Raw genomic sequence first — 72,089 nt, 5'->3', positions numbered from 1 at the left:
TTTTTATGCCATTACATATTCCCCTATGATTTTTGCATTCATTATTAAGCGGTTCATGAATGAAAATTCTCAGCCTTTTTGTTTTTGATGATTCATTAAATTAATAAAAATAATTCCAGATCTGAATCATTGCTGTTGGTGTACAAACACTGCTTTTTCTAATAGAACACCAATCATGCAGTAGATTGTTTGGCAAAATTGACCTGATACCTTTGATTTTGTAATGACTTTTGTCGAAAATTATTGGATTCCTTTTGTATTTTTATTTTCAATTTTCAGATTACAAAGTCTTGTCCACCACCGATTGAAAGTGTTGTAAGGCTGAATGAATCCTATAGATTCTGTCCATGTTCAATCTTTAATTATGAAATAACCCAGTAAGTATTCAAGAAGATATTTTACAGTAGAATGTTTATTACATCTTTTGTTATAGTCGTGCAATCCTTTGTATCTTGAAACATTTGTTACATGAACGAGGGGTGTTCAAATATGAATGAAACTAGGCCAATATCTTGCTTTTCATCACATTGTGCACGAACTTTGTACATGTACCGCATGGATTGTTGTGCAAGCTCTCAATTGATACGATACTTGTTAAAATCTGTTCAGTATAGCTTTGACAATAGCTCGATTAACGCTATCTGCTCGTGTATACTAAAGCTAAAATAGATAAAAAAAAGTTCTCCTTTCACTGAACAAATACGGTCCTATACAAAGAACCGCTGTATTCATGGTATACACGCGAAATGCATAATTAATGAAATATATCGTGTTTACGGTAACAATGATGTTTCTTTTTCATCTGTCACACGGTGGTGTAAGAAAATTTAAAAGTGGTGTGGATTCAGTAAAAATTGCACCTCATGCACGCCGTCGGAAAACTGCAGCTTCCCCAAAAAAGGTTTAAAAAGTATAGGATTTGATTGCTACTGGTTCAAAATTTACTACTAGGTATATTGCTAAATGCGTTGGTATCTCTGTAGGAGCCGCTCATACAATTCTCAGACTTGATTAAAAAAAGAGGAAAAGTGCCAGATGTATTCCAATCTTCTTACAAAAGAGTAAAAATTTGCTCGGGTAAGTGCTGAAACAGTACTAATTAATCGAAAATATCATCACTGTCGATGAGACGTGGGTTCACTGTTATGAGCCCTAACAAAATATGGGCAGGAAGTAAAACACCTTGCATGACAAAACGCATTATGAGCGTCAAAATGTATGTAATTTCCTTTATAAATCAAGGTCTGGTCAAATTGTCGTACAAAAGGAAAAATCTGTAAATGCCAAGTTTTACAAAGGCAAGTTTCTTCAGAAAGAAGTATTTCAAAAACCGTCGACCAGCAACTGGTCTCCGTGGTGTCAGGTTGTTGCTAGACAACGCTTCGTCACACAAAGCAGCCATTGTACGAGACTATCTGAAGCAGAAAAAGTTCTCGAGCTGCCTCACCCTCCTTATTCGCCAGAACTTGCACCTTATGACTTTTTCCTATTTCTGAAGCTCAATAAACACGTTGCTGGAAGAAAATATCAAACGCGAATAAAAACTCGGTTCGGCTATTTTAGTGTCCTGAACAGTATACCTCGAAAAGATTGATAAAAACGCATATAAAAATTGGATTAAAATGCTAATACTTTGTATATAACATTGTGATAAGTATTTTGAAGCATTGAGATAATTATTTTGGCACTGTCTGTAAAGCACTCTTGAAAATTGACCCACTTGAATTCATGTTTGAACACACCTCGTATTGCATAATGTATAACATTTCGAATGATATTACGTATCTTGTATCATATATTATACATGGACATTATTGTTCTTGCAAACATATGAATCTTTCAATAAGTATTACATTTTTTTTTTGCATTTATTTATCACGTATCTTGTTTTTTTTTTGTTAGCATCTTGAAATGTTTATTACCATCTTTTATGTTTTAAGTCATATATAAAACATACTAGTATATTGCAATATAGCTTACGCATTTTGCAATGTACTTATTACGGCATTAAGTGTTTACCTTGAAATATCATGTAATAATTTGCATTTAAATATCCTGTTACTCAATTTTTGTACGGTTTTATATTATACATATGATTCTTAAATGAAGATTTATCAATATTTTAAGTTCCAAAAAGAATTATTTGTAAAGATATTAACATAATCATAAACATTTAAAAAAATTGTTAAGGTAGACCATGGGTAATGGGCACCATAAGGAACTGTAAAATTGACAACATAGGACAGTTATATGTCTTAAAGGTCACCTGTATGCAAAATTTAAATAAAATTTACCGTGTGGTTTATGAGTTATGGATATATTTCTAAACTAAGACTTTGCCATTAGAAGGGCTTATTTTCAGAAATGAAGAAACTCTAAATAATTTATAATATCATCATTATAAAAAAAATGTTTTTGTATTGCCCATTGTTAAGAAACAAATAATAAAATTCAGGTAACTAATTACACAAGCAAAATGTTTGTTTCTACACAAAATGTTCTTAATATGTATAAAAATGTTACCCTACCCAACCCACTTTAAACACTAATTTTACTATTTCCCTATCTAAAATGCCTTATTCAAAATATTCCTAAAATTTACCATAATGAGGGGCTGTTTTCAAAGTTTGCCTAAATTTTCTTAAAGGTATATTGGTTGATCATACAAAATATAAAATACTTTTACCGTGTAGTTTTTATTTTATTAAACTTTGAAAATATCTAGTATCATGTTTACTATAAATTTTGGCATTATTTAGCAAATAAATACCTATTTAGCAAATAAATACCTACGATAATTATATAACTTAAATCAACCCCTTTATTCTTCCATTAGGGATCAGAGAGATACATAAAAAATGTTAAAAAGAAAAAAAAGAAAGAAAAAAATTTGCCCCTTTTGGGGCTTGAACCCACGCCCTACAATTTCAGTGTAGTTTGCAAGCGATTCTAGCCTATTTGAATACTCTTCAAAGTGGAGGTAATGCATTACCCATGGTCTACCTTAAAATGAAATGACAAATTTTCATATTGTTTGTCGATTTGTCACTAAAGTTAGTGAAAATATTTTCAGTCGAATTGTAAGTAAACATGACGATGGGTATTGGATTGTGAAAATATGTATCGTAATATTTCTTTACAGAACTGTCGATAGGACACCACTGCGCAATGCGGAACAATGCAAGAGCGTTGCTAACCAAAGTTGGACTATATATCAAGAAAGTCCTGTTTCTAATGGAACGTGGGCAAGTATTGCATTGTCAATGCTGGAAAATGGTCGGGGATTTACGACCTTCTATCAGCGAAACTACATGCAGCTAATTATTTCCTCTGCAGTATGTGAACATGGTAAGCTTTGTTTGTATAGTGCATTATTTCCTGAAGGTTTTTAACTTCGTAACAATAAAAACAGTACAATTCTATATTCCTCTCTGAACTATTGACACACTTGCATTGATAAATTAATATATTTTGCTAAAGATAAAACGTTTACACGAGCAAATTGTTGTGCACTATGGAATAATCTCCAAGTAACAAATGGCTTTATAAGACATTTCAATGGTGAATGATCTTCCATTTTAAAGCAACTAATACCTATCAAACTAGGATTCATTATTTTGTATATTTAGAATATACTTGCGTGCTGCTATTATTTACAAGATAATATACTTGTACAGATTATAAAGCAATTGACGATGATTTCGTTTGTGATATAAATGGGAAACATATTCCAAATATAATGAGATGTATATATGACATGGACGAGAATGGTTTTACTCTCGGCTGCAGAGATGGAAGCCATCTGAAAGATTGTGGTTTGTAGATAGATATATTTCATTGAAAGCAGTCATTTTAGCTTTTGAAAATAAATTCATGGCAACAAGCGAATTGATCAAATCTTTAATTGTTACTGGATCGCGTGGGGGTTGCGTTCGTTGAGTGCCGCATTTCCTTGTTGATCTTGTTTATCATATTTTGAAATATAAATACAGGTGTATGCTATATAATTCCATGACTTTGTTTTTTAATAAGTTTAAAAAGTGCAGGTAATTATAGAAATTCAGAAATAAAATGACTTGAATGTATGTTGCACTTTTTCCAGAAGAACATATGAACAGACTCAATCACGCTTACGTTGGGATTTCAGTATCCTCTATCTAACCTAATGATAATTTCTATTATTCTTTCTTACGTAGTATATAACCTTACACATGCTATGTTTTCTGATGTATATAAATTATAAGTATTCTGTTTTTGATTCACCACACTGCCTTCAATTTTACGCCACCATTCATTAATTTCCCGTTTTAAACAATATCTTTTACATCAATGTGTATAAATGAAATAAAATAATGCAGTTAAATTTGAAAGTTTTAAGCTAATTTAAAAATCCCCTCTCGAAAGAAAGTAAAATTTCATTATTTACATGTATTAATAAGAATACTAAAAAAAGATATCACTTGAGTAAAAAAGATTTCTTGCAAAGGGTTGCTGAAAGTTTTGATAAACGCATTGCTGTCTTTAAAGGGTTTCCTTATTATTTTTTTTATTACTTTTATTAATTTTTCTTTCTGTCCTTCCTTGCTTTTATATGGTCTCCTATTGGCTGCCATTCCTGTATGTGTGACCGTCTTGTGCAAAAGGCTGTCTTCTATATGCTGATCTTTGTACTAAAAGTATGTCATATTTGTTATTTCTGTAAAAGGAAGAAAAACTTGCTCCATTTTATCACTTCCCAGTCTGAAAATGAAATCTCGAGGAATAAATATAATATGAATGTATATGGTTTGATTATAGTAATATGTTTTGGCTGTCAAATCATAATTACAGAAAATGTTTAACTTATCCATGAATGAAAATGATGATATTAACTCTTACCCTGTGGAGACCGGAATTAAAATGTTTTACCACTAAAAAGCCTAGAAAGACTGCATACCCATGCAATCTGTCCAGTCAATACACTTTAAGCTGGCTAAATAAAATATTTTTTTTGACTGGATATCTTTGTACTGTTCCAAAAGTAAGAAGTTAGACAAGGTTATTACAGAAATAAAGCAGGTTCATGGTTGAATATGAAATATGATCAATATTAAAATATAGACATTTGAAAGTGATATTCATTCTTTTAAAGATCTAAATTAATAAATGATCTATTTTAGAGAAATATGAATGTCCGCAAGATATGATCAAATGTCCAAACAGCTACTGTTTGCCACAACGGTTTTTATGTGACGGACACCTGCACTGCCCTGGAGGTGAAGATGAAGATTCATGTGGTAAGTTTATTTTTTAACAACACTTTTCAATAAAATAAGATAAGTCAATGAGGAAATATTTAAAGAAACCGTGCTATACATATAAGAGACATTTTCTCTTATAAACACCTTGTTAATTATTGTTTGAACCTGTGACTAATGATTTTTCTTATGTTAACATAAAAAAAAGATTATTGTGTATTGAATAGATTAATATTTCAGGTTGTACCCCGTCAACAAATGAAATACTGATCATTCATGACGAGGAAACCTCTGACGGACCTGATATAAAGCAATTCGCTCAGCAATTTTCTACGCCTACTAATATTGTTCGTGTTCTGAGTTACAAAGCTTCTAAACCTCTTCAAGCTTATAACATCGATAACATATTACTTGACGTTCTAGATAAAGAAATAAACAGGGTTAATGATAATGAAAAATCGTTTCAATGCCGGTATAAGATAATGGCAAATCGACTTCTTGGTTCAATACGTTTTACAAACGATGGTCCGAAAGGTATTATTTTGATTCAGAGTACTGGTGCGGCAGAAAATGCTATCAACGAAATTGTAGATAGTAAAATTGGGTTACAGACAAACGTAAAAATATACAAAGTGAAGGAGAATTTCAATCTTTCCAGTTCTGCACAATTTTCAAGCCATGAAGCAAAAGTGTTGGACATAAATGTGAGAAGATGGAAAAACCTGAATGCAATCGGTGCCAACTATTTTAGCGAGTTGTGTAATAGTAAGACAATTTATTATACCAATCTGTTAAAAATACCGGGGTCATTAATCCCAAAGCGATCACTGTTATATTTGTAAAGGCAGAGAAAGCTAATGTTTATTTAAAGAATTTGAACGATCTTGGTCACTGTACCATACCTGTAGCAATAAATTTTATTATACCATATACATTGTCCCAATTTCATAGCTGTATATAATAAACAAGAAAGAAGGTTACTATCTATGTCAATACACTGTATATTAAGGTCATCTGCTATCAGATGTTAATTTTGCACATGGTCTAAATGGCATAGCTGTACGTAAAAAGCAGGAAAGTTAGTTACTAAGTAGGTCACTTGATCTTAATCTAATTCATTTCATACTAAAGTTCATTTTACATCTAACACTGTGCACATGGTTCATCATACATCAAAAGACAAGAAAGTTAATCACTTGGTGAAAATCTAGGTTGACTGAAATTAAAGTTCAATTTTACATCTAAAACTGGCACATGGTCAAAATTTGATAGCTCTACATTCAAGGACAAGTTGGTCATATAGTTAAAATCTAGCTCAGCTGATATCAAAGTTCAATTTTACATCTGAATCTATGCACATGGTCCGCGTTAGCAGTTTTCATATGATACTGTTGTTTTTATTAATTCCAAGGGGCCAACCCATTTCCAGGTTTTTCTAATATTAAGAGCATTGGCAGGTGCAAACTGCTATCAAAATCAAAGCACTTGAAATATCCAATGTTTGAACCTCATTAGTAGATTTGTGATAACTTCTGCAATATTACTTATCAAAATATAATGTCATTTAAGTATAGAATTTTAAATTTGTTGCTCATAGTTTGCTAGGGATTAAATTTCATCTCACTTCACTGAAAGTATATTTGACATTTCTTCCAGTTACAACAAAAGTTTACTGTCCAAACGGTTACAAATGTGCATCGACTCGAACATGCATTACTTTGGATCAAGTTTGCGATGGTTTTGCACAGTGTTTGCATGGTGATGACGAAGATCTCTGCAATTTTCAATGCCCATTTAACTGTTCATGTACTGGATATGTTGCCAATTGTAGAAATTCTTACTTTAATTTGTCTATGTTGTCATCAGTATCAACAAATACGCGCTTACTTGATTTGAGTTTTAATGATGGACTCAGTACCATTTTAGAGGATTCGAATCTAAATATCATGAGCTTGTCTGTCTTGAATCTTTCATATTGTAGCATTAAGCGTGTAGTTATCTTTTCCTTTGGACAAATCAGGAACCTTCGTTCATTGGACATAAGTTTTAACCTAATAACTGTGCTGTCAAACTTTGTCTTTTACAACCTGAAACAACTAAAATTCCTAAACATTCGAGGAAACTCTTATCTATCAGTGATTGAGATGCATGCCTTTGCTGGTTTGGGAAATGTACAGGAATTGAATTTAGCAAATGCACAACTGGAAACGATTTCTGCCGACACGTTTTCGGGGATGACTCTCAAAAGCGTAGATTTATCAAACAACAAGTTGAGTGAGTTAGAAGGCTTTGCATTTCGAGACTCTTCTATAAAATATATTAATTTCAAAGAGAATGATGTCAAAACATTCAACAAAGATATATTCACAGGACTTATTGGCTTAGAAAACCTCGTTACGCCGGAATTCAAATTTTGTTGTATTCGACCGAACTATGTTAAAGAAGAAAACTGCTTTCCTCAGAAAGACGAGTTTTCATCCTGTGATGACCTAATGAGACATTCGGTGCTACAGTTTTTGATATGGTTAATCGGAATCATGGCGTTTGTCGGTAATATTCTGACAATTTTATATAGGCTTAAATATGATACAAAGAGGTTAAAATTGGGTTTCGGAATATTCGTTACAAACTTGGCTGTTGCTGATTTTCTAATGTCTGCCTACTTGATCACCATAGCGATTGCTGATTCTGCTTTTCGGAAAAGGTTAGAGATAAATAGTTTTGCTTTTGTAATGTAGAAAACATAGCTGATAAATTCTTATAAAATAATTTTTTCAACGATAACCCTATCTAACTGTCCAAATACTTCTGATAAATAACAAATTTCTATTACCAAAAGCATTTCATTATCCAAGAGAATTCCTAAATACGAAAGGTACACCCTGTTCTGAAAATGAGGCTGCTTTAGACAGAGTTAGTTGTAGTTATGCTAATCGAATTTTTATTTAAAGGTATATTTTTATGGACGACTACTGGAGGCACAGTGTTTGGTGTAACCTTGCAGGGATACTTTCTACCATTTCATCCGAAGCAAGTGTGCTATTTCTTTGTCTCATTACTTTGGATAGACTTTTGGTCATTAAATTTCCATTTGGACGTGCCAAATTGTCTAAGGATAGAGCTGTTGCTTGTGCTACCTTTACATGGATCTTTTCTGTTACTGCCGCCATATTTCCTGTAGCATATGAAGGATACTTCAAAAACGAATTTTACTCGAGGTCTGGCGTGTGTATCGCCCTGCCTCTAACAAGAGATCGTCCGCCTGGCTGGGTTTATTCATTGTCGGTCTTCGTTGGCCTAAATTTCCTTATGTTTGTCTTGGTCGCTGTCGGACAACTATCAATTTTCATTGAAATTCGCAAAGCTTCTGGTATTGCAAAATCTGTCCAGACTGCAAGAACACGTGACCTAAAGGTTGCAAGGAATCTTCTCTTGGTTGTAGCAACCGATTTCATGTGCTGGTTTCCAATTGGACTTATGGGTAACATATTAAATACATACGTTGCTATTTGCCAAAGTGTTATCTTTAAAATAGTTCAGCATAGATCACGTTGACCATATACTTAAAACAGCTAAAATATCGTTTATAAATTTTATCAAAAATTCAATGACATAAAACGTATAGTAAAATAATAAATACATCATAATTTTAAAAAAAAAGTTTCCATAAATTTCTTACCTTTGATTCTATTCACAACATAAGATGTTTTATAAAATAAATGTCATTACAGCGATAATGGCACTATCTGGTTATGTAATTTCCGGAGAGGTTTACGCATGGGCAGCAGTATTTATACTTCCTGTCAATTCAGCTCTTAATCCTATTTTGTACACTTTGAGTGCAGTTGTTGGAGGCCAAGTAAGTTTACCGGTTTTTTGTCGTTAACCCTGAAATGATGAGACATATTGAAAAAGTAATATTTTTACACAACTTCAATTCACAATTTTAAAGTAGATTTTTTATTATATAATGAAATAGATTATGTTTTAAATATCTTAATTGTGTTAGCTTACTTTTGTAGAGTTTCACTCCCAGCATGGACGAACAATCGTTCAAGAAAATGACGGAAGGTTTGTACATTTTCTTTCTGTTTCATTTTTCTGCTGTAAACTTTAGAAGAAGTGTTTCTGGTCTTAAAATGTACACACGATCAATTTTATAATTAATTTGATATTTGAAATGACTCAAACTTAAATGAGAGAAAGGAAATCAACCACGGAGGCAATGTTTAAGAAACAATATACAAAATGGGCACTTTAAGGGTATGGAATGACAAATGAAACGAAGCAGGGGCCAATTTTTAACCATAAAGTAGCTTAAGTAAAACTAACTACTCGAATAAGCATAGATATTTCTTGGTTAAATTGAATGTAGAGAAATTATAAAGAGACCTAATTATATAAGTAAACATTGAAATGGAAAAACTGACATGGTGAAAATAAATATAATAAGAGACAGTATTGTGTTACCCTTTCTTCAATTTATATAAGAATCAGTGAAAATTTAAATTGTATAAAAAGGATAAATTGGTTCTTTTTCCCTCTGAAATGATATCTTAACGTTTTAATGCTTTGCAATACTTATATTCGAAAACGTTTCTTAATTCATGCTTAATTGTCTTATTTAAGGCTAATACAGTATCTTGATTTCTTTGTAAGAATTTCTTTCATGTTTAAAGTGTTTAAAATGTATATGCCATTTTCAATGTTTTTTTTATAAATGGACATATATATTACAAATCAGAAAACAATCGTGCTGGTACATTATGTAATTTATATCAAAGCAATATATGGCAACAGGAAACTGCTCTATGGTCATCAGTTAATTGATTTTTTTAACTTTGTTTTGGTAAGGAATTGGTCAATTTTAGAGCCAAATGCTTTCAATCGTTTTATATCTATACAGTAGTATGTCATTATATTGTATTTAATTACTTTTATAGAAATTGGACGAAGTACATTGAGATGTTTTACAGCCAGCCGTTATTTTACTACAAGGTTAAATAGGAAAAAGTATTTGAAGATATCTGATATATCTGGCGAGATTCAAATTCCAACAATTTCTATATTGTCTATAGCCATGAAACTAGCACACACCTTGGAGGCCTTACATTCTTGTACCCTTGGAATAAAGTTACTTGACAAGACAGATATCTATGTTGGTGTCCGTGGTAACAAGGTAAGTTGAAATATGTAACAGTATCAACCTGATTATTTTGTGTATCGGACTGCCCTGTTTTATATTTGGAACTATTCATTCAAATAAAAAGATATGTCCATATATAAATGCAAAGATTTTGCTACCGACGGTATAGGGCTGTTCAGACAATCCCGACAGACCGCACGGACGACCAAGCTTGCCTGAATCAATAGTGGCTTCAACGGCTAATCATTTTTGGTTATTTGTGTTATTTATAATAAATATTATTATGCAATTGATAATCTTTCGTCATTGTTGAAGCAATGTAAACTTACAGATATAGTTTTCTCAACAATTCTCAACTATTTATAACCTTATATCTATTGAATGCATTAAATAGAAACATTAAGGAAGACTATTCCATTTTAATTTTGAAATGATATGATCCAAACGTATATATATATATTTTTATCTTATCTTTGAAACAATCAAAATCTTTCTAATATATCCAAATTTTGTTCACGATAAAAAAATGTTCTGTGAGGAAGCGATAATTCTGACAGTTCATTCTACGTAACAGTTTCTTGGGATTATTATTAAATGATATATATCTCTATTTTTTGTTTGTTTGGTTTTAGCTTACAGGATCGGTGAAAATAAAAGGGGAACCGTTTATATCATATAAACAGGAGGAAAAGATGGAGAGTATCAATGAGCTAGGCGTTATTATAAGAAATATGATTTCAGCAAGAGAAAGAAACAAAAAACAGTTATTAAAATGAATGTCACAGAAATGATACCAACAACACTTGTTAAATCAATATTCGCACATATCTTTTTTATATCTTTATTTGAATTATTTGATATAATGGAAACAAAGAATTTTTGTTTTTGAAGTTTTTTGTTTTGTTGAAAAAGTGCTTTATTTGCTAGGGTTGAAAACAATGTTATGGATAATTTTTTGTTATTATTATATTACAAATATTGTGAAAACATATTTATTTTCTTCAGAGCTGTCTGTCAATATCATATGTATTTTGATACCTGTAAAGGAAACGGTTAAAATCCAGAATATGATTAAGATGTCAAAAATTGTATGTGCGTTTATTGGTTGTAATTTTTATGGTTTTATTATTTCAAATGTACGTTTTTATCTAATTGGATGTAATGTTATGGTCTTTTTATTTAAATGTACTTTTTTTTATCTAATTGGATGTAATTTTATTGTTTTTATTATAACAAACGTTCTTTTTTTATCTACATGTAATTGGTTTTTAATATTTATTGTTTTATTATTTCAAACATACGTTTTGATCTTATTGGTTTTAAGATTTATATTGTCATTATTTCAAATATACGTTTTATCTAATTGGTTTTAATATTTATAGTTTTATTATTTTAAATATAAGCTTTTATCTCATTTGTTGTAATTTTATAGTTTTATTATTTCAAATGTACGTTTTTATCTCATTATTTGTAATTTATTGTTAACTTTAAGCCTTTCAGTTTCGTTTTTACTTGATAAGATGTATTTATATCTTTATAATTTAACTTCTTTTATTATTATTTCAAATATTACAATTTTATACGCTTGTATTTAACCCTTTACTTTATAAGCATATTGTGAAAATTGGCCGTTTTCATTGAAAAGCCTCCTGTTACAAGTTCAAATTGCTATGAAACTATTAAAAATGCTTCAATACTGATGAAACCTTAACACAAGTGTTGACTGAACCATAACCTCTGTAACAGTATGCTTAATCTTAAATCTCCTGTTAACATGACAACGGGGAGACGTCTCAAAACTGCCAAACATCACTATTTTGCATTGTTTTTTTTTCAATCAAAACTGATTTCAAAGTGCTGCAAGGTATCAATGGATTGAGATAAAGTAAAAGGTTTTTCAGCGTTGGTAACACGTTACCTTACGATCGACCTGAGGCCATTTTAGCCTGTCACATGTCCAAAACTTTCTTGGTGATGAGGGGGCTACCGCCCCCTTCAAACCTCCGAAACAGAAGGGGGCACATCCCCCTTCTTGCAATCCCTTGATGTACCTTTTGATAGGTGGTGAGGCCGAAAAAGTTATCAACATTTCTCAAACAAAAAGCAGTGCTTGGGGCGTAAATATGGCATTTTTTTCACTGTTTTAGGCCTCAAAAGGGGGGGGGGGCGAAAAGCCGTCAAAACACGTCTATATGAGGTAAAGGGTTAAAACTGGTTGCACTTTCTGTGGTTTAAGCTTTTAAAATATACTCTTTATATCTTTTGGATTTGTGTCTTTATCAATTAATAGCATTACCTTTATTCAAAGATATACTATGCTCTAATTTGGTATTTGAAAATATTGATAACTGCTACACAGTCTCGTTGTAAATATAAAATAAACATGTTTTGACTTCACACAATTAAATTCTACACACTATAGGTGGCCACAATATGAATATATAGTGTCATTAAAAAAATGGCATTTTTTAAAGAAAAGACCAATTCCACTTGACCTGTTATTGAGAACGCAGCTTCCAATACATTGTTTCCTTATTCATTTATTCAAAATGTAAATATTCAATAAGAATTTCATAGATTTCAATAATAATTTCTGTGATACAAACATTTTACTCATGAATGAGCATAGTTTATCTATTGGTTGTGTGGGTTATCCAAAAAAATACGCTGAGCAGCTAAATAATCATTGTTGATATAATCGCTTAATTGACAGCACCTACGCATTTGAAGATTTCCCAACAATAAGAGTTGGTGTCACAGGTCAATATTTAAAATGTAGAATAGCTAACTAATATGTGCAGATAAGCGTTAATTTCAAAACGATTCAAGTGATCGACTTTTGTCTTAAAATTGTCAGAAACAACTACTGTTGAATTATGATTTTTCAAACAAGGCGAAAAGATTGGACTATCAAAAAGTATCTTTACGTTTACTTATATATACTTAAACTGCATTTGACATATTAACTTGAGATTGCAATAAGATAATTTATGCAGCGGTTTAAACTGAAGAAAATCTAAGTAATTGAGATTTTTGGTGGCCATCTTGAATGCCATCTTGGATTTCTTAGACCGCACCATGATTTGAGGCTATCACTCGGAACATTATTATAGTTTAGATATTCCATTTACATGTTCTGCAAATATTATAAGGGGACTTCTTTTTGTGCCTTTAGAAACCTCCTCAGGTACTAGACTATGCAAGTGTCAATGAAGCGTTCACCTTCATAACTACACGGTCGGTATACATCCAATTAGGAACACTATGAAATGGCAAGTTGTTATGGCATAAAAATAGAATTTTTGACTATTTATTGTCATTTGTCGAATGGCATTCAACTTCGTGACAATAGCTTACTAACATATATGAAGTGTTCATAATACAAACCACTGGTTCATTTAAGCCGAAGCGGGATAGATATGGCGAAAGATTGCGATATTGTGAAGCTTACTGTCGAGTTGCACTGTCGAATTGCACTAATTAAAAAATGGACACAATTACAAGAGCAAAAATAGCTTAAACATACTAGTATTCTTTATTTTTACTGGATTGCTATACGTCGTCAATTTATTTATTATCATCAGAAAAAGACATGTGCTTTTTCAAAGAGTGCATGACGCAGTAGATTTTGCAGAAGGTACATTCGCATAATGGGATTTCAATATCAAGATGTAAAATTTGATTTGCCTTAGATAAAATAGTCTAGTCCGTAATTCATGACAAGACTCAAAACTTGCAGTAAAGGTGTGCTGTACGCATTGCTAGCGGTCATAAAGTTAACAGACAGTCAACAGAAGGATGGGTTGTCCGAGCAGCGACGTTGAGATCACACAATTGCTAGAAGAAGTCATGGTCTTCTGAGATCAATGTATCTTATATTTACATGCAATATCTGCATGCAACGATAACGATGTTTTATCGGAATTAACAAAATATCGTGTGTACAAGCAATTATTGCGATATCACCATAATTATCTATCTATTTAGAATTAGAATTTTGCAAGCTCTGTGTGTTTGTTGCAAAAAAATAGCATCCGTCTACACTACAACAGACTTTAAACTGAATTTTGCCATTAATGGATGTGCATAAAACCTAAAAGGTAAAGATTTTTCTTAGCTTTCAGAAATTTAACTCATTCAAAGTAAATTATCGTTTTGTTATCATTTTCAGTTTTATGTATTTTATTCCTCTAAGCTTGACCTTTGAAGCATTTTTTTCGGCCGAAGGCTATCTGATTTCACCTTGACTTCCGCTAAAATTAATAGTAAAGAAATGGATATAGGCAGAATTTCCATTAGTCATTTTAACACTAATAGCCAGTTCGATTGATACTTTAGAAGAGCTTCTGTTATAGGTATAGGTCTGTTCGATTGTGCGATGGCAAGAAGTGTTGGAAAAAGATACAAGTCAGAATAAATATAAAAACACAAAAATGATATTTTCTAGATGTTTCTAACAGCTTTTCAATAAATATATGACATTAAATATGATAGATTGCCTTTTTGATACTTTTGCGTTCGACTGGGTTTCTCTTCTTAGCTGTTCTAGTCATTATATTCTCTTCTCGAACCGGGCATAAGACGATTGAAACGAACTTTCGATTGCAAAATTCTCCGTGGAATTAGTGTACAGTATCTACTAAATCTTTGTTTTATTATAAATTCCTATTCAAATCAAATTCCATTTTGATTAAAATCAAATATTGAAAGTCATATTGTTTAAATCTAAGATGACACTTAATAGGGAAAAACATTGCGGTAAAATGAACTGAAATAAAACTATTGAGGACGAATAAAATGTTCTGTTTGCGGTTAGCATGGTTAGTAGTAGCTTATCTTATGCAAGTTAACAAGTTTGACTTCTGCCATGTTTCTTTTTAAAGATACTTCTTGTTCAAACTGTTCATCATTTTACATTGTGAGTTTTGTCCTTATATGAAAAATCGCCTATTTTCATTTTGCATCCACTTAGCGAAAATAAAACATGGGTGACAATGCGGATTCACCTTAAGCACAATCTGATTAAAACCAGTTCTAAATGATGTTCCGCTATTAGATCTGACCGTGACTAAATACGAAATCATTTCTGGTGACATTTCACACAGCAAATCATCTCAGAGCTTTCATAATTTTGAAAGCAATGTGGTTTCTGATTTCAACCCTGGGAACACCATTACTGAGTAGGTAATTTTTACGATTTTAGTATACATTTTTAGCTCGACTATTCGCAGAATAATCGAGCTAATGCAGTCACCCATTTGTCGGCGTCGGCGTCCTTGTGGTTAAGTTTTTGCATGTAAGCTGGTATCTCCATAACTACTGAAGGGAATGGATTGAAACTTCACACACTTGTTCTCTTTGATTATCTAAGATAATTAGCACAAGTCCCATAACTCTGATTTGCTTTTTTACATAATTATGCCCCTTTTTCGACTTAGAAATTCTTGGTTAAGTTTTTTGCGTGTAAGCTGGTATCTCCATAACTACTGAAGAGAATGGATTGAAACTTCACACACTTGTTCTCTGTGATTATCTTAGATGATTGGCACAAGTCATATAACTCTGATTTGCTTTTTTACATAATTATGCCCCTTTTTCAACTTAGAAATTCTTGGTTAAGTTTTTGCGTGTAAGCTGGTATCTCCATAACTACTGAAGGGAATGAATTGAAACTTCACACACTTGTTCTCTGTGATTATCTTAGATGATTGGCACAAGTCATATAACTCTGATTTGCTTTTTTACATAATTATGCCCCTTTTTCAACTTAGAAATTCTTGGTTAAGTTTTTGCGTGTAAGCTGGTATCTCCATAACTACTGAAGGGAATGAATTGAAACTTCACACACTTGTTCTCTGTGATTATATAAGATGATTGGCACAAGTCCCATAACTCTGATTTGCTTTTTTGCATAATTATGCCCCTTTTTCGACTAAAAAATTTAGGTAAATTTTTGCTTGTAAGCTGGCATCTCCATAACTACTGAAGGGTTTGTACCTTTTCGGACAATTTTATGTATTCATATAGGTAAGCATTATTATACTCAATGAAACACCCTTGTTGCAACTTTTCGAATAGTCGAGCGTTACTGTCCTCCGGCAGTTCTTGTTTTTTTGCTTATCTGTGTCGGACAAAAAATGTGCGTCGGCCGGGAATCGAGCCGGATCGACTGCTTGGAAGGCAACCATGCTAACCTTTACACCACCGACGCCTACGCAAGCACGTGTTGATTGATTAAGTTTTCAATGCGGAAAGTAATCGCTTACATCTAATAAGAGAATTTCAAGTTGTTTTTTCCTTCTTTCTTTTTCTTTTCTTTTTTATTTATTTACAAAACTTGATGGCGTTGTAGTATGTTCTACAAGCTTGAGTCTTCGTGGCAGATATGTACGTGTATTTTATCTTCATAATTTTCTTGTTGGAATTTATTTTGAGTATTTTCAGTGTTGCGTAAATTTAGAAATAAAGATTTAGATTGAAAGTAGGTTTTATTTCATCATCTCTTTATAATTTTAGTAAGTATGTCATGTTTCTAACACAACAGCCATAGAAGCTTGCATAATCGAAATACATGGTTTACACAGTATTGTATAGACAGACTTTGAAGACATTGTGTTACAGTAGTTTCGCTAATCCACTCTCCTACAGGTTTCTAAATATTCAAATGTCCCGGGTTAAAATTCAAAATAAAAACTTACCACACTTTAACAGATTCATTTTTGAAAAAATAACTTTGCGTCGGCCGGGAATCGAACCCGGATCGACTGCTTGGAAGGCAACCATGCTAACCTTTACACCACCGACGCTCTTGTCGATGTATGGAAGGAAAATTGTTAAAAAATCAAAGTTGTCTCAAATTTTATACAATTAAGCACATATGATTTCTGGTAACCGCCTATTGTTTTCATATTTTTTATACCTGTTTTACAAAAATCACGGTACATTTCATTTATAAACTGGCTTTCAATAATTTTGATCGATATTATATCTATTTATGAAATGATTTAGATATTTAAACAGCATGTCAGATGGTTTCTATTTGAAAGACCCCGAGGGCACATAAAAATTTCAAAACCGTGATTTACACGATTGCACTATATAACACTTTCAATCTGACTAAAGTTCAGATCAACTTATTGCGTAGCGTTTTTAGGAGCTGATTTTAATCAGATTGTTACACTTTAGATACAAACGCACTCAATTGCCGCAGTAGAAAAATAGTAAACCCTGTCTTGCGAGCCTAAACAATTAAATTTGCACCATGTCTAATAAGTATGTTCCAATCCCTGTGCCTTTCTTGGGAGCTTTGATATTTTAAATTGTACAATGTACCTTTCTTACGATAACATGAAGTAGACTTGTTTGAACACTGTGATATTTTGTGCGCTTATTATACTCGCTATGCAATTGACACGTTTATAAAATTAAACAAAAATGCCCTAGTAGTGCATACGTGAAACGAATAAATTCGCACCCTCTAATTGATGCCAATTACCTTAAAAACCTAGCCAATAATGTGTATCTATTCAGCTAAAGATAATTGTGCGAAACACAAATGTTTTGTGTACAGAGAAAATAAGTGAAGTCACTTTGCATATTTTAGTAATTAGCCTCGTTTTTATTTTTAAATTTACAAAATATATTATTAGTTTTACAAACATGAGAACACTAAATATATATAAATATCTCTTTTTTAAGATAAAAACGTCCATTGAACACAATACAGTACAATAATGCAATACAATACAAAAATCAACACAATACAATACAAAAACAACACAATACATTAAAAAAAGAAACAATACAATACAACACAATAGAATACAATACAAAAGCAACACAATACAATACAAAAACAACAATAAAATACAGTACAATACAATACAGTTCAACACAGCACAATACAATGCAATACAAAAACGAATACGAATATTCGTATTCGCAATAAAAAACAAAAAGACTAATACGACTTACAATACAATGTGACAAAAATACAAGTGATATAATTCAAGATTTTATTCAGCATGAAACATGTTTATAGACAATACTAACAAACACGTTAAGATTTTATTCAGCATGAAACATATTTATAGACAATACTAACAAGCACGTTAAGATTTTATTCAACATGAAACATATTTATAGACAATATTAACAAACACGTTAAGATTTTATTCAACATGAAACATATTAATAGAAATACTAACAAATACGTTAAGATTTTATTCAACATGAAACATGTTAATAGATAATAGTAACAAATACGTTAAGATTTTATTCAACATGAAACATGTTAATAGACAATAGTAACAAATACGTTAAGATTTTATTCAACATGAAACATGTTTACAAACAATACTAACAAATACGTTAAGATTTTATTCAACATGAAACATGTTTACAAACAATACAAACAAACATGCTGAGATTTTATTCAACATGAAACATGTTTACAAACAATACAAGCAAACATGCTAAGATTTTATTCAACAAGAAACATGTTTACAGACAATACTAACAAACACGTTAAGAGTTTATTCAACATAAAACATGTTTAAAGACAATAGTAACAAACACGTTAAGATTTTATTCAACATAAAACATGTTTACAGACAATACTAACAAACACGTTAAGATTTTATTCAACATGAAGCATGTTTACAAACAATACTAACAAATACGTTAAGATTTTATTCAGCATGAAACATATTTATAGACAATACTAACAAACACGTTAAGATTTTATTCAACATGAAACATATTAATAGACAATACTAACAAATACGTTAAGATTTTATTCAACATGAAACATGTTTACAAACAATACTAACAAATACGTTAAGATTTTATTCAACATGAAACATGTTTACAAACAATACAAACAAACATGCTAAGATTTTATTCAACATGAAACATGTTAATAGACAATAGTAACAAATACGTTAAGATTTTATTCAACATGAAATTTGTTTACAAACAATACTTACAAATACGTTAAGATTTTATTCAACATGAAACATGTTTACAAACAATACAAACAAACATGCTACGTCTTTATTCAACATGAAACATGTTTACAAACAATACAAACAAACATGCTAAGATTTTATTCAACAAGAAACATGTTTACAGACAATACTAACAAACACGTTAAGAGTTTATTCAACATAAAACATGTTTAAAGACAAAAGTAACAAACACGTTAAGATTTTATTCAACATGAAACATGTTTACAGACAATACTAACAAACACGTTAAGAGTTTATTCAACATAAACAATGTTTACAGACAATACTAACAAATACGTTAAGAGTTTATTCTACATGAAACATGTTTACAGACAATAGTAACAAACACGTTAAGAGTTTATTCTACATGAAACGTGTTTACAGACAATAGTAACAAACACGTTAAAATCTTATTCAGCATGAAACCTTTTTATAGATAATACTAATAAATACGTTAAGATTTTATTCAACATCAAACACGTTAAAGGGACTCCACTGAGGTTTTTTGACATGATGGGACTCAAAATATTTTTCCAGATAAATATACAATTTAACCTAATCTATGTGCAAAATTTCAGATCATTCGCGCACTTGTTTTTACCAGAATAATTATTCAAATTGTAAAAAATGACCCAAAATGAAAAGCGTTTAAACGGGTTAAGAAAAGCCTAAAAATACTACTTTCAATTTATTTCAAAGTATATTTCTTAACTATCTTTGCATATATTTTTGTTTAAAGTACCCCAGCTCATTTTTGTAAGCAATTCAAATGTTATGTTTTTAGGCTTTTAAACCTCACTGGGGTCCTTTATTCAGAGTGAACCATTTTTAAAGACAATACTAACAGACACGTTAAGATTTTATTCAATACGAAACATGTTTACATAGAATACTAACAAACGCGTTAAAATTTTATTCAGCGTGAAACAGGTTTAAAGACAAAACTTACTGTATTTAGCGTGAACATGTTTACAGACACTACCAACAAACACGTTAAAGGGACTCCATTGAGGTTTAAAAGCATAAAAACATAACATTTGAATTTCTTACATAAATGAGCTGGGGCACTTTAAACTGAAATATATGCAAAGATAGTTAAGAAATATACTTTAAAATAAATTGAAAATCTTATTTTTATGCTTTTCTTAGCCCGATTTGAGGGAAAAGCGTTTAAACGCTTTTCATTTTGGGTCATTTTTTTGTGCAAAATTTGAATAATTATCCCGGAAAAATGAAGTGCACGAATGATCTGAAATTTTGCACAAAGATTAGCGGTCTTAACCTACATGAAAGGGCACATTTATCTGGAAAAATATGTTCAGTCCCATTATGCCAAAAATACCTCAGTGGAGTCCCTTTAAGATATACGGTATTGTATAGGCAGACTTGCAAGACATTGTGTATTACGGTGGTTTCACTTATCCACTGTGCTACTAGTTTTTTAATATTCAACTCTGCTGGGCAAATATTGCAAAGAAATGATGAAATAAAAATTCCTACACTTTAACAGATTATTATCTAAAAAATAATATTTTGCGTCGGCCGGGAATCGTACCCGGATCGACTGCTTGGAAGGCAACCATGCTAACCTTTACACCACCGACGCTCTTGACTGTAAAAGGAAAATCTTTAAAAATTAAAGTTGCATGAAACTATATACAATTTAGCATGTTTGCCTTCAATGTTTGCCTATCGTTTTCATATATGTTTTTCAAATGTCCGGGGTTTACCCTTTCTGAAAAAAAATCACGATACATTTCATTTAAAAACTCGCTTTCAATATTTTATCGATGAAATATCTATTTATGAAATGATTTAGATATTTAAACAAGGAATTTTCATATAAAGCTATTAATAGACACGAAAAACCATTTTTTTTTATCTCAGAATGTGAATGTTGTACATATATTTTAGGAATTGTCTGTAGTCATTTGAAAGTTATGCATGTATGCGAGTATGTATATTGAATTTACTTTAAACTATATTGCGGAAACGTAATGGAAAAAGTATATTAATGAGCCGTGTCATGACAAAACCAACATAATGCGTTTGCGACCAGCATGGATCCAGACCAGCCTGCGCATCCGCGCAGTCTGATCAGGATCCATGCTGTTAGCTATCAGTTTCTCTACTTGTAATAGAGTTGGTAAGCGAACAACATGGATACCGATCAGACTGCGCGGTAGCGCAGGCTGGTCTGGATCCATGCTGGTCGCAAACCCATTATGTTGGTTTTGTCGTGACGCGGCTCATTTTATAGTTGTGTTATAAAAGTATTGAATTATCTAACTTACGTCGAGTCACCGAAGGTTTTCAGTTGTTCGTTTTCATCTGAAGCTGAAGAAATAATTAGAACATTAAAACTAGTGTGTAGTAATTTCAGAACAGCAAACTTTTCTTCAAAAAAAAAAATGGTTGAAATTTGTTACCAACAAAAGTCAAAGTTGATAAAATTAAAATGGATACTAAAATCATGAAATTGAAAATATATAAATTTTGAGCACATATGTATTAGAGGGCGTATATCAAATTAGTGTAACATAAAATAATCAAGTCACTGAAAATTTACCTTGTGTATGTAATTGTATTGTGAGCATCTTAAATAGTAAACATTAATTGCATTAAAAATAGTTACCATTGACTGACTAATTTTCAACTACAATTGTTTGTCTATTCTAAACGTCCTTATAGAATTAAAATACCTTGAAATGACGACAACGCTTTTTCACTTTTAGTCTTCCTGGTGGTAATTGTAATGTAAATGATGTATACAATAGAACAAAGATTCGTTATTCCTAAAATAACACCAACAATTACTGCTGCATTGTTGTTTTCAGATTCTGTACATTGTTGTGTATCTGTAAATGACATAAAAGTATAAATAAATTCATACTTGATTAAAATCCGGAATTTTATGCACGTGGGATCATTCAAACGCTACACTTTGCATCACTTTCATTATTCTTTTTATCACTGTCATTGTTTTTATCATAACATTGTTTTTTTCACTAACATTGTTTTATCATTATCATTGTTTTTATCATACCATAATTTTTATCACTACCATTTTTATCACTAACATTGCTTTTATCACTATTATTTTTATCACTACCATTTTTTATATCACTATCATTTTTATCGCTTACATTGTTTTTATCAATATCATTGTTTTAACTATCATTTTTACCACTACCAGCGTTGTTATCAATTCCATTGTTTTATTACTATCATTTTTATAACTACCATTGTTTTTATCACTATCATTTTACCACTACCATTGTTTTTATCACTACCATTGTTTATATCACTACCATTGTTTTTATCACTATCATTTTATCACTACCATTGTTTTTATCACTACCATTGTTTTTATTTAAATCCGAAATTTTATGCCTGTGGGTTCATTCAAACGCCACCCTTTGCATCACTATTATTATTTTAAACACTATCATTGCTTTTATCACTATCATTGTTTTTATCTTTTTTTCTACCATTTTTATCACTACTATTTTTACCACTACCATTTTTATCACTACCATTGTTTTTATCACTACCACTGTTATCTACATATGAAAACAACAAAACCTACCTGATTGCTCATTGCTAGAAATAATGTGGTCTGAAACAGAAAGATTTTACGGGTTGACTTATGGATTCATTGTTCTATTGTAGTTTAAAAATTAAGGGTAATGCAGCTCAATAAACTTAATAAAATAAATAACCGATTGTGATGAAATATTGATTGAGAGTGTCGATCATAATTGTTTCATGGGTTTTAATGGATTGCAATGGCTGCATAATGCTGCTGAAAATACGATATCTGGGTTGTGTCACGAAACAGTATCATGACATTATATATTTAGACAATGTAAACTTACCATGCACTGCAAATTTTAAATTTCTTGCAACCGAGGTGGCGCTGTCAGTGACCAGACTTTTGTATGTCATCTCACATCTGTAAACACCATCGTCATCTCGTGCAGTCAGTTTTTCGGTTTCTATATCTACGCTCAGATAACTGTTCCCAGGTATATCCGCATCAAGAAAACCACTCACAAATAAATACTTGTCATTATCAATTTCTAAAGCAGGTTTTTCGCCTGTTTCAACTTCAGCTACTGTCACCCATGTCATATTAGATAAAGCATTAGCCTTATGTCGTATTTGTATATTGTATATCACCGCAATATCTGTTTCAGTAACATTGCAGAACATTCGAGTTACCGATATCTCGGACTTAAAAAGTTCTAAGCTTGTAACTGAAATATTAAAACATTTCGTTTTTTAACATGACTCTTTTGACCACAAAGTTATTTAGTCAAATAACAATGTATATGAGAGAACTTTGACAAGACTTCAAATGAGCCTTCATTGTTATCTTAATCTTGGTCTTCTTAAAGGGTGTTAAAATAAGATTTCTACAAAGAAAGGAAAGTTTAAACACTGCAAGACGTGTGTTTTAACTTCCATCAATGAGCATCGCATACTGGATATTTTATCGGTGCACGACATTTCGTCGAAAGACATCTCGTCGAATACGACAGTTTGTCTTTGTATTTATACAATATTTTTCTTATTTTTTTAATGTTAAATACGAAGTTAAGCACACTTCAAAAATACACTCCTATGGAATTCCCATGGCAAAATATTACTTTTCGCTTATCGCGTCAACCTTGTTTTGAAGTAAACAGAACTCAAACGTGGGAAGTACTACTTCCGTTGCTATGGAAGTATCGTTATGTAAAATAACTATTCGATAAGTCCGAAAGTGGCTTAGTATATTAAAAGTTGTTTATTGAAATTAGAGTTATAATACCCCATTACAAAATCTCGTGTATCCGTTTCAAACTAAATCCTGGATGTTTCTATTTATTTTTTATTATTGGCTTGTCAAGAAATGGAGTGCGTTAACAATTCGTCTTCAAGAACCAAAAGTGATTAATCTTCGCCACTTGTATATGGACAGTTTAGCCGGTACCACATTGTCGTTGTCAATGCTCTATCATGTTGGTAGTTTAATTTATTTTTTATATTTAGATATTGAAATACATCAAAGTTTGTGTTCCAAATTCAAAACAGGGCGACATTTTATAAAAATAATGAACTTACCGATGCTCAGAAGTGGCCATTACTCGATTACTCGTTTGTAATAATCTCGTGACCACCACCCCACCCCCACCCCTGTTGTTGCTTAATCAAAGCATGAACAACATGATAATCATTAGAAAGTAGAAATAACATTACCGTACATTAGTCCAGAAGCCATATACGCCGCAAAGAGTTTAAAAGAAATTGCCATTTTTCTATAGTTCAATTGACTTATATTCCCTGAAATATAAAAAAAAAAATAACCAATCACTATGTATTGTTCTATTATAAGTCGTCTGAATATCAAATTACTTATAGAGCAACCGTGCTATCCTTTCTATAAAAAAAAATATGGAAAACTGGTATGACTAATTATATGTATTAGTAATTGAGTGAAATCCTGTCTGATCACGTGAATTACATTATAACTGAATGAAGTGCATGCATGTGACAGTATTTTATTTATATACAATGTACATACATACTTAAACAGTCATTTATATTGTTTCTTTTTTACACAAAAAGGCACTTAAAGGGACTCCACTGAGGTTTTGGGACACGAAGGACCTGAAAATATTTTTTCGGGATTTATGTTCCAATTGATGTAGGCCTAAACCAAACTTTGTGTGCAAAATTTCAGACCATTGTTTAAATCGTTTTCCTGAATAATTATTCGTATTATAAAAACAACTCGAAATTGAGGAGCGTTTAAACGCTTTTCACTCAAATTGTGCTAAATAGGATTTTCACAAAAGTATGATTTTCATTTTTTTTTTCAGAGTATACTACCTAATTATTTTTTTCATATCTTTCCCTGCTGATCTATTCAAGATCTTCAGCTCTAATGTTTTTAGGCTTTTGATCCTTGGCCGGGTTCCTTTAATACGGCACATTCATTTATACCACCAACAAAAATCCCGAAAAATTCATGGAGTCCAATATCTTCAACCAAATGATTACGAAACATAATGATAACGGAATAATTATGTTCCGAACTCGCATACCCAGTCTTAAGTACCAAGTTCTCTCCACATTACGTGAATTACAGGGCGGAGGAATTAAGACTTTCAGCACAAATGAGCTAAAATATAATATATTGTATGCTAGCGTATTTAAACCAAAACAGTAAATAATCGTTTGCCCAGGGAAAAAACGATTGCTGATGTTGTAAGAACTCAAGTTCAAACCTTTTGAACTTCAAAAGGAATGAAGAGCTTGTGAGAACCACTTAGATTCTTTATTTTGCATTATGCATTTATCTATGTACAGTGGTTTATCTATGGGTTTATCTATGGGTTTATCTATGGGTTTATCTATCTGTTTATCTGTTAGTTTTATCTATCAGTTTATCAAAAAGATTAGAATATGCAATGATATAGCAATAAGTGCGTGATATAATGAGAGCAAAACTTGACTAATCAAGGCTCATCATTTACAATGTCGTTGAGTTTTTTGTTACACATGTATAATAACTGGCGTACTTTCATTCGTGTCTATGATAAATTTTATAAGTGGCTTCTGTATAACTTGCATTTAAACTATAACTATTAACTGTTGCAAGACATTTATCACCGATCTTACTAGTAACCTAAATCTGAACGAATTCCATCTTTACATACCGTTATATAGGGGCTGCTTCTCTGTGTGTGGTTGAGTTTTTTTTTCTTGAGGCGAAGCATCTTTAATGCCCCCTAGCATCGGTTAAAGAAGAAATCGCACCACCACTGATAAATTGATGATAAACAAACACAAGAAACTAAATTCTCTTTTCTTTTATTAGTTGAATAAAATGGGTAGACCAAACAAATTTTCATGAGCTACTACATGGGTAAGTTTCTCACTTAAAAGAACGCGCGTCCCTAGATCATTCTAATTTTCACCAGATGCATATAAATGATATATAAATATTAACCCTTATCAAGTTAAGTATCTTTAAAGTACTTGTCTATTTTTCAATCCACCATTTGAGAGAAGTTTTCAAAACATTTACTGACTGAAGAATGAAAAACGCTGGCCATTATCAGGCGGTATGATTTTGGTCGGTAGAAACTTATGCCGTCAGCAGGCTTGAATTGAGTACCGCTCAAGCCGGTGCTAGGGGGCGTGAGGGATGTTGCACCTATTCATAATCCCTCATGTACAGACTCAATCAAACCGAGTCTGCAATTCTTATGTAATTTTGTTGTGATTAATGCTTCCGAAGGATCACTTCGTTTCCGGATTTTTATATTAATGGTTGTTATACTAGCGTTTTCTCTTATTTAAAAAGAATATGTAGATAATAAAAATCTTACCTCAAACTAACTTGTTTACCAACATCACGTGAATGATGAATCGTTTTATCACAATGGGAAATGAATCAATATCATGCATCATTTATATTTTACTTCCTTGTAACAGATGTGTATCACAATGGCTTAAAAAAAATAACTAAAACAATGATAAACTTATTGTGTCATGCACTGTAAATACAGATACATATAAATAAAGACAACACTAAATGTTCTGTTTATAAAATAGATCTTGATGATTTTTAATTTCTGTGTGCATTATTGTAGAATGCACGGGTCGAGTTAAATGGCGTAAGAAGGCCGATAGGCATTTAAATAACTATTTCTATTCTAACATGCTGATAAAATTATAATTTATGTTGAATAATTTTTTTTTTTGACATCATTTGGTTTATAACCGCATATCTAAAGTTATATGACGTGTAAGCATTCCGTTTTTATGTTGACGTGCATATATAGTGTAATAATGCATTGTAATTGAGACTAGTTAGCCAAGTGGTGGTGGTGTTGGGATCGCGGCAGTGTGCCACATTGAATTTACCAGAACCCAGCTCAGCCACCGCATCGTTCACGGGCAGGCTGTCAAGCAGTTTAACTTCACTTTTGCAAGAAACTGATAACTTCTGTACATGTCAGAGCAGAGGTACATTGCGAATGACCGTAAAATGGATCTCATGATCAATCACAACGGAAGTGACCTCAGTCCTGCACCGCCCGGGAATCGAGCCCGGGTGGCCGATTCACAGTCCAGCGCTCTAACTATTGGGCTAACCAGCCAAGTGTTCTACTGGTAATTACCGTTGTACCATACATTAAAGTCCGTACGAATTTCGTCGGAAACTGATAAAAAAATGTTATTATATGTATTGATAGCAACTTTGATCACATTGCGAAAACTTGTAATGGCCGGCTATTTAAAAGTGGGTCCTCGAATTAACTCGAATCGAACCCAATCGCATCTTCTCGTTTCTTCTCGTCAAACTTCGAACATAATAGTGACGGAGTAACGGTATTTTGGTCTTGCCTACGTTAAGAAACTAAACATGTTTAATGCTAGGGATTGTTGAGTAATTTTATTCCCATTATCTTAGCTTACACTTACCCTTACCGTCCATACACATGCTGAATTAAACCGAGCTGCAACATTTTCATTTTGGCAGTTTTCGGCGTTCTTTACGGATTCCTATTTTTCTCCGTTTTTCGATCCATGGAATGTCAGACTCTCCACAGTGTTGTCTATTTTTTGTGTGCAACACAAATGTATTAATTACATATGCAACATAATCATGTTTGCTTAAACGTAAAAAAGGAACGTTAGTTATATAATAAAGACAATGAAATATCAGACTTGGTATCATTGACGAGGTAGTCACGAGGTAATCACCAGGTTATCACGAGGTAATCAAGAGGTTATCAAGAGGTAAAATGGATGTACACCATCTCCCTGGAAAATCGAACGGTTTGTAATATTTGTGTATTCTTATGCAGTGATGAAAGGGAAGTAATCCGTTTTTAAAGAGATGATGGTTATATCTTAATTTAAGTATATTATGGGATTTATTGAATATAAAGGTCTTGCGCACATTGCATGGTAAAGGGCAAGCATTCCCTTTCGTCGGTCGGTCGGTCGGTTGGTTGGTTTGCTTCTCTGGTTTAATGTATTTTTTTTCCACATTTTGGACATATCTTGGCGGTCTTCCACCAAACCGGCGTTCTTGGGTGATTAACCAGTAATAACCAATGTCTGTGTAATGTGTAAATATGCCTCGCTCGAGGATCGAACCACTTTACATTAGCGGGCGGACAAAACTATTTCCCAGTAACCAGATATGATGATGAGTTTTATATCCGGCATACATATAAAAGCAGTATTCATAGTTACTGTCTGTGTATGACTGGACAGGTATTACCACAATACAAGATTTAATTATTTTTCAAAATTTAATGCAAAGCACATCAATGACAATATGAAACATATACAAAGCTTGCCATCATATATTTGAAACAATACAGACATAAGTAAAAGTGACACATCATTAATGCAGGCGCGGATGCAGACGGAGGTATTGTAACATAACCCCCCCCCCCTTCCCCCTTGATGGGTCAAACCCCACCGAGACTGGATATTAATCTATGATTGTTGTTGTTGTTGCAAAAAACGTTTGAAAATCCTGCAAAAATTTGCAACATCTCGTTCAAAAGTCCTTGATCCACGCCTGTAAATGTAATCTACATTACTGATAACAAAAAAACAATTTTCAGAAATATTTATAATTTCGTACGCAAAATACAAAATTTCATTTTCTTTTTCTGTTAAGAAGAGGTTAATTTCATTTTTTCACATCGCCTGTTTTTCACCTCAGTCTTTCGCAAAACATTATTAAATTGTGCATCCAGTACATAACCATTTAAGGGCACATTATAAACAAATCCATGAACATCTTTTGCTTAACAAGCAATCTTCACTTTTTAGTTTGAAAAAAGATTATCTTTATTTACAACAAAATTACAACAATACTGTACGACATGCTCGTATTCTTTTATTTATTTATTTTTGACAACTACATTTTATTTAACAAAGGGGAATGTATATTGATCCATGTTTTTGTGTAATTCATTGTGATTCACGTTTACTGTAGACTTTATAACAGTTGACTTTGTAACAGATGTTATATTTGATTAAATTATAGAGTAATAAATGATATTTGATCTTTAACTTATCATTATTTCTTTTAATAAATTTCATATACATATACAAGCATGCACATATGCACGCACAAAAACGTACGTACGTGCGTGCGTGCGTGCGTGCGTGCGTGCGTATATACATACATACATACATACAAATATTTATTACAAATCATTGAAAAATATACTTAGATATTTGACTTAAACCTCTTTCAAAGGTTTATTCTATTGTCGTTAAAAACAGTTGCATGTATATGTATTTTAAATTCAGTGTATGTTGTTTATTTCGTTTTAATTTTTAATGATGAATAAAAAAAGAATCATTCTTATGCTTAATATGCATACGCAGATTTTCCTCTTTTTATTTTTGTTATTTATAATTTTATATATGATATGGGACTAAAACATTGTATGGGTAACGACAGTTAATGGAAATCTCAATCCTTGGCTTTAAATAATCTGTAAGATTCATATAAAAACAAGAACAGATAAAGTATCACTCTCTGTTTTCAGGATAAAAACGTTCGAAAACTCCAAAGACATACAAAAGAAAAAACGCTATGTCAAAGACAAAAATATAAGGTATGTCTAAAACAAAAAGATAAGAAAAAAATAATACACATAAATTACTTGACACGCTAAACATAATAAGATTGTAACTTTTGAAAAAGTTTCTTTATTATGGCAAAATACTTATTAACATCCAGATGTTTAGTAATAAGATGTAAAGTAAAATTAATCTACTTAATACACTTAATATGCATGATAACTTTGAGGCATAGTTTTTTTTCTCAATTGAAACAAAACGCCATTATTTTAATACATACTAAGACAAAGCATATCTATTAACTTGACATATTAAACAGAATTAAGATTTATACTTTTCTGAAGATGTTTCAACATTTTGATAAAAGAATTATGATAACACAGGATGTTTATCTTTTTGATACAATTTATAAGCATACCATGCATAAAAAAATCAGAAGTTTCTTTTCAACTTTTATGTAATTAAAATCGCCTAGACATACTAGACATATATGACATTTAACAATTCATTTACTGCAAACTCTGCATAGAAGCAAAAGCCTTACAAAACTAAACTATGTTATTCTTTTTTTTCCCCAACATAAAATACATTTAATTAGTTTTCATATTGGCGTGATAGAATACAAATATTAAAATGTTATTAAATGCGTCGAATATTTTTTTACAGTTCTTAGTTTTTAAGTCTTAAGATAAATGTGTAAACTACATTATTATTTTATTTTTCAACATAATATACATTTAATTAATTTTCATATTGGCGTGATAGAATACAACTATTAAAATGTTATTAAATGCGTCGAATATTTTTTTTTACAGTTCTTAGTTTTTAAGTCATAAGATAAATCTTGTCTGACACTAACTCAATGTGTTGATGTTTACATTAACCTGACACTCACTAAACATTGTGTTGTTGTTAAAATATCTGGTGGTTATCTTATTAAGAAAGAAAAAAAACAAACAAATGTTTGTGGGTTTTTTTTAGGGTTTTTTTTCTTCTTTTTTTTTTTGGAGGGGTGGGGGGTCACAAATATTTTACATATTTATACATATATGCAATGAGATGTTTGTTGTTGTTGTTTTTTGTTGTTGTTTTTTCACAAATATTAAACATAATTACATAATATACAATATGAGATAATTTAACAAATTCAATTTGAGATATTAGTATGTAATAGCATAACAACATACACATATGTACACACAAAACAAAGTGAAAAAAGCATGAAATTATATATAGAGGTTAATATTTCTTGCATCTCAGACAGGCTTATCTACCGTTTACACCGGTGTTAGAAAACTCTGTCTTACACCCCCCATGTAAGACAAGTCGCGTGCTTAAGATGACGTCATTGATGCGCGCCTTTTATGAATGAATCGCGTTCTTAAGACGACGTCATTTTTCCGTTATGAATGAAGTTGTATGTTCATACGCTACTATGAGAAAAAAGTGCGTAATGAGAATATTAGTTTTCATAATTTCTGTTCCGAAAATAATTGACATGTAATATGCAAGAAAAAGAATCAAACACCGGCTGTCGGTACAGACGAGAAAATCTTGCTCTCGGGTAACTGTTAAGCGGAAACTCGGCAGAGCCTCGTTACCGCTGTAAACAGTTACCCTCGAGCTAGATATTCCGGTCTGTACCGGCAGTCGGTGTAAGATTCTTATAATATTATCCGTGCCATGACAAAACCATCATAACGGGTTTGCGACCATCATGGATCCAGACCAGCCTGCGCATCCGGGCCGGCTGGTCTGGATCAATGCTGGTCGCAAACGCAGTATGTTGGTTTTGTCGTGACGTGGCTCATATATTTTAAAAGTTCGAGTATTTTGTCAAAATATTTTACTTTTGTCTTTTTGTATTTATAGTATAGATTAAAATTATTTCAAATGCTGTCTTTAACAGTTTTGTTATGTAAAATTCATTTGACCAATTATTACTACAAAAGTAAGCTTTATAAATACTAAATCCTACAATGTTGAGTATAACATTGATATAAAAGTATTCTTCTTGAGATATTTTATAACCGAAAATAAGGATTTCGAGTCTACGTATATTTCTTTGAATTCCGCACTCTTGAAAAATATATAAAATTGTCTCCCAAAATACATTCACTGCCAAGATGTTGATAATCTTCTATTTTATTACAGAGTTGGAGATGAGACCATTTTCCATTTATAGAGCGTGTCTTTGCTTATAAAGATCATATTAATAACTCTAAATTTGAATTGTTTATACGAATTGTTAATAACTCTTGTATTGAATTTATATACATGTTTTTTATATATCATTCCAGTTCAGTTATCTCTCATATTTATTTGCCCAATACAAATGTGTACCGAGTTTAATGAATACTTTGTTTACTAATATTTGATATATTGTTTTTGAATCCATCAAATCAAAAAGGCTATCTTTTATCTTAGGATGTGTTTCTGTTTTTATTTTTGTTTGCTCGTAATTATGGGAGCATGTACTTGTCAGGCATACATAATAATACTAACTTCTATCGTGTCATCACATTTATTTCTATAAACAAATGAGCATATCTGATAAATTTAGCTTTATCAGTCACCCTCAGTTTTATCAGGAACCTCATCACTAAAGTCATATTCAAATAAAATAAAGAGAATGAAATAGTTTAACCTCTTACTAGTTTGAAAATATTAAATTGATAAACTTTGAATCGAACAGTATTTAATCAAAGTATCCCTTTGTATTTGAGAAAAACATTCGGACTATTTCTTAATTTCTTATTGATATGACTTAGCATATTAATGCGCGTCGCATGAACTTAAGAGGTTCTTGACAGAATTTTCATTTGAAATCTAAAGAGAAAGAAACGCATTATAAAATTGAAAACACTATAAATGGAATAACAAACAAGTGCCAGATGTTTCAAAATTTATCAGGCTCGGCACGAAAAAAAATAAATAAATGGCTTGGCAGAGACTCGCTCTTCTTGTTCTAAGCCTTACCTGATAAGTTTTAAAATATCAGACACACACATGGAATTCTCTATAACTTAAACAAGGATTTATAAAATATAATAAGATACTAATAAAATATAAAATTATATTCATCATCAATATCTTGCGAAAGCTGACAATATGTCAATACATGTATGCACTACCAGTTTGGTTCTGTCATGCCTACAGTATATTTTATCACTGCATCCTATGAGCAGATATTTTTAGACGGACCAAGCCTTGATTTTATGCACACATCTTTTTCCAAGTAGAATTAAAATAAAATTAAGCTTACTGTCACAGTGATATGTGTACAAAGTTTTCAAAACCCCGTTATTTTCAATGTCTGAACCTCTTTCTGTTTGAATAACTCTTTTTCTTTGAAAAATAGAATAAACTCTTTTGAATCATTTAGTTTTGCACAATTCCGATTCTATAATCATAAAAAGTGTTTATTTCTGAAAAGCCATTCAACAAGCCATTGTTGTACTGGAGCAGTTACACCTAAAATCAAATTGCAAATTTTGAACGGTTATCTTTGAATATCTTTTGTAAAACCCATGACTGGTTATTCATAACTAAAGCAAATATAAGCTTATTTGCGCTGGAGAACTAGTAAAGAATATTTAATATTTAAATATTTCCTTATAAACGGAAGTAGCGTTTCGCGCGTATGCATAATGGGAAGGGCAAAAAAGCAGTTCTGAGATGATGAATTATATCAGTATTAGAAATTTAATCTGATTCTGAGAAATAACCAATTGTGTTTTTTTTATCAATAATCGATACAAAGGTGTTTATAAGTAATTCATAAGAATTTTCTGCGTTTAAGGTCTTTCGAATTTGAAAGACCCCGATACATCAGATTCCGACATACGACCCCCGTATATAAGTATTTTACTAGACCATCTATTACATTCAAGTGCCCTTGAAATGCGAAACTTGGATCATCCATCTTCCTATTGAAAAAAGACTGGTAAGAGGCGTACGAAGGTTGGCTACCGTCGTACCTAAAGCATAAAACTATTAATTCAATGGCCATAAGTGCGAATTCTATGGGCCATATTCTTATTATATATTCTCTCTGAAGAAAGTTGGCCTAAATTTGTGAATGGTCTTCATCATTGTTTCTACTGTACGTAGCAAAAATGTGTACAGTAAAAAAATGGCGCTCGCTTGGTGTGTTGCTCTACAATAGAAAATCAACAACGTCTGTCAAAAGCAGTTTCTTACGTGCAATTCAGCAGTACTGAGTTTAATGTCTGTGGGTATTGCATCCTCTACCATTTGTTTTGTGTATGTGCTTCTCCTGCATTTAAGATCAGCTGTATTGAATTCAAAGGACATGCAATTCTTATCTTCAGAACACATCGTAAAACATTCATCAATAGAAATTCCTTCTTGTATACCAAGGTCATTACGGTTCACTATAATTAAGCCTTTCATGACAGAGAAAGTGCTATCCATGGTGCTGCAAACTGAGAAAGGTTTAAAAAGATCAAAATACGTTTGTTTTTCGAGTAAGATATTGCATAAGTGAAACATTTTTAAAAAGCCAGATTTTCAGTATTAGTGTTATGGCTTTTTGAAAAAGTTTCATCAACATGTTTATACTGCCTGTTAGGGAATATAACGTGAGAGTCAATCAGAAATGCGGTTGATGTTCCTGATTGGGTGGATGACCAAAGACACATATTTTAAAACAGTGCTGTAAGGAATTAAGACGCACTAGTATTATGCTAGCCTTTGCCCGATTAGAAATTTTTGATCAAATGGCAAAAGGTGGAATTTCAAAAATATTTTAATGGAAACTTTAGCATTTTCTCAGGGAATGAAAAAAAAAAGAAATTATGAGAATTGCACACAGGTGACAGGCTATAAAGGCTATGCCACATAACACCAAATTACATTTAGGAAAAGTATTAATGCAAAAATGTAGCTAAACTAAAGGCCATGTTCTCAGTACCTATCCCCAATTTGAAAATATTTGTTTTTGTCTAGTCTGAGTTTTAATATAGTGTGGGTAGTTTTGTCCTCGGTCACGGTTATACCGGTACATGAAACAAAGTGAACTTTATTTGAAATAACACGCACTTTACTTTTTTATAATGTTGGCCTTATCTTAGATGTCGCACTGTAATTACCGTTGAGAAAAAAATAATAAAAGAAATCCACCTTTTGGATGCTAATGAAACGTAGCGTAATACTTGCGCGTCACTATTATTAACAACAATGTGTTTATGTGTCTGTGGTAATCTAAATAATCAGCACACCCTTACGTTATATGGTTTACAATAAGAAAAAACAAAAATTTGTCATTTGCATGTACCATAAAAATTAACGCGGATCTTATTGGGAATTTTAAATTCTCATTTCTTTTTATCATGCGATAAGACAGATTTTAAATTCTCATTTCTTTTTATCATGCGATAAGACAGATTTTAAATTCTCATTTCTTTTTATCATGCGATAAGACGGATTTTAAATTCTCATTTCTTTTTATCATGCGCTAAGACAGATTTTAAATTCTCATTTCTTTTTATCATGCGATAAGACAGATTTTAAATTCTCATTTCTTTTTATCATGCGATAAAATAGTTATAATATATCGGCCTAGGGCGGCATCTCGGGTTTTCCCTACAGAAAATGATCTCGGCCTTACGGCCTCGATCATTTTCTGTAGAGAAAAAACTTGATGTCGTTTTACTATGACTTATTAGAGTATAGTAGACGAGGAACAAAAGAAAAGTCGTCACATCATGCGATAAAAATAGCTTGCTGTAATGACGGCTTTATTATTATAACATAAATGCCAAATGACATCGCAAAAGTACTCGGAAATAATTGACAAAATGCTTTCTTTTTAAGAGAAAAAGATGAGGATCATTTTTATGCAAGAATAGCGCTGATGCACATTTGAGCCGCGCCATGACAAAACCAACATAATGGTTTGAGAATAGCATGGATCAAGACCAGCCTGCGCATCCGCGCAGTCTGATCAGGATCCATGCTGTTCGCTTACAAACGCTTACAAACTCTATTACAAGTAGAGAAACTGATAGCGAACAGCATGGATCCTGATCAGACTGCGCGGATGCAAAGGCTGGTCTGGATCCATGCTGGTCGCAAACCCATTATTTTAGTTTTGTCATGGGACGGCACAATTTTGTTTCGTGCATGAAACATTTGCAGGATTTAAATGCGCCCCTTGCTTCCGCAGTTAATGCACGAAGAAAGGAACATCAACTCTGATAATTATAATACCTTTGATACAATCCTTGGACTCGGTGTCTCTTCTAAAGAAATGGCTACAGTAACAGATTTCATCTTTGCAAACTGCACCAGTCTCCTTACAATCCGAGTTACTTGAACATGATTTGCCAATTGTTGAATCTATAAAGAGAAAAATATATTTTATAAAATGCGTGCGTGCGTGCGCATGTTTTGATTTCTTGGATTGTTTTTATTTCTTTTTGTTGTTTAGTTACCATAAACAGTAAACAGTTTTTATTGTCATCAAATATAAATTTGATTTATCAAACAATCATAATTGATAATTTATCATATTTCGCCAATAGTTTAAGTAAGCATCATCGCAAATCCGTTAACTTCATTATCGCCAATAAATAAGCTTAAATATCACGGATATATTCTGGTTAGTTAATTTATTGTCATTGCTCAAAAACAAGAATGTAAAAATTTAAAATGAATATTCCCTGGCTTGACAAACCTTGGCAAGTAGCTTTTGGAACCGTCCATTCACCATTTACATTGCACGTTATGTGCTTGTCACCGCTAAGAAACATACCATCTGGACACGCGTGTGATCGGACTGTTGTGCCAGCAACAACCATGACATGTTCCGCAACACTTTGCTCTGAATTTGGAGGACTTTTGCACGCTGTAAACATGTGAATATGTCATGTAACACTTTAGAATAGTAATTTATTAAGCAGAAGCCAGTTATTAAAAGATAATAAAAAATTATATGGTATACCAATGAAGATGATCGGAAAAGACAATTGCATAACTCTTTTCTTATTTCTTTATTATTTATGTATTTATTGGCAGAACTTCACATTTCTTCATATATTCATTCATTCGCTTACTCACTCAATCACTCACTGACTTATTCATTCATTCATTTATTCATTCATTCATCCATTCATTCACTTACTCATTAGTTCATCCATTCATTGGGTCGACTTCTCGGCTTACTCGTGGACCCTGCGCTGCTTTTCATGGACTCTCTTGCTCACCCACTGGTCGTTCGTTCGTTCATTCGTTCGTTCGTTCGTTCGTTCATTCGTTCGTTCGTTCGTTCATTCATTCATTTTCATTCATTCATTCATTCATTCATTCATTCATTCATTCATTCATTTGGTCGACTTCTCGGCTTACTCGTGGACCCTGCGCTGCTTTTCATGGAATGGCAGGAATGTGTCAAATTAAAGGCTCCATGATAACACCCGTATGAACACATATGTGGATGTTTATAAATTCAAAATTTCATCATTTCCGTGTCTAAATGTTGAATCCTGCTTAAGCCGATGCTAGAGGGCGTAGACTGAAATTTGCACTTACGGCAGTACCGTCAATGAACAGGCGCAATCAAACCGAGTCTGCAACATTTTCAATTTCGCCGTTTTGGGCATTCTTATTTCTTCTATGATACTCGCTTTATATGATCAAAGGTGGAAATAAAATTAAGTTATGTTTTGAACAAGGTTGCATCATAAAGATAATGTATTAGCTATTATTCCAGCATTTTAAGTTTGGAAAACTGAGTACAGATCAAGCCGTTACTGTATGCGACGTGAAGTAAATTGCGATTTCTCATAATCCCTCAATTACAGACTTAATCAGCAGTTTCATGTAATATTGTTGATTTTTAATGGCACCGAGGCACCACCCTTATTATTAGTTTATGTAAGAAAGATTTAAACATGTATTTCTTGACATACAGCAAGTAAAATATCTTGTTATATAGCGTAAAATAAAACGTGCATGTACATATAAATCTTAACAAAATGCTGTATGTAAGAGAAAAAGGCACGCTTACAATAACAAGAGCTGTTGGTAGGACAGCAACGCCTGACTATTCTGAGTGCTTGAAAGTAAAAAAGCCTTAATAATGAAAATTTTCTAAGTTAACAAAAGGGTAAATTTTTTCTTTAAATCCATGTTACAGTTATAGGCCTTGGAGAGAGTCCTATAATGCTCTTAAAGAAGAGTACAAAATTTCAACTTGTTTCAAAGCTAGATGTCAATAGAATATGAAAATATCTGAGGTGGTATGCAAACTTAAATGTAAATTCTAAGTTGAAAAAGGGGCATTATTCTTCCAAATGCTTCATAGAGTTACCTCCTCCTGTATACAGGTTGGAGTCATGATAGTGAACAAGTGTGCAAAGTGTCAAAGCCATATGTCAATGGACTTTGAAAGTATGATGTATTACAAAAACTTTAACGTAAATTCTAAGACGAAAAAGGGGCATAATTCTGTCAAAATGTTTGATACAGTTACTAGTACCTCCTCCTGTCTACAGGTTGGGTCATGGTGGTGATCAAGTGTGCAAAGCTCCAAAGCCATATGTCAATGGACTTTGAAAATATTTGAGGTATTACAAAAACTTTGACATAAGTAGTTACGCCTACTACGACACCAGCGCCGACGCTCGGGTGACTACACAGCTCTACTTATTCTTATCGAATAGTCGAGCTTAAGATAAAGTGAGCAAATTGATTTACACTCGTAAGTGTTAGTTTAACTTTAATATGTTGTTGCAAAGTTTCCTTTATGTCAAAGCCAAGATCAATTTACATGTATTAAAAAGTTTTCGGTGTATGTAATGTCATCAACTTACTGCGTGCCCGAGTGGTAAACGCGTCGGACTTAGACGCGTAGATTGCTGACCACGTTGGTTCAAACCCTGTCAGGGACAATCAGTTGTTTCCTTGAGCAAGAAACTTTACATTCATTGCTTAGTACTAGTTGGTTCCTGGAACTGATTCGAGGGTGTTTCAATAAGCTTATAGCTTCCAACACAATCGAACGAAAATACAAATGTATAAACTAAACTAACTGATATTGACGCATTTATACGAGTCTGGTCCAAGGGGGAGGCAACGCTGAATTTTGTTGCAGTCATGGTATGCACATCCACTAACCATCGCCTGAAAACATACAGAAATGGACACAACGAATACAAAATTCAATCAAAATTTTACATTTGTATTTATGATATTATCTAATGAATAAATGATAACGTTTTCATTGTGTTTCTTGTCTGCAACAGACTGTAAATTCTCTCATAAATTAATCAACGAGAAATGTTGATAGATAATGCATTATAGCATTGTACTAAATTGTGGTCTCGTCAAATGTCAGTGGAAGTTTTATATGAAAAATGTCGTGCAAAAGACAATAAAAAGTATTTTACTATGATGGTAGATTTGGAACACTTTTGTGCGTCGTGTGTCGCTAGTGACAACAAGACAAAGCGCTAAACAGAGTCCTGTCGTTCACAATGCACGTCGAACGGTGCATTGTCGCGCGGGCGGCGTGTTGTCGCATTGTGACATTGTCGCTCGGCTCAAATCGAAAGGATTGGCTATTTGTATATATATATAAGCCAAGCGATAGGACGACAACGCGCCGTCTGGCGTGCTTCGTTAGCGACAGGACGACAAGACGAAAAGGCAATACGATATAGGTTGTGTTGTCGCTATCGACAACGCAACACGCAAAGTGTACCAAATGAGCCATCGGCCGAAAATTGGAAAACAACACATACCTTTGGCCATTCGGAAATATCAGAGAAAATTATTCCTTTTGCATTACTGAGAACTTTCTCACTCCCCGCTGAGTTGAATTCACAAGATTTGGTACTTGTTATGAAATTGATAGAAGCACAAGCTCCCAATCGCATGCATTCTTTAGCACATTCGTGGTGAGAAATGACAATCCTGTCAAACAGCTTATAGCCTTGTAGTTGCTTGTTTAGATTTTTGGGCTGAAGAGACTGGCATGGTTGTAAACTATTAATTTTTGTGAAAAACAGAATGAAAGTCCATAGAAAAAGTAGTGTAATCAGTCCCATGATTGAAACGGTGCTATATCTGTTTTACTAATCTGAAATGATAATATTGCGGTACATATAGATCTCCCTAAATCTTTCTTAAACTTTTTGAGGAAAAGAGCAAAAACCATCTGGGCTAATAAATCAAATTCACGTGTCAGCATCAATTTTAGTTTAAACAAGTAGTAAATTTTAGCATAAAAACGTTAATCAATTTTAGTAAAGAAAACACATATAAATTGCTATTAAAACGTAATAATTTTTTTTATCAAACTGTGATAATTGTTTCAAGAATATTCTAATACTACGTAAAAATAATTTAAACATTACCTTGCTTTAAAAATGCATTTCTTCTATTTTCTTGCTGAATGGAAGCAGTCATATCCGTTTTTATATACGCAATTAATTTTCAAAATTGTATAATTTTAAATCACCTAAATATCTATGAAATTTATTTCTACACTTGCAAACTGTGATGCAAACAGTCCGATACAAACTCACTTTAAAATGCAAGGCAATTTCCATGGAGTAAAGTAATGATTATGTGATGAGCTGTGATTGGATTGTTTTATTGGGTATTGTTACGTCACGGAACAAATGAAAACATCGATCAACATGGGAGAAGGAAGCCTCAACAGCACCCAGCCACACAGGTTCATCGCTAAGGCACCTAGCACGTCAACAAACAAAACAGAAAGGTTAAAGTTCGGAGTAAGGACGGGGTGTGTCAATCGTAGCCAATGATTAGCAATTGAATTAAGTAAATAAAAGGAAATTGAATGAGAACATAAACAACTCCTATAATAACATTTTAATGACGACACCAATACAATTTAACAGAAAAAGCCTCGATAGATATTCAACTTCAAAGAGTCAGCCCACATAGCTCAATCGGTTAGAGCGCGAGACTTGTAATCTCGACATAGTGGGTTCCGATTTACAGGCTGGCCAACTTAAATTACTAATCAGTCTTTCGGATGAGATCCCGTGCATGAGTGCTTAAACACTTGGCACGTTAAAAAGTCAGGATATGAGCATCTTTGTGTATCTGTATATTGCACTATCCTCCAAAATAAAAAAATGACTAATACTCTTCTGGAGGACTCGCCCATATGGGCAACCGGTGGGGAGTATAGATAAACTCACGCGCACACGCGCGCGCGCGCGCGCGCACACACACACACACACACACACACACGCACACAAATTCAACTATCTAACCATGGCATGCACTAAAAAAGATATCAGAAATTATTCTATGGTAAGATACTTTAAGAAATACTTTTCGGACTCTCTTATTATGAATTATATTAAAATCACCGATGATTATGTTGCCAAAATCAGGGTTGTAAAATTTGTAACCATTGCAGTCTAAAGAAGTTGGAGTATTATTTTGCTGATATAGCACTATATTTCATAGGTAAATTTAATAAAATTGTGATATTCTTTTAAGATATATCTTGGAAAAAAAATGTTGATAAAGTTCTCAGTGATTGAGTATGAACATCTTTTATGTTTTTAAAATGAAAAATAATATTTTGTTCAAGAAAATTTTATTATTTGCTTTATATTATTATTTGTAATTTCAAATAATGTATACCACACTTGACAACAACATCCATATATAATCCCCTCGAGATTTCATTTATAATAATAATAATAAAATAATAATAATAATAATAATAATAATAATAATAATAATAAATAATAATAATAATAATAATAAAAACATTGATATTAAAGCAAAAAAAAAATCTCCAAAAACTCGACTTGTGCTCATTAATGATTTTAGTATAAATTGATAAATTTGTGTATTAGCGCATACGATTGATGAGACACCTTCAACGCTAAATTCGCTTACTAGGAAACGCCGCCACAACCACATTTCAAACACAATCATAACAACTTGACGTTTTCTGGAATTCTTAATCAAATCTACATGGCATATCATTCTTTGAATTTCGATATTTGGAGTAGACTTTTCAAAATACTTTAAAAAATGACAACCCTTTACTTTTGGTGACACCTAATTTAATTTAAGCGAAATGCGCTGGTCCGGAAGTAGCGAAAGAGCAATTTACCGAATACATCTGAAAGAATGATGTTTTAAGTTTATCTGCTTGTTATAAAGGTAAAAAACTGGGTATCAAATGTTAAAGAAATGCTCGATATATATGGTTTATCCGAATATATTTTTGAAAATAATATCGTAGATAGTAAATTATTTCCAAAAATATTTAAACAAAGAGTTATTGATAATTATATACAAATATAGCATTCATCTGTAGAAAATAATTTTGTTTTAGAACTTTATAAGAATTGTAAAGAATTATATTCATACGAAAACTATCTTCACATAAATTACGTAAGGATCTTAGATTTTACATCACAAGAATTAGAATGTCTGCACATACACTAAGATTACAAATGGGTAGATATGGTCAAAATAGAATTCCTGAGGAGTGAAAGATATTGTTTATGTTGTAATACAATGGATTTAGAAGACGAATACCATTTTGTTTTGATATGCCCATGCTATGTTGACATAAGGAAAAAAAATATGTGAAACGATTTTATTACAAAAGACCATCAATGTTTAAATTTATTGAACTGATTTCTTCTAATAATAAAATTATACTTACTAATCTAGCTAAATATTTGAGAGAATCGATTAAAATCAGGAACACTATTGTTAGTACTAACAACTGAATTTTGATATTTTGTTACAAATTTATACAAAAAATTCAATTGATTTGTTGTATCAAATATGTTTATACTCTGCTTAACAAATTGTTTTATAAGTGATAATAATATTCTCTTAATCCATTACTGTTCATTCTCCAGCTTTACATGAAATTCAATACTATATATTTAATCCTATATTATTTGTTAAATAGAAACGTGACATCTTTACAATTTGTGTATTTATATTGTAGTGATGATGTACTATGTACAAATCCAAAATAAAATTATGTTCTGTTCTATCGTTTACCAGGCGTGTTGTTGAAGTTCCTATGATGCTAGATTTATTTCGCTGTTGCATTTTCGGGATGATATTTTCTCTAATATTTAACCATTTTCTAGCCAACAGTTTTGTTTATTGATCATCTTTTCTTTCCTCTTGTGCGGGGATGTTTATGTTGACATTATGGAATATATGGGCAAAGTGCTTAATTACCACTTTTATCTTTCATAAGCGCTATTCAATTCATGTTATCGTATGTTTCTAGAATTATAATGAATTACAGAAATGTCTACTCTCTATTTTGCATTAAAAATGTGTTCATTTTACAGCAGTCTCTTTCGTTCAAATAAACTTCTTCGTGGGCGTATTCTGATTTTATCGTCTAGTGATACTATAATGTTAATAATTAAGTGTTTCATAATGACCTTGTTATTAAGCTTTAGCCTGTCTTGTTAGCCTACGATCTTAAACACTTAATTATTGACAATTTTATTAATTAACTACAAATTATCTAAAAAAATAAGTACTTTTATAGAGAACAAAATATACTTATTGTGAAATTCTGTTGTTGTTGTTGTTGTTGTTGTTGTTGTTGTTGTGAAGTATTGCCAATGAGATTCTTGTTTTAAAAATGTTTCGGAAACCTACCTTGCAGCAATTCAATTTCAATAAAAAAGCAGATTCATAATGGCCGAGCTGGAGAGCCAATGTCATACTAGCAGAGTTTTCTCATAAAGGCTGTACTTTTTGCAAAATGGCCTCGTCATGTGTTCATAATGTGGTGGGGAACTTCATATTAGCCTTACATTTGAAGGGAAAACGTGCCTAGCTAATATTGAAAAAGTAGTTATAATCACGACTAGCATTCCCAAAGTGGCAGAGGCTTGTAAAAATGCAGTGATATCAGAGACTGGTGTTATATATGAAATATTTAATATAGCTCTTTGGAGATATATTAAATCAAGTTTGATATTATTTATTCATTATTTCTGTGAAAGTGTGTATGCATACATAAAATATTTATACAAAATTCAGCCATGCACTGAGAAACAAAGTATTATTAATATGATTTTGAATTAGTTAAAGTAGGAGTATCAAAGTTTCATAATTCTGCTCTTTGATATTATTGAATTTTTAATACAGTCGGGTATTAAATGCTGCATAAATCTTTATAAATACGAAACGAATAGTTGATGTTATACAACAAAGAGAATTTAAGAGATCAGCGTGAATTGCGATTTTAGTTTACAGTTTGCAAACAATTAAATCATTACTTTGTGATTTGTACGGAGTTGATCATTATGTAAAATGCTTAGACTGCATGTGTGTTTGTTTGCTTTGTTTTTGTACATCCCTTTTTAGTTTGCTATAATGCTTTGATTATATGCTGTATGTCATTTTTCCTTTAAACCCTGTATTTGTATGCTAGTTGTATCTTTGCTTTTTTATTTGTATGTTTTGTTTTAATTAAAACTCCTTATTTTCCCTTCCATTAGGCTGTGCATGCAACTTAATTCTAGTTAACTTTGTTTGTTACCATGTATGTGCTTTATTTTTTATTATTTTTCATGCTGTTTTAGTTCTATAATAAATTTTTATGTACTTCTTTTTAAGTAAGTCAATATATTTTTTTTTAGTAAATCTTTAATTATGTATGAATTCTAGATGTTGACTATTACTATTTTAATTAATTTATACTTTTATTAAAATTATTTTTAATTTTTTCACATTGCTACATGTATCATACTTAAATGTTCATCTCATTCTATACTACAGTCATTGATTACTTTTTAAACTGTTATTTACCTTTAATATAATATGTACTGTGCATGTTATCATACTTTGCTTTAATTTATTAATCTTATTGTATAGTTCTTAATCTTGCTACTTTTATTTCATGCCTAAAGTTGCTACTAGTTTTAAATGATTTTACTTTCAGATCTGTTATATGTTAGTAAATATGTTTTATGTTTCTGTCATTGTCGGTAAATAGCTTATAAGCTAATGTTTCTTGTCATTTGTAAACCGACTTAAAATCAAGTTTCTTGTATCTTTCATCTTGTAAAAGTATAGACAAAGAGGAAATGCGTTCCTTATATTGCTTTAAAAAGGTAATTTTTAATTAAAAGTTGTTATAAAAGTTGTAAATTCAAAAATCATTGACCTGTCACACAGAGCTATATTTAAATGGAGAGGAAAAAAGGCTTTGCCTGTTATGATTAAGAGGAGGTATCCTCGATAAACATCCCGACCAATTAAATATATTTAATTTAATTCAAATTGTTGTTCTTTTTATAATAAACTTTGAATTTTAAACTACGTATCATCGTACCATATGGGAGCCATATCCCATCAATTATTTTTGTCACAATATACATGATATACGTACTTTGAGACGATTTTTGACTGGAATAATGGCACACACGTAAACACATGTACAGATAAAACTGAAGAAATAGAGATATTTAGTTCCCTATTAAAATAGTCAGTTTTAAATGAAGTATATGCTCGTCCATGTGGTTCATTCCTTTCACGAGGGTAAACAAACCATTCAAAGTATACACAAATGGGATACTTAATTAATTGTAAGCAAAATAAAAATTTGCACGTACAAGCGAAGTTATGAATTGCACATAAAAAATTAAGGTAATTCTGTCAAATGTTTTAATATCAGTGCAAAAAGAAAATATGTTTTACATATGAGATTTTTTCAATCCATTCCCACTGTCTTACTCTACTTATTTTATACTTATAATTGCATGGCTAAATGTTAATAATAATCTGTTCAATTGATATGAAAATGCTTAAAAATATGACATGTTTAGGATGACATTGATATCAAAAGATAAATGAAACAGCAATATCAAATTTGAAATTAAGCACGGTCCGCCTCGTATCGAGTCACGGTCCACCCTGTCCCAAAATATGTTCCGCCTTGTCCAAACATAAGGTCCGCCCTGGTACGGTCCGCCCTGTCTCACGGTCCGCCTTGTCCTACGACCCAACTGAGACGTAGAAATAGTATCGTGCCGATATATAAACTCAAGTTATTTTAACCAATAGACAGACAAGAATCATTTACTTCGGAACTTATTTGTTGTCACTACAGGTGCATTTTTCTTTTTTATGAATTTACCTTTTTAAACTCTGTCGGTTTGTAAATGTTAAAGGTAATGATTTATGCGCCGCGGTTTTATTCTTTTTATTTATAGTGTTCTGAACTAAGGCAAGTTTGGTCATTTACAGAAACTGAAACATGTTCGATTATCACTGATTATGTCCACATCTCACATGTCTCATCTGTTGATCCTGCTTCTGTCCCAGGTTGATCATCAACACATAAAAATCACTAAAGTCAAAACAAGGAGACTCATTCCGTATTTGTAATATATTCCTGTATAGAAATAACATTGGGGTCATTGTTAATCTGAAAAATCCTCGAGGACAGCCAGGTCGATAATATGACACTACACTTCTCTCCACTTTTTTTGACAGGCAAACTTATTCAGTGCAGCATGTTTATAAAACTATACACAGGTTGAACTGTTAAATCCTAATGACTGCTCATAAGCAAATACTGCATGCCAATGCTGAATGCAATAAAACAGAAATATTAACCTGCCACTTAACTGCATCAGTAAATAAAGCAACTGGAGCCTTGTCACTGCTTCAGAAAGAATTACGGACATTTCGGACCACGGACGTTTCGGACCAGACATTTCGGACCAGATTTTTGGGTCATTTCGGACCAGATTTTGGGACATATCGGACCATGCGATGGTCATTTCGGACCATGATGGGGACACTTCGGACCAGAACATATATTCCTTTTTATATAAAATTATTTGTTATTTCAGGATGTATTTACAATATTTGACATTTTTTATATTTTATGATATTCAAAATGCATGCAGTAAAGACCTGTCCGACGCGATTTTAACATTTTCTGATAAGCTTATATTACCATTGTTTTGTCTATCCATGCAAATACTTCTATCGTAATTCATTTATGTATTTCTATACGCTGACATTTTTTTAATATTGAAAAAAAATTAAAACAATAATAAAATACCTTTAGATCTATATTGGTAAGCGTAGGATATACGCTGAATATACATATTTAAAGTCAACTTTATCCAAATTAAATCGTGATCTAGAAGGTATTAAAGAACAACGACATCCTTGTCAATGCAGTTTTTCACACGTTTTAATTGCTGAATAGAACTCGTTAAAGTTACGATTCACTCAATTAAAGAAGTATGTATGTAATTTTCACCTTATTTTACAACAAATATTTAAATTGATTGGATTAGATTGGAATGCGATTAAAGTACAGTTTTAATTAACAATTAACAACAAACAAATTGATTAATTGTAAACAAATTTGAAGTCCAGACTGCATTATAAAAAGATGTAAAAATTGATTTCATCCTCATAACTTATACAGCTTACAAACTGAAATAGTTATATACATATCACTATGTCTACTGATCGTTGTGTACACTGTGAGATTGCCATGGATGTTGATCAGGTATGTGTGCATCTATTAATTTTAATGGTAAATAAAATGGCTATATATATAAGCAAATTTTATTTAAAAAGTTTTTTTTTTTGTTAAAAACAATTGCTACTGAACAAAAAGAATTTGCACGAAAAAATGTTAAATACCCACACAGCCAAACCGATGATGCGTATGTTTATTTATTCAATATGTATTGCAAAGTATATGGTTTTAAATTGCACAAGTAAATAGACAAAGACATTTTTGCCAATTGACTTAAGTCAATAAATTATCCATCTTACAAAATACTATTACAGAATTGATAGTCATGTACATGTAAATTAATTGTTGTTTTCTTTTATAGGACGAAACGATAAACTACAGTGATGAGCGAACGAACAGGACCAGGAGTGTTATACGTATGCCGCAACATGAGAGTACAAGGGTTTCTCTCTTAGCTGAGGAGCTTTCACCAGCCAGATGTGAATATGATATGGAGACAGTCGTTGATACGACCGCTTTTGATGTAACACGGCCGAATCGTGAGATGTCCGACGACAATAATGGATTGTAAGTGAAGTATACAATTTACAATAATTTTGAAATGTATTGAAATAAATAGTGAATTGTCCATTTTGTATTATGGTTGCATATTAATGATCCTGTTTCCATTTCAGAACAATTGTGGACGAAACAGTACAAGATGTACCAGAAGATGCACCTGTCACTTACCAAATAGTCGTTGGGGGTTCTACACGCGGCAACATGAAACTGGTTTCATCTGATGGATACACATTCGTGAAGAAGCGGACTCTTGTGAACGGAACAGTTGACTGGCGATGCAGCGTACGCGGTAGGAAAAGTGGGTGCCCAGCAGTTGTTAAACAGACAGGTTCGGACTATCGTGTCGCGGGAAGTGCTCATACACATGAATCAAAACCAGGAATATTGACAGCCGTTAAAGTTAAAACGGAAGTAAGTACATTACTATATGTATCCAGAATTCAGAGAATTATTATTATATGTTTTTATTATAATAAACATCAATCAAAGATGACATATACCAACAAGATCACGTTGGATAAAAAATATTGGACGTAAATATTCTAATTATATTTAATGATTTGATTATAAAATTGAAATAGGTAGCAAAAATAAGCTTAAATAGTGACAGTTTTAATATTAACCATTTTTTACAAACCTATTATTTGTTTAGCTATTTATATACATGTATGATATTTATCTTTTATAGGTGAAGGCTGTTGCCAAACAACAGCTATTCGAATCGGCCAATGTTCTGGTTAGGGAAGTAACCAACAAACTTCAAGATGCAGAAGAGCCAGAATCGTCCAGACCCAGTCATGATGCTCTTCTCAAGATGTGTAACCGGACCAGACAGGGATTACGTCCAAAGGAACCAGAGGAAGGAATTGATTTCCAGGCAAGTTATATCCATTCACACATACGCAAATTTCATAAAATAATAAAATATTTATTATAAATAAATGATAGTGAGATATCCAATGTTTACACTAGAATCAGACAGTTTCCGTTATATTTATTCACATGTAGTAATATTTTGCATTTCTTTCTAGGTTGATGAAAATTTCCTTGAAAGCCTTGGTGAGGATTTCTACAGAACAACGGTTCACGCAAAAGATCGCCGCCACATCATATTCGCTACGAATAAACAACTTGATCTACTGAAAGAAGCGAAGACTTGGTATATTGACGGTACTTTCAAAGTTGTAAGGAAACCATTCACTCAACTACTTTCTGTCCACGCATTCGTCAAGTCCGACGACGCAATGAAGCAGCTACCTTTGTGCTTTGTTCTGATGATGGGCAAGAAGAAACGGGACTACAAGAAGGTTAGTTATCATATTTTCTCCATAAACCATTTGTAAAAAAAGAACACATTAATAATATTTATAAAAACGACAACATTAGTAATAAAAAAATATGATAACGTGAGATACGCATAGCATTTTTAGATATGTTTGTTATAAGCAATAACGCATATAGGATATTTTGTAAAAGAATTATAGCGAAAATTTGTAGTAAATTATTGTAAATATATTATTGTGTAATCTTTTTTTCCAGGTGTTTGAAGCAATTGTGCGCCTTTTACCATCGACGGAGGTGAAGACATTCGTGACCGATTTTGAAGCCGGTATATGGCAAGGGCTAAGGGACGTTTTCAATGAGCCAGAGATCAAAGGGTGTGCCTTCCATTTTGGCCAGGCACTATGGAGGAAAGCCCAAGAGTATGGACTTCAAGTAAGTGAAATAAATTCATTTTGAAAAGAATAATTACTGAATAATAATAATAATTAAAAATAATAATAATAATAATAATAATAAAATCTTTTGGTATATAAAAAAAATATTTACAAGAATAATTGCATGTAGTGGTAAAGGAAAAAAGGTTATATTAAAGTTCATAATTTCATTATATACATATTTTTTCCAGACAGCTTACAACGACTCAGACGCTATACATCAACTTATGAGGAAACTGTTCGTCCTACCACTGTTGCCAGCAGAAGACATACAAAGAGCCTTTGAAAAGCTGAAGATGAAGACAAACGGGACCAACGACAGCCGCCTTGACCAGTTCTTCAATTATGTCGAAAATACTTGGGTGAAGAGTGAGATGTGGCCAGTTTCATCGTGGTCAGTCTTTGGTAGGTCCATCAGAACCAACAATGATGTGGAGGGCTGGCACGCACGCCTCAACCGACGCGCCAAGAAGGGAAATTTGGCATTCTATTTGTTAGTGGAACTGTTATTCAGGGAAGCCAGAGAGATCCCTATTCTATGTAAACTTGTGAGAGAGGGAAAATTGTGCCGATATCAACGACGTGCTGCCCGTCAGACGCAGGGGAAATTGATGAAACTTTGGACAGAGTATTCTGCCAATGACAGATCTGCCAGTAGTTTGTTGAAGTCATGTGCCAAACTATACGGACCCGTGTAACCATAAACTGTACGTCATCGTTTGGGAATTGTTGATAGTCGTATGTTGTTCTACTGTATTTGAATTGTAAATGTAAATTATTTATATCTTATGTGTCATTCAAATGTTTTGTACCTGTGTTTTGTAAAGGTCAATAAAGGTCAATATTTATCTAAATGTATGCATTCATGTATTTATTTGTTTGTAAGATAATGTATGATTTGTTTTATTAGAATAGTTTGCCAATAATATTCTTCTTCATGTCTTTTTGTATATACTTCATGTTTTCAAGCAGTGGTTATGTTGTGGTCGTATGTTGTTAAACTGTGTTTGTATCATAAATGTATGTGATTATATTAATGTGAATTATCTATAAATATCTTATTTGACATTCAAATATTTTGTACATGTGTTTTGTGATCAATAATTATCTAAGTGTATACATTCAACGGTATGTATGTGTTTGTCAATAATGTATTTGTTTTATAAGAATATGTTGTAAATAATCTATTTCGCCATGTCTTTCTTGTAAATATTTTAAAATAAATTGTTTGCAAACGTGTGTCATTAAAACATTGCTTGTTTGTTTTTTAATTTTCTTCATTTATAGTTCAAAATATATAAATCTAAATCGGGATAGGTGTAAAATCGTCCCATTGTGTCAATATATATAAAAAGTTTCTTTAGTTTATCGAATAATTGATGTCTAATATATCAAAAACTAATATTTAATCTGGTCCGAAATGTCCTAAACAATGGTCCGAAATGTCCAACACATGGTCCGAAATGTCCAACACATGGTCCGAAACGTCCAAATATCTGGTCCGAAATGTCCCAAAATCTGGTCCGAAGTGTCCCGAAATCTGGTCCGAAGTGTCTGGTCCGAAACGTCCATGGTCCGAAATGTCCTATTACCTTCAGAAATGCACTCCTCAAGTTTGATAATTTTTCTATAAAATAGCTTAATTACAAGGTTAAATGAAGTTGTTTATGGTCTATGTCAGCAGTAAACATCTTTTTAGTGGCCACTTAATAATAACTTTGGCGGTAAAAATTCTTGTCTTTCTATTTTTTTAGACATTTTGTCATTCTGTATTTTGTTGGCACAGAGATCACATGTTTGAAAATTTAAAAAAAATCCCTCCCAATTAATGTGTTGATATTGTATTATTAATTATATTAATTTATAAATACTTTAATATGAAATTAGGCAAAGCCTATGAATGGGGAAGTCGTTAAAAAAATTATTTTCATTCTTTCCGTTTTAAAGGTGTCATTCGGTATTTAATGCATCGCTTCCTTTTTCACACTGAACACTCGGCGATTATTATTAATCCGAAAAGTTGAGATTTGTTCCGTTATCGGAATACCCCGCCTATTATCATTGAGTAACATTGTAAATGGCGGCGCCCGACTAGAACTGACACTGAAAAATTTCATTGATAGGTATAGAATTCTATAAATTTTTAAATTGTTTTTTATTTGATTTTCTTTTAAATATACACGTGTAGTCTATAGCCGGGCAAGCCAAAGCCCGGACCCGCTTCGCGGGCCCGGTCTTTGACTTCCCCGTATTACTATGCCGGCAAAATCTGATTTTGACTTACACATGTACTTGTCCGTTTTAATGTGAAGCATTTTTTTAACTTGTCCGTATGATATTTACATAGTTAATTCTTGAAAATCTTCATTTGTCCGTACAGGCTGTGGCACAACTTGGGCAATACAAACAATTGATTTTGCTGGCCCTCAGAAACATATTACTCTTGTAGTAATTATTATGCTCACATAATTATGGACAATCAAAATATTTTAATGTGAGTTGAAGGTGACTAAGACTTGATTGTATACTGTATAATGTGTTTCTCATATAATGAATTTGATTATGCCCACATGCGAACAAGCATAAAATTTGATGTGAGAAGTAGATTAAGTGAATATATGTGATTTGTGTTATTGAAAAAAAGAATATGTTTAATTGTGATTCATGTGATTTCTTGTTTACCTTAAATTATATTTTCTTATGACTAACAATTTCCTGTGTTTTTTCTTCTGATTGAAATTATAATTTAAAGAATTTTCAACAACAGAAATATTTAATTCATTAAAATTACTTTCAGATTTATCCACATGTGTATTAAAAACTTTTAAACAAGTCAGAAATAGGTCAGCAAATGATAATCAGCCTGGAATGAATAATGCCCCGCATCCTCTTCGGGCCATTATTCATCTAACTCTGGGGCCAATTACTACCTTGAGGCCCTACTCTGCTGTGTATTAATCATTTAATAAATACAGTCATTTTGTAATTCTATTCCATGAATGGAGGATAAATTAGTTCATCTATTTGAAGTCAGTCATTTCTAAAATTCTATTACATGTAGCTAAAATTTGCAGACAATTTTTGTTGTGATTACACATTTATTGTATTGTGATAATTTTCATGATTTGTATGCAGAATGAGAATATGGCGACAGCAGAAGAAAACTTAAAGTCACAATTTCAACTTCTTCAAGATCAGCAACAAAAGAAGTTGTTAAGACGCAAACAAAGGAAGGAAGAACAACGGGCTAAAACAGCTTCCGTTTTACCATCACATACAAACAATGCATTTGGTGTCTCAGATCAATTAGATTTAAAGGTAAGTTGAAGTAAAAATATAAATAAGGTTTAAAGAGAAATATTTAAAGTTATGGTCCTCCCCAATAAGATGCTCCTTGGCCATTAAGCAGAATTTTCCGTGACCAGGGGATCAGTGAGTTTACACAGACTTATATAGGAAAACACATTTAAATCTTCCTGTATAAATCTACAGACTTGTACTATTGCTTTGTTGACATCAATAAAAGTTATACAAAACTATGTTCTCTACAAGGGGTAACTATTTACATTGACTTGCAGGGCTAGCACTGGCAATTTTTTACTTTGAGCCAATTCTTCGTGGCGAAAATTGCCTGCCTGTATTTTATTTTCAAATCAGGTAATGGTACGGCATGGGATATTTAGAAAAGCATTAACTATTATCCAACTTAATTTTGGCAGCTACATTTTTATTACATTAACAAATCTTACATATACGAATATAATTTGTTTAGGAAATTGACCTCAGAAATCTCAAGGTTTACATAATCGGATTGTTGCATACTAGAAGTGTAGTGGAGCTTTATTGAAGTTTTTGTTGTAAGTTATGCCCCTACCCTGGGGTACACTTGGATTTTCAGCCTAATACCTTCACATTGCACCTTAGGTACCATTTCTTGTATGGTATTTAATTTTGACTTTTGGTCACTGATTATAATAATGACCAAGCAACATATTTTTAAAATCTTTAACTTCCATTTTCTAATTAAAATTAAAACCATCTCTGAACATTTGATTGTGTATAATCAAGCCTTGGCCCTAGATGTGACTCAGTGATTTACTTTTACAATGAAGAAATTAGGACATTTTCTAGCTGTTGATTCCAGGTGAGCGATCTTTGGCTATCCTGAATCTCTTGTTTTCTTTTATTTCAGCTAGCTGCTCCATCACAGAACCAAAGTTATGTGTCTGAAGAACTTGTAGACCATCTCAATGAACAGATAAGGGTATGTTTAGGATTCTTATCATTGTTTTATTATTATTTTGTAGGAACTGCATTTCTTTAATCTGTGATTCCAGGCTTCCTTGCTTTAATACAACATCTTAATGTAAAAGTCGATGTAAGTCTTTTCTTATTATCCTGTCCTGCCAAGAACAGAGGAACGATTTAAAGCTACCCTGAAATGTCAGATATATAATATGTTAAGAAATGATCTTTCACTAAAGTGAATATGTCTATTACCTACTCACAAAGATTTTTTTTTTGAAAGCCTGATAATGAGTTGCCTTAATTTACAACTTAAAAAATTTCCATTTGGATGGACCCAAGCCCTGTCCCAATGCTGTGAATAGGGAGATTGACACTTACACTTGATAAATGATTGACATTTTTTTATTGCAGGAATTGAAGGATGAGAATGGGAGAGTTTACAAGTTGCTTAGTGAGAGAGATTTTGAGCTCCGTAATCTTAAGAAGAAAAGAGAGGAGGAAAAAGTTGCACTAGCAGGTAAATTATTGTTCCTTACTCATTTTATCTTTAAGTTAATTATTTTGTGAATGCCTACAACTGATATATTTTTTCTAAGATCATGCAAAGTTTAATTAAATTCTATTATACAGTTTTCATTCTGCCTATATGACTATATTGTAACTGTAATTGTAGCATATGCCTTAAATTTTAAACCTATTACACTGCTGATCTTGTTTAATGGACTTGGCTCATTCTGAATTTGGATCGGTCCAATGTTAGATTATGGGATTACAGCATTAAAATATTAATATTGAAATGTGAATAGAATAGATTTCGGTCACATTGCTTGGACATGCAGGCTGGCCTAGATCTATACTGTTTAGCTGTATTTTGTGTATGTTGCTTATACAATCTAATCTTTTTAAGAATGAATGTAACAGATTCTAAAGCAATAATAGGGAGTTTTCTCATGTCAGTAACATTTTGCACATTCAAGTCTAAATTGTCAGTGAACAGGTACAAATCAAATCAAAATAATAGTACATTTGGCACATTAAATGTGTTCAATTTTATAAAATGTGATGCAGTTATATATTGTTGTTGTTGTTTTTGGTCAGTTTCTTTTTTGACAACAAATTGCAAATCTAGTGCCATCAACTTTACTCTCACCCAACATTTTCTTGTCCATCTGCAACAAGTGAACTTACCAAAGTTATTTTCTTTTAGCTACTGGTGGCCCTGTGACAAATGAAACGGCTGGCACAAAAATTGTGGAACTGTCAAAGAAAGTACGGGAAATGACTGCCGAGTTAGAATCTGAGAAAAATAAAAGTCGGCAACTTGCCAGAAAATGCCAAGATTTACAGCAACAGGTTTTGTTTTCATTTTTTTAATTTGCATGAATAGTTATTAAATGAATATTTGAAAATACATAAAATGCATTGTGTGTAGTTCAAATAATCCTAATTTTGAAGAATTGCTTATAATGCTTATAAGGTTTTACATATTTTTAAATAGTGTATATTACTGTCTCATATTTGTATTTAGCCTATCATTTAAATTGATAAATATTAACTTGTTACTTTTTTTATTAGTATAATTTTAAAAAGCCCACCTGACTATATCAGATATAAAGTACTGTATGTGTAGAAATATTTAAGGGCTTCAAATTTTCGCGATCTTCGTGGTGACATTCGTTCTGCGAATTCATGTTTAGCGCGAACATTTCTACACCGATAGTTTCTTAATTGTCATATTTTCGCGCTTCTATAGAACAGTGTATGTATATCAGTATGTTATATGCTTTCAATACATACGATTTTATTAAAATGTTTACCGAGTAATTGTGTTTTGTTTTCAAAGTTTTTCATCAGTTGAAATTGTTTATGTTTGTGTTGTTTGTATTGTTTGTTTAGAAAAAAAAAACATGATCTGATCAGATGTCAAGACGTTTATGACGCAAACTGTGAAAAATCATGCATGTTAACGGTCATTCCTTGTTTGCAATAATGTGTTTGTTAGACAATGTCTTTATTCTTTAAAATAGTGTATTATTTGACACTAGGTATTGAAAACAAATGTGAACTCCAAAGATTATTACAGTAATATTTTTTTTTAACCTGAGTGGTGCTCTACGCGAATTTATGATTTTCGGCAGTCACCTCCGCGAATTCAAAATAGCGCAAATATTGGTCCCAGTACTGGTAAGTTCCAGGAAGTGGACTTGAAAGTGTTAAATATGTGTTGGAAGAACTTGTTTTGCAATCTAGCTTCATTAGATATGCTTAAACAAAGGGAACTTGTGTAATGTAAACTTATTCATATTCTGTAAGTTAGAATAAAGATGATAGTTTTACTATTGCAGGTTGCAGGGATGAATTCTGACAATAAATCAATCAGAGCTTCAACTATCAGCCTAAGATCCAGCATAGATGAAAAGGTACATGTTTTATTCAGAATAATGGTTAATACAATAAACATTACTAACTAGCATTATGTTATGTCTGTTGTCAATCAAATTCTATACTGTCATCTGCTCAATTTATAATTTTGATATTGAAATCCTTTAACCCTTGACTTGGAACCAAAAAAGATTAGCCTTTGCCACCAGAACCAGGCCAGCCAGCCTGTGTTAAAAACATTTCAAAACTTCTTCATTTTTAGGGCATTTTGCACAGTTATAATGATCATTCTGGATAAAGGAATGAGTGAAAGATCAGAAATTTTCCACACAAGTCAAGTTTATGGTATCAACCTACATCAAATTTTCTGAAAATAATATCCAGTCCCATCATATCAAAAGCATCAATGCAGTCCCTTTAATGTCAGATCCTTGTTTTTTTTTCTTTTGCAGCCAGATGATCCAAATGAAATCAAAGTTTTACAGGATAAATTAAAACAAATGGAGTCAAAGATGATAGATTATAGAAACAGTAATTCAACGCTCAAACAGGAACTTAGAATTGCTCATAAGGTATGTAAAACTATCATGAAGATTGCTGGTTGAATAGTATGTATTGTGTCAGTGAATAATTGATGTTGTATTATCCAGTCAAAGTGGTCTTTTCCTAAAGATTTCATGACAACATTGGTATGCCACTTAGTTTTTAACCAGGTTTTCCGAAGGAAAAAACTGGTTATTAGATTGAGGTATGTCGGCAAAAGGTTTTCCGAAGGAAAAAACTGGTTATTAGATTGAGGTATGTCGGCGGGCGGGCGGACGGACGGGCGGGTGGGCGTAAACAATTTCTTCTGTGCGCAACTCCTCCTACATTTCTCAACAGATTTTGACCAAACTTTCACAGAAGCTTTGTCATCAAGTGCCCTGGCGCATATTGTCGGGGTTTTGCGATTAGATAATACTTGACCTAATTATGGCCCTTTGTTTTTTTTCATTATATAGAATATATAGTGAACAATTTCTTCTGTGCGCAACTCCTCCTACATTTCTCAACGGATTTTGACCAAACTTTCACAGAAGCTTTGTCATCAAGTGCCCTGACACATATTGTCAGGGTTTTGCAATTGGTATATATTTGACCTAATTATGGTCCTTTGTTTTTTTTTTTCATTATATAGAATATAAAGTGAACAATTTTCTTCTGTGCGCAACTCCTCCTACATTTCTCAACAGATTTTGACCAACTTTCACAGAAGCTTTGTCATCAAGTGCCCTGGCGCATATTGTCGGGGTTTTGCGATTAGATAATATTTGACCTAATTATGGCCCTTTGTTTTTTTTTCCTTATATAGAATATATAGTGAACAATTTCTACAGTGCGCAACTTCTCCTACATTTCTCAACGGATTTTGACCAAACTTTCACAGAAGCTTTGTCATCAAGTGCCCTGGCGCATATTGTCAGGGTTTTGTGATTGGATAATATTTGACCTTATTATGGCCCTTTGTTTTTTTTCCTTATACAGAATTGAACAAATTCTTCTGTGCTGAACTCTTCCTACATTTCTCAACGGATTTTGTTCAAACTTTCACAGAAGCTTTGTCATCAAGTGCCCTAGCACATATTGTCGGGGTTTTGTGATTGGATAATTTTTTACCTAATTATGGCCCTTTTTTTTTTTTTTCCTTATACAGAATATATATAGTGAACACTTCTTCTGTGCGCAATTCCTCCTACATTATTCATGTTTTACATTGCACATAGTTACATTGTTTGTTGCTTGTATTTGTATTTCAAATACAACATATTTATCTACAATGGTGATAATTGAAAACCTTGTTTCATGGCATTGCCATGTTTCTTGTTACCAGTTTATTTTAGTTTGATAGTGTTGGAAGCCAGAAGCTTATTGAAACACTCTCAAATCTGTTCCTTGAATGGACCAGGACTAAGCAGTATGTGTAGTTTCTTGCTCACGGAAACAACTTCTGTGCCACTTTGTGTTAGTTGAATTTTATTTCTTATTTAAATTTTAGTTAGTTTTAAACACCCAGCAATGAATTGGTAAAAAGAAATAAAAAAAAAAAGGTTGACATGACCAAATGGTTAAGGGTGCTGACTTCAAATTACCTTATCCTTTCTACTTCTTTGAGTTTCAGTTTTGCCATGACCTTTCTTTCAGTCATGTGAGAAAGCTATCCAGTTCATTTAACACTTACCACACTAAATATGTTAAATGGACTTGCCCATCTTTTAGTCTGGACAAAACCATTTATCATTTTTTAGGGAAAATTTCAAAATAACTACTGACTGAATAGCCAACAGTGCAAATCATGGTCAGATGGTTGGCTGTTGAAACAGAAGGAAGGTAGAGGGGTCTAAAGCACAACTCCCCTTTTGGCTTTTATAGAAACAAAATTGTTTTTTTGCAGGCGTTATCTCAGGAAGTTGGAGACAATGTTAACATACAATCTTGCCTTAGTGCTAACAGTAACTGGAGAGGAAGGGCACAACAAATTTTACAGCTGCAATTAAAGGTATTGCCATGTGTAAAAAATATTCTGAAATCTGAGTCATTTTTAAAGATACTTAATGTTTCTAAGTTTTTTTTTTGTTGTTTTTAAGCTAAATTACTTTAAACCAAACAAAAATTTCTGCAATCCATTTTAGAAATATCCCCAAAAAAGTCATTTTCAAAATTAAGCTATCACTGGAAGGATTTTGGAAATGTAGGATTCATATATCTATTGTTCGCATGAAGAAATATTAGCAAATTGTGGAAGGGTAGAATTTAATGACCAGTTGGTTGATATTTGAGGTAGAGGAAATATGGGCGATTTTTATCAATTTGCTAAATTTGCCAATATTTCAGCATCACTAACTTGACCACTAATACAGTAAGCTAACAAGTTTTGTCACAATCAAGTTGAAATATAAGTTGATCATTATAAAACTTATCCATCTTTCAGTCTGGACATATCAATTATTCATTTTTAGGGAAGATTTCCAAATTATGTACTAACTCATTAGGAAATAGTACAGACCATGGTCAGATAAGGTGATCTTGGCCTGCACTCCTCACAAAGGTAGAATCTGTTGTGGACAGCAGGGTAATGGTTAAAGGCTACGAATGCTATTGCTGTCATGAATACAGGTATACATGAACCTTACCCAGCTGAAGCCTTTGCCACCAGTATAGAGCTAGGCCAGCCTGCACATCCATGTAGTCTGACCAGGTTCTATACTGTTGGCTGACTTATACTGTTTGCTGACTAACTTCAAATTTTCATCTTCATATCACTAAAATTGATAATGAACAGTTAAAAAAATGGAAGTCAGACAAGTCCATTTGAAGAAATTCATAATGTTATGGGATGTTTTCATGTATGTAAAGCTTATATAATAACGAGCTTCAGCTTTATATATGCATGTATCTTTAAGCTATGTACATGTATTTTTTTAGAATGACGAACTGAAACAGGAAGTTCAGAAATTAAAAGGTGCTACGGAAGCATATGACCTTGAAGCTGAAATGCTAGGTAATAAGAAGAAGTCAGCTGTTGACAGGCACAAAGATCAGCTGAAAAAACTGGAAAAGGAGAAGAAAGATGCTCAGGGTGTATGTAGAATTAATTGTTTACCACTAGGTACTTGCTCCTTGGGTCCATTCAAAAAGATGCCACCATAGCCAAATGGTTAAAGTTGATGACTGATCTCAGTCTTTTAGATCTTTGATGATATCTAAATGATATGTTCCAGTGGCATCTGTGGCCGAGTGGTTAAGGCTGTTCAAATCTTATTCCCCATAACAGATGTTGGTTCATATCCCATCAGGGACTTTGAATTTTTTCATGTGAGGAAGCTATTCAGTTAGCTTACTGAATGTTGATGGTTCTACCCAGATGCCCACTCTTGCCTGAAAATAATGCACAAAGGGACACTCAGGTGTTCTTCTTCCAGCAGTAAAGTTGCCCCTAAAACAATCTAGTTTTCAGAAGGTAATTGTTTCTACTCAGATGCCAGTTAATGCTTAAACATTGCCCAGAAGAACAACTGAGGTTTTCTTTTTCTAGGTAAACTTGATAGTGGATATATTACCTTGATAATATTGATGTTATTAAAAACCCAACTATAAACTATCATGTTGACAATCCTGAATAATTCAATATAAGGGTATCCTTACATAAGGTCAAAATTAATGTTTTCCCGAGGTGTAGGTTGTTGCTTAGTGACTGTTTTAGTCCATAGTAACATCTCACTCTTGGGGCATCCGTGGCCAAGTGGTTAAGGTCATTGACTTCAAACAACTTGCCTCTCACCACTGTAGGTTTTAGCCACGCAAGCGTTGTCGGATTGTACATGTGGGAAAGCTATCCAGCTAGCTTAATGAAGTTATGGAATGTTGGTGGTTCTACTCATGTGCCAGTTCATGCCTGAAATAATGCACAGATGGGCATATGAGGTCTTCTTCCACCAGTAAAACTGGATAAATGCACAAGGAACATATGAGGTCTTCTTCCACCAGTAAAACTGAAAAATTGCCATAAGACCTTTACTGTGTTGGTGCGAGATAAAACCCAAAGGAAACTAGAACTGTGTCCAAGGACATGGATGCCCCCACTGTGCAGATGTGCTCGTAAACAAGAGCATGCATATCTGTATGTAAGATTTTTATGTGGAACTTTTTATTATGCCCCCGCCATTACATGGCGGGGCATATATACATGGCGGGGGCATATAGTGTTACCCTGTTCCGTCATTCCGTCCTTCCGTCATTCTGTCATTCCGTCATCATCAGTTTCCGTTAATTATCTTAAGAACGGTTGCACACATTCAACTCAAATTTGACATATGGATATGTCATGAGAAAATACAGGTCAAGTTCGAATTTGGTCATGGTTCGATGATTTTTGGCAGAGTTATGCCCCTTTTACTTTGAAAATAATATGAAATTTCAGTTTCCGTTCATTATCTCCCCAACGATACAACACACTCAACTCAAACTTGACATATGGATATGTCATGAGAAAATACAGGTCAAGTTCGAATTTGGTCATGGTTCGATGATTTTTGGCAGAGTTATGCCCCTTTTACTTTGAAAATAATATGAAATTTTCAGTTTCCGTTCATTATCTCCCAAAAGGTACAACACATTCAACTCAAACTTGACATATGGATATGTCATGAAAAAAATACAGGTCAAGTTTGAATTTGGTCATGGTTCGATGATTTTTGGCAGAGTTATGCCCCTTTTACTTTGAAAACAATATGAAATTTTCAGTTTCCGTTCATTATCTCCCCAAAGGTACAACACATTCAACTCAAATTTGACATATGGATGCGTCAAAGGAATGCGCAGGTCAAGTTCAAATTTGGTTATGGTTCACTGATTTTTGGCAGAGTTCTGCCTCTTTCACTTTGAAAGTAATATAAAATTTTCAGTTTCCGTTTATTATCTCCCCAATGGTACAACACATTCAACTCAAATTTGACATATGGATATGTTTTTGGAATGCCCAGGCCAAGTTCGAATTTGGTCATGGTTCAATGATTTTTGGCAGAGTAATGCTCCTTTCACTTTGAAAATAATATGAAATTTACAGTTTCTGTTCATTATCTACCCAACAGTGTTACATATTCAACTTAAATTTGACATATGGATATGTCAAAGGAATGGGCAGGTCAAGTTGGAATTTGGTCATGGTTTGATGATTTTTTTGGCAGAGTTATGTCCCCTTCACTTTGAAAATTAAATAATATAGATACATCTTAGGAATAAGCAATTTAAGTTTGAATTTGGTCGTGGTTCAATGATTTGAGACAAACTTATCTTTCCTGAATGATGGAAAAATTTTGAACTTACAGTTTCAGCACTCATACTTTTAGCCATTATTTTGGCTACAAATATGCAATATGTTATTTTTAAAAGGTTAAGACTGAATAATTTCAGTGCCTTGAACATTGTATAAAAATGGTTTGTGTTAACATTGAAAAGTTTTAAGGGCTTTGAACTTAAAATGAAAAAAATAATTAATGCACCATCTGAAATTTTGGCTGCATGAGGGGGCATCCGTGGCATGATGACACATTTCTAGTTAAAATCTGCCATCCGGTTTAAGAGGAGTTGCGTTCACAAAATTTCTATATGGTATATAGTGAAAAAATCAACAAAGGGCCATAATTCTGTTAAATTTGGTCGCAGCAAAAATTCCTTCCTTTCCTTCCATCAACACATTAAGGTTGTTCATCCCTGGAAGTTTAAGCAAAATCTGCCATCCGGTTTAAGAGGAGTTGCGTTCACAAAATTTCTATATGGTATATAGTGAAAAAATCAACAAAGGGCCATAATTCTGTTAAATTTGGTCGCAGGGAAAATTCCTTCATTTACTACCATCTACACATTAAGGTTGTTCATCCCTGGAAGTTCAAGCGAAATCTGCCATCCGGTTTAAGAGGAGTTGCGTTCACAAGATTTTGGGAGGGACGGACGGACAAGTGCAATGCTATATGCTCCCCACTTTGTGCCTAATCTGCCAGTTAAAATTTAAATAACAGTAGCCAATTTATGTTAATATTGTTATGTGTCTTTAAAAGCAAGCAATTGTTAGGTCATTCTCATAGAAAAATTAATGAGATTTTTTATTTAATGATATCATGGAAACAGCAAATGTTGATCTTTATTATTGTTTAGTGTAGATATGTGATGCATTTTGTTATATTTGGTGAAGAAATAATCTTATAAGGCTTTACCCTTTAAAGAAATAGCTTGTTCTTAACCTGTATTTTATTTTCTGATATTAGTATCTGATATTATATATATTTTGTCGGCAAAGTGAAATACAATATTTAACATTGTTCTTTTGTTATTTTTCAAGAAAATGGCAGCTGAAAAAGAAGCTTTAGAAGAGGAAAATTTTGCATTAAAACATAAATTGGATGTTTCAAAAACTAGGTGAGTGTAAAAAAGATAAATTATTATGCTGTCAACATTTAAAATACTTACTTCATTAGAATCAATAGTAGCATTTGCCTCCAGTATAGAACCAGGCCAGTTTGCTCTGTTGTGCAGTCTGACTGTTGATTGACAGTCTGCAGGCTGTTGATTGACAAACATTAAATTTTCATCCTAGTATCCCCAAAATTGATAATAGAATATTCCAAAAAAGAAAGCTGGAATAAGTCCATTTAAGAAATGCAGTCAGCTAATGTTTAATTATCATATTTCAACAAAATCTCTTTGATTGTAACGTCTGAGGAATGTATTTCATCAAAACTCTCATTTGCATTTCTTGTAGAGTATGAGAGAAAGCAAATATTTTAAAATGGTTAGGGTAAAAAAACAAACCCACCTACAAAATATATGAATATACAGATCTTTCATTGGTCTCATTTCTGTCAAAGCTAGATAATAAAACTTTCAGCTGTACAACTTTGGTTTATTGTTTGCATTAATCAGTATTTAATGCTGCATTTGTTATAGTAGTTAAATGAATTCACAAAAATATCAAATTAGTCTCAAAGTTGTCCCCCAGCCTTTGTTTTACATATCAAATCCTCTACATATTGAGCATATTGGATGAAAATATTTTGTGAATTTTAAGTGCTTGCAGTTGTGTTTAATTACTATATTTTGAAAAAAGAATTTCAACTATTTAGAACAGTCTCAGTTTACATAAGAATAGCATGAGGTGTTCTACATTAGTATATTGGCATATTTTCTTGTTTTTCAGGAACCAGGTGCTAAGCAATGAAATAAAAAACCTGAAGAAACAAGTGCCTGAATTATTAAAGAAAAATGAACATGATAATGAACTTATAGAGGCTTTAATGGTAAGCTTTTACTTGAGAGGTTTTTGTTATTATCTTTAATCTTTGCCTGTTGGCAGCAAGAGATTCTACCCATGTGATCAGTGCAGACCAAGATTAGTCGTTATGTCCATGATGTCAGATCATATGGTCTGCACTGTTCTCTATTCAGTCATTTTATATTTAGAAATTTTTCCTTAAAATTTATGTTTTTGTTGAGATTGAAAAATTGATTTTGCCTAGATTGAAAGATGGACAAGTCCATTTCAGTTATTTAACAAGGTAAGGGTTTAAGAGCTGCGCCACAAGTTTAGAGTAAGATCAGCGCCACCATACAGTATACTGTTTGGCTGCCTACTTTGATATTGATACTTCAAGTATTCCTGATGAACTTTTGAGATTCATATCAGGACATGTTCATTACAAAACTTATGCAGGGACTGGGTTAATATTGTATTAGAATTACTCTGAAGTCAGTAATGGGGTTACCTAGAACTTAAGGGTTTGATAGTTCTATTTAAGTTGTAGCATGTTTTTCTGTGTCAATTTTCATAAGGTCATTAGTTATGCTGAGGTGCCTTGCACCTGTTTATGCTTATGCACATAAGGCCATTTTAGTTGTCATATGAACTTAACAGTAATATTGTAACTTAAACAAATGAAATTAGTTAAGAAGTATGATTGTGCTTCTGCCAATGCACTGAGATATATTAAGTCTTGCACATACATGTGAACTTTTTTCTATGATCAAGTTGGAGATTTTTCTTCAAAAAGAGGGAGATTTTAGAATTTACAATAAACAAAGAAGTAACATCTGATGTCAAAAATAGGTAGATTTCTTTAATTTGTGAAAATGCACCTAACTTTAAGAAAAATCTTTGAAAATATGGCTGCAGAAAGTGGGAGTCTCCCGCTTAAAGTGGGAGAGTTCACATGAATGCTTGCATAAAAGTTTGCAGTTACATACAGAGGAGCAGGTTAATATTGGTTTAGAATTCAAGATTTGTAAGTAAATACCACTTTTGTTTATAGGTGAAATAAATTTGACCAAAGGTTTTTACAAACTTGTAATTTCATCTCAATTAACAAAATAGATTAACTAAAACACCACAAAGATTTGAATGAAGATTAACTTAAACACCACAACGATTTGAATGAAGATTAACTAAAACACCACAAAGATTTGAATGCTTGATGTGTTTTATTTTCAACAGAAAGAACAAACAAATATAAGACAACAGTTGGACGAAGCTAGGAAAAATCAGCATAATATAAAAATTGAACAACAACATAAACTCAACGAGATGAATGCAAAAGAACAGCATGAGAAAAATGTGGTGGAACAACTTAAAACTATTGTGGCTGACAAGGAAACAAAAGTTAAAGTTCTTGAAAATGAGATTCAACAGTTGAAACTTGCAGTAAGTGATTTTTTTGCGAGTAAATAAAGCAAAATAAGTGAATTAGATAAAGGCCAATATTTATATATTTATGTATCTTCTTTGCTGGACTATTTCATGTATTTGCAGAATAGGGATAGCTTTTGCACTTACCCTGGCATGGAGATCACTCTCTTACTTTTTAAAGGGGAGATCACTGTCACACTTTGTTTAAGTTTTTGCATCAAAAACTACTGAAGGGAATAGGATGAACTTCATACACTTATTTGAGAGCATTATAGGAGGTCACTATCCAAGGCCAATAACTCTAACTTGGATTTTATCATAATTATGGTCTTTTTATAACTTAGAAAATTCTACATTATCCAGGCTCCTGTTTTACTATCAAGCACTGAGAATACCTGAGCATGCTGTCCTCCCAGATCTTGTTTCAGTGTATTGTTTTTATTGTAAGAAAATATGTAGGCTTTCTATATGACTTTGTCTCCCTTCACTAGTTAAGTTTTAAAGTCACCAGTTACTGTTAAGTTTAAATTATTAGCTCACCTGAGCATATGCTCAGGGTGAGCTATTAGGATCACTCTTCGTCCATCGTCTGTCGTCCGATGTCCGTGGTCCGTTGTCCGTTCACACTTTTAAAACAACATCTCCTCTGAAACCATAAGGCAGATCATAATGAAACTTCACAGGGATGTTCCTTGTGTGAAGCCTTAACAAAGTTGTTCAAAGAATTCCATTCCATGCAGAACTGTTCTTTTAAAAAGCCCTAAGAGCTAGAGCTTAGATATTTGGCATGAAACATCTTCTAGTGAGTGTCTACCAAGTTTGTTAAAAAAACAGCCCTGGGGTCAAAATTGGCCCCGCTCCAGGGGGTCATTGATTTTCCCTATATGCATATAGTAAAAACTTAAAAAATCTTCTTTTAAAGAACCCAAAGAGCTAGAGCTTAGATATTTAGCATGAAACATCTTCTAATGAGTGTCTACCAAGTTTGTTCAAATAAAAGCCCTGGGGTCAAAATTGGCCCCGCCCCAGGGGATCATGATTTTCCCCATATGCATATTGTAAAAACTTAAAAAATCTTCTTTTAAAGAACCCAAAGAGCTAGAGCTTAGATATTTAGCATGAAACATCTTCTAATGGGTGTCTTCAAAGTTTGTTCAAATAAAAGCCCTGGGGTTTAAACTGGCCCCAATCCGGGGGCCTATATACAGGTGAGCGACCTCAGGACCTTCATGGCCCTCTTGTTTACCTCTTGCTACCTTGGGTTCAAATGTTGCTGAGAGCATTGAGTATATTTACACAAGAAAGCTATCCAAGTTTTTAGAGTATTAGGTGTTACACCCATTTGCCTACTCAGCCATGAAATTAGTAATAAATATAACAGTTAACCTAGTATGTCACCTCATGACCTTAAATGTGTAGATATGACTTTAAAACCTAACTAAGTGATATATTACTTACAGCATTTACAGAGAGCTCAGATGAATAAATTGTTTGAACCATCAGGCAACCAGTCACAGGCTAATGGGCAAACACCGATACCAGTCCAGAATGTCACCGTGGACAGTCGACCGTCTACTGGGTTTGAAACAGTAGATCTGCAATACCAAATAGGTACAGAAACTCCACCACCGGACTCCAGGTACAATACAAATAATTTTTCATTAAGATTTAATTTTTCATCAAGATTTAATTTTTCAAGGTTGTTATTTTACTATCAAGCACTGAGAAATGTTGAACATGCTGTTGTTGACAGCTCTTGTTTAATTGTCTAATTATAGAATAAACCATACTTTGACCTGACTGGTTGTCTTTATGTTTCAATACTGTATATATTTAAAGAGGAGTAAACACATTTAAACTGGAGTCATCACCACTATGAATAAATAGAAAATGATTTACTGTTATAGTATCAAACAATTTTACTTTTAGGATGTCAGATGTACCAAACATTCCGTTGCCTGAAAATAATGCTCTTCCATCTAGAGGTCCTGTTGTAGAATTTGCTAAACCACCATCAAGGGCTCTGTCTAGGAGTCATTCCAGAAGTAACAGACCATCATCTGGAAACAGACCTCCTTCAGGGACCAGACCCTCGTCAGCCAGGTATCAGAGTTTGCCAGTTTCTCTACTTGTAATAGGGTTTGTAAGCGAACAGCATGGGTCCTGATCAGACTGTGTGGATGCGCAGGCTGGTCTGGATCAATGCTGGTCGCAAACGCACTATTTTGGTTTTGTCATGGCGCAGTTTATTATAACAAATCTTTAATTAATACAGGTTTATTGTGACTAGATTTTAAGATGTTTTCAAATTGGCGCCAATAAAAGAATGAAGGTGGTATAATATGAAACCTCGCAAATATAAGATCATATCTGCAGGTACGGCTATTAGTGTAGGAAAATATTGTATTGATACATTAAAAGCCGAATATCGACGGTATATCGATAAATCAAAATAAACAACTGAGGGGGTGGAAACCAATTAAAATGTGTTTTATCATGGTGTTATGCATGCTTGCTTTAAAAATACAAGATACTAAAAGAAAGAATATTTTCTTGTTATTAGATATCACTGATATGTGAAAATTAGATTAAGGGTTCAAGCTAAAGAAGATAAAATGAGAGAAGTGGCCTGCTATCTGACAAAATAAAGAAACATATTCACAAAACAGAAAGAAATGGGTTTTAAAGCAGAATGCCTCAAGATTCATGCTAATTTTCATGAAAAAGATTGTACTAAGTGTAAAATATTGTGTAGTGAACAAAGAAAGTAATTTACGCTTGCAATCAAAGAACGCACATAACATGTAAATCATTACTTGAATCTTTTCTTTATTTTTCTTAAAATCTTATTACATTTATATCAAGTGTGATTTTCTTGAAATATTTTGGCTCGTCTGAAGGCATGTAGCTTTAAATTGTATAGATATTCAGAATGTCTGATTCAGTGTTGAATCGAATATATTATATAGGAGATATATCAATATCTTGGTGTTGAATGACAGCCCTATTACCAGGGTACAATTTTATACAAGGGAAGTAATATGACCTGCCTTCAGTTTATTTGTTAACATAGTTATCCCTCTTTTACTTTAAATTCTTGGTTCACATGGAATGTTATTATTATCATCATCATTATTATGGCTATTGTTATTATTATTATTACTGTCATCATTATTTTTGTAGCTGTTATTGTTTTAGTCATTATTGATATTATAACTATTATAATTATTATTATTATAATTAATATTATTATTCTATATTATTATCATTATTCAGTAAAACAGTTGACAATGAGATGTTGGGACAGTTACAGTATCAATGTCAGGAGTACCGTACTGTGGCCCAGGTTGCTGAAGTGGAGAGAGACAAACTGACAGAACTAACCAAGATGCTTCAGTCAAGGTAATCCTGCTATTTTCACTCAATATAAGCAAAGAAAAGTTGACCCTGTTTTAACAAAAACATAAGGCAACGTTATATCATACATGTATAACTTTCATAACTTGCATATTTATATAACCACTTCTTGGTGTTTTACAGATTAGATGATTCTGCTCATAAATTACAAGAAAATCAAAAAGAACTTCTGGATCAACGAAGAAGAAATGCACTGCTTGAAAAACAAGTGGCAAAGGCTAACCTAACAACAGCAAGATCTGGTATGAGTGTTTAATATTTTATTGTATATTTTTTTAATCCCCAAGATTTTTCAGTGGAACATATAGATGCTGATTTGTTTTCCTTTCCTTCTATTACTCAAACTTATTGGTTTCCATAGTACCCTCATTTTTTATCAGATATCTTAAGATGTTCAGTAAGTTGTTATCTACCATTGAGGTTGGATTTTAAGTCAATTGAATGAAGGTCAAGGTCACTGAGGCTAAAAATAGTACTTTATTTTAAGTCAATTGAATGAAGGTCAAGGTCACTGAGGCTAAAAATAGTACCTTTTGTATTTTTCATAGTAAGACAATGTTCTCATTTTTCTCAAGGTGAAAAGGGGGCGCATCAATCAGTTTATATGATTTTCATTTTCTAGAAAAAAAATTTTTTTTTAGTATTCATAACACAGATGCGATAAGAAATTTAGCATTACAGGAATTGTTATTACTGTTAACTTCCTTTTATCTGAACTTGGTTTTGCATTTTATCATGTAATGAACATGTTAACTTTAAACTTATCATACTTCAGTAGTAGTTTAGGAACATCTATATTTTGCATACTGTTGGTGTTATAGCTGGAGGAATGTCTGCCAGGAAGAAGTCCGGACTTACAGCCAGTGTCTCGAACTTGCCCACAATGCCAGAGGACGAAGATGTACGCAATATGTCAGTAGAAGAACTAGTTGTCAGGTATGTTCTAAAAACGCAAGGGCCACAAATCTACCTTCTTAAGTAAGATAATACTCCTTTCTGTTTGATAAGAAATGGACCTTTCCGGTGTTTACAATTTCATGTAAATTGGCTAACTTGTTATCCAGTTGCTACACTGAGATTATACATAGTCACTGGTTGACCTGGTTTGCACAAAAGAACACATGGTTATGTTTGTGATACTGTTTGTGAGCAGTTGACCTAGCAATGAAAGGAAAAGGTGTGGCTAAATGTTCCGCTACAAAAAAACTGGAAAGGTCCATATTGCTAAGTTTTGATGATTTATGTTTTCAGAGCAATTTTCTTTAAAACTTAGCCTGCTGGCAGGGACAGATTCTACCTATGCGACCAGTGCAGACCAAGATCAGCTGGCACATCTGTGCTGTCTGATCCATGGTCTGCACTGTTTGCTATTCTAGTCAGTAAATATTTTGAAACTTTGCATAAAGATGAAGAATGATTTTGTCCAGATTGAAAAATGAGCAAGTTAATTTTAGATATTAAGGGTGGTAAGGGTTTAAACTTAGTATCAATCAATGTTTCTATTTATTAGAGTTATTGCCCTTGTTTTGTATTTAATATTGCTAAACCCTATAAGTGCTTAATTACAGTGACAATATACCACTAGTTAAGAGCCAGGCCAGCCTGAATTTACATTCAGTGTGACCAGGCTCTATATTGTTGGTTACACATTTTAGTAGTTTTATTTTGAAATCCTTTCAACTGTTAATGGACTGTTCTAAATTCAAAGAAGGGCAAGTCCATTACACAAATTCTGCAATTCAGCAGGGTAAAGATATATAATGCTGAAATATGACTTATTGAATGCACGAAAATGCCATTAAACCTCATATCTGATAAATTTTTTACATACCTCTACACCATTGGTGTTTTTTGTTGTTGTTTTTTTAATTTTATATTTGAGATATAAAATTCTGAAATACATGTACTGTACATGTAATTGCTTTGTCCATTTTAAATCTTCATTTTTGCAATTTCTTTTAAGCTTCTTGTTTTTAGAAAACTTTTAATATTTTACAAATCTCTTTTCTCTCCTATTTTAGTTTGGAAATTCAACGAGATGAAAACGAGGCTTTAAAGGCAGCATTGCAAACAACTTTAAAATCTAAAGAAGAAGATATGAGAATATATAGTGACACTATAGAAGAAACGAAAAAAGTGTTCTTACAGGCTTTAAGACAATATAAACAGACTGTTCATGGGACGTAGCAAACGTTCAAATTTTATGTCTATATCAAATGTATTTATTTATAGTAACATGAAGAGAAACGTATATGAATATTCATTGAATAATGTCTATATCAAATGTGTTTATTTATAGTAACACGAAGAGAAACATATATGAATATTCATTGAATAATGTCTATATCAAATGTATTTATTTATAGTAACATAAATAGGAACATATATGAATATTCATTGAATAATGTCTATATCAAATGTTTTTATTTATAGTAACATGAAGAGAAAGAAACATACATGAATGTTCATTGAATAATGTCTATATCAAATGTGTTTATTTATAGTAACACGAAGAGAAACATATATGAATATTCATTGAATAATGTCTATATCAAATGTATTTATTTATAGTAACATAAATAGGAACATATATGAATATTCATTGGATAATGTCTATATCAAATGTTTTTATTTATAGTAACATGAAGAGAAACATACATGAATGTTCATTGAATAATGTCAATATCAAATATGTTTATTTATAATAACATGAAGTGAGATATATATGAATATTCATTTAATAATGTCTATATCAAATGTATTTATTTATAGTAACATGAAGAGAAACATATATGAATATTCATTAAATAAAGTCTATATCAAATGTATTTATGTATAGTAACATAAATAGAAATAAAAAGAAATATTCATTGAATGAGTAAAAAAAATTTTATAGGTTGTCTGGCAAAAAAATTATTTTCGATTTTTGTAGGCGATTTATTTTGAAATAATAATTTATTTCTGAACATTACTACTCATATTCTAGTCAGAACTCATATCCTTCCAAGTACGTAAAAATATTTGTA

General features: G+C 32.4%; 4 protein-coding genes and 1 non-coding gene across 8 annotated transcripts; 2 read left to right on the top strand and 3 right to left on the bottom strand.

Annotated features, from left to right (window-relative positions):
- Positions 1-17,117: 17,117 nt before the first annotated feature.
- Positions 17,118-17,189, bottom strand: Trnag-ucc (transfer RNA glycine (anticodon UCC)). Its single transcript has one exon. It is a non-coding gene; the product is annotated as a tRNA-Gly (tRNA).
- Positions 17,190-17,972: 783 nt separating this feature from the next.
- On the bottom strand, positions 17,973-26,896 carry LOC132733384 (uncharacterized). 3 transcript variants are annotated; one of them, XM_060720027.1, is made up of 7 exons: positions 26,774-26,896; positions 24,636-24,719; positions 23,270-23,650; positions 22,981-23,010; positions 22,094-22,249; positions 21,686-21,728; positions 17,973-21,126 (listed from the first exon to the last, which is right to left on the bottom strand). In XM_060720027.1, the coding sequence occupies exons 2-7, from the start codon at positions 24,688-24,690 to the stop codon at positions 21,090-21,092; spliced, it is 702 nt and encodes a 233-aa protein (XP_060576010.1). In that variant the 5' UTR covers positions 24,691-24,719; positions 26,774-26,896; the 3' UTR covers positions 17,973-21,089. The 3 variants fall into 3 exon arrangements, with proteins under 3 accessions (XP_060576010.1, XP_060576012.1, XP_060576011.1); XM_060720029.1 differs by lacking the exon at positions 22,981-23,010 and having other exon boundaries at positions 26,774-26,887; XM_060720028.1 differs by lacking the exon at positions 26,774-26,896 and having other exon boundaries at positions 24,636-24,861.
- A 4,893-nt stretch (positions 26,897-31,789) lies between these two features.
- Positions 31,790-40,121, bottom strand: LOC132733397 (uncharacterized). The gene is made up of 5 exons (XM_060720050.1): positions 39,773-40,121; positions 39,062-39,152; positions 36,706-36,876; positions 36,240-36,368; positions 31,790-34,453 (listed from the first exon to the last, which is right to left on the bottom strand). The coding sequence occupies exons 1-5, from the start codon at positions 40,076-40,078 to the stop codon at positions 34,191-34,193; spliced, it is 960 nt and encodes a 319-aa protein (XP_060576033.1). The 5' UTR covers positions 40,079-40,121; the 3' UTR covers positions 31,790-34,190.
- A 5,940-nt stretch (positions 40,122-46,061) lies between these two features.
- Positions 46,062-71,416, top strand: LOC132733385 (coiled-coil domain-containing protein 13-like). Of its 2 annotated transcripts, none has more exons than XM_060720032.1 (18): positions 46,062-46,131; positions 52,941-53,123; positions 53,998-54,069; positions 54,465-54,570; positions 55,261-55,406; positions 56,399-56,473; positions 56,888-57,007; positions 58,867-58,971; positions 59,898-60,053; positions 63,310-63,386; positions 64,165-64,264; positions 65,455-65,661; positions 67,107-67,285; positions 67,576-67,749; positions 68,923-69,048; positions 69,187-69,305; positions 69,885-69,999; positions 71,085-71,416. In XM_060720032.1, exons 2-18 carry the CDS (start codon positions 52,950-52,952, stop codon positions 71,248-71,250), a joined length of 2,217 nt encoding a protein of 738 aa, XP_060576015.1. In that variant the 5' UTR covers positions 46,062-46,131; positions 52,941-52,949; the 3' UTR covers positions 71,251-71,416. The 2 variants fall into 2 exon arrangements, with proteins under 2 accessions (XP_060576015.1, XP_060576013.1); XM_060720030.1 differs by having other exon boundaries at positions 46,103-46,192.
- LOC132733386 (uncharacterized) lies at positions 46,701-51,075 on the top strand. The gene is made up of 7 exons (XM_060720033.1): positions 46,701-47,553; positions 47,888-48,093; positions 48,201-48,498; positions 48,776-48,964; positions 49,119-49,394; positions 49,627-49,803; positions 49,997-51,075. Exons 1-7 carry the CDS (start codon positions 47,503-47,505, stop codon positions 50,501-50,503), a joined length of 1,704 nt encoding a protein of 567 aa, XP_060576016.1. The 5' UTR covers positions 46,701-47,502; the 3' UTR covers positions 50,504-51,075.
- Positions 71,417-72,089: the final 673 nt, after the last annotated feature.

This window comes from Ruditapes philippinarum, unplaced genomic scaffold (assembly GCF_026571515.1).
Source record: "Ruditapes philippinarum isolate M1 unplaced genomic scaffold, ASM2657151v2 ctg3843_1_1_1_1, whole genome shotgun sequence".
Lineage (NCBI taxonomy): Eukaryota > Metazoa > Mollusca > Bivalvia > Venerida > Veneridae > Ruditapes > Ruditapes philippinarum.
Note: the sequence above shows the minus strand (reverse complement) of the source record. Positions and strands in the feature narration are given on the sequence as shown.

What these genes read in the sequence shown, in the direction of transcription:
- LOC132733384 (XM_060720027.1), bottom strand. Translation starts at nt 24,690, where the DNA reads ATGGCAATTTCTTTTAAACTCTTTGCGGCGTATATGGCTTCTGGACTA. An exon ending in TTCTAGCAATGAGCAATCAG is followed by an intron (nt 22,250 to 22,980) that starts GTAGGTTTTGTT and finishes TGTCATTTACAG; the next exon opens with ATACACAACAATGTACAGAA. An exon ending in AGCGTTGTCGTCATTTCAAG is followed by an intron (nt 21,729 to 22,093) that starts GTATTTTAATTC and finishes TTATTTCTTCAG; the next exon opens with CTTCAGATGAAAACGAACAA.
- LOC132733397 (XM_060720050.1), bottom strand. Translation starts at nt 40,078, where the DNA reads ATGGGACTGATTACACTACTTTTTCTATGGACTTTCATTCTGTTTTTC. An exon ending in ATATTTCCGAATGGCCAAAG is followed by an intron (nt 39,153 to 39,772) that starts GTATGTGTTGTT and finishes GTATGTTTTCAG; the next exon opens with GCGATGGTTAGTGGATGTGC. An exon ending in GTATAAATGCGTCAATATCA is followed by an intron (nt 36,877 to 39,061) that starts GTTAGTTTAGTT and finishes ACATGTTTACAG; the next exon opens with CGTGCAAAAGTCCTCCAAAT.
- LOC132733385 (XM_060720030.1), top strand. An exon ending in ACTCCACCACCGGACTCCAG is followed by an intron (nt 67,286 to 67,575) that starts GTACAATACAAA and finishes TTTTACTTTTAG; the next exon opens with GATGTCAGATGTACCAAACA. An exon ending in CCTAACAACAGCAAGATCTG is followed by an intron (nt 69,306 to 69,884) that starts GTATGAGTGTTT and finishes TTGGTGTTATAG; the next exon opens with CTGGAGGAATGTCTGCCAGG.
- LOC132733386 (XM_060720033.1), top strand. Translation starts at nt 47,503, where the DNA reads ATGTCTACTGATCGTTGTGTACACTGTGAGATTGCCATGGATGTTGAT. An exon ending in TTGCCATGGATGTTGATCAG is followed by an intron (nt 47,554 to 47,887) that starts GTATGTGTGCAT and finishes TTTCTTTTATAG; the next exon opens with GACGAAACGATAAACTACAG. An exon ending in CCCAAGAGTATGGACTTCAA is followed by an intron (nt 49,804 to 49,996) that starts GTAAGTGAAATA and finishes TATTTTTTCCAG; the next exon opens with ACAGCTTACAACGACTCAGA.